This window comes from Triticum aestivum, chromosome 7B (genome assembly GCF_018294505.1).
Source record: "Triticum aestivum cultivar Chinese Spring chromosome 7B, IWGSC CS RefSeq v2.1, whole genome shotgun sequence".
NCBI lineage: Eukaryota > Viridiplantae > Streptophyta > Magnoliopsida > Poales > Poaceae > Triticum > Triticum aestivum.
Window position 1 is genome coordinate 5,816,063 of NC_057813.1, and position 71,938 is coordinate 5,888,000.

The window sequence follows — 71,938 nt, forward strand, 5'->3', positions numbered from 1 at the left end:
CCTCTACTTGACTAGCTCATTAATCAAAGATGGTTATGTTTCCTAACCATAGACATGTGTTGTCATTTGATTAGTGGGATCCCATCATTAGGAGAATGATGTGATTGACATGACCCATTCTGTTAGCCTAGCACTTGATCGTTTAGTATATTGCTATTGCTTTCTTCATGACTTATACATGTTCCTGTAACTATGAGAATTATGCAACTCCCGTTTACCGGAGGAACACTTTGGGTACTACCAAACGTCACAACGTAACTGGGTGATTATAAAGGAGTACTACAGGTGTCTCCGAAGGTACATGTTTAGTTGGCGTATTTCGAGATTAGGTTTTGTCACTCAGATTGTCGGAGAGGTATCTCTGGGCCCTCTCGGTAATGCACATCACTATAAGCCTTGCAAGCAATGTGACCAATGAGTTGGTTACGGGATGATGCATTACATAACGAGTAAAGAGACTTGCCGGTAACGAGATTGAACTAGGTATTGGATACCGACGATCAAATCTCGGGCAAGTAACATACCGATGACAAAGGGAACAACGTATGTTGTTATGCGGTTTGACCGATAAAGATCTTCGTAGAATATGTAGGAACCAATATGGGCATCCAGGTTCCGCTATTGGTTATTGACCGAGAATAGTTCTAGGTCATGTCTACATAGTTCTCGAACCCGTAGGGTCCGCACGCTTAACGTTACGATGACAGTTTTATTATGAGTTTATAAGTATTGATGTACCGAAGTTTGTTCGGAGTCCCAGATGTGATCACGGACATGACGAGGAGTCTCGAAATGGTCGAGACATAAAGATTGATATATTGGACGACTATATTCGGACACCGGAAGTGTTCCGGGTGATTTCGGAGAAAACCGGAGTGCCGAAGGGGTTACCAGAACCCCCCGGGAGAGTTAATGGGCCACATGGGCCTTGGTGGAAGAGAGAGGGGCGGCCAGGGTGGGCCGCGCGCCCCCTCTCCCTCTGGTCCGAATTGGACTAGGAGGGGGGCGGCGCCCCCCTCTTTCCTTCCCCCCTCTCCCGCGTCCTTCCCCTCCTAGTAGGAGTAGGAAAGGAGGAGTCCTACTCCTACTAGGAGGAGGACTCCTCCTCCTGGCGCGCCCCCCTTGGGCCGGCCGACCTCCCCCCTTGCTCCTTTATATACGGGGGCAGGGGGGCACCCCATAGACACACAAGTTGATCTACGGATCGTTCCTTAGCCGTGTGCGGTGCCCCCCTCCACCATATTCCACCTCGGTCATATCGTCGCGGAGTTTAGGCGAAGCCCTGCGCCGGTAGAACATCATCATCGTCACCATGCCGTCGTGCTGACGGAACTCATCTCCGGAGCTTTGCTGGATCGGAGGCCGGAGATCGTCATCGAGCTGAACGTGTGCTGAACTCGGAGGCCCCGTACGTTCGGTGCTTGGATCGGTCGGATCGTGAAGACGTACGACTACATCAACCGCGTTGTGCTAACGCTTCCGCTTACCGTCTACGAGGGTACGTGGACACACACTCTCCCCTCTCGTTGCTATGCCATCACCATGATCTTGCATGGGCGTAGGAAAATTTTTGAAATTACTATGTTCCCCAACAGTGGCATCCGAGCCTAGGTTTTATGCATTGATGTTATATGCACGAGTAGAACACAAGTGAGTTGTGGGCGATACAAGTCATACTGCTTACCAGCATGTCATACTTTGGTTCGGCGGTATTGTGAGATGAAGCGGCCCGGACCGACATTACGCGTACGCTTACGCGAGACTGGTTTCACCGTTACGAGCACTCGTGCTTAAAGGTGGTTGGCGAGTGTCTGTCTCTCTCACTTTAGCTGAATCGAGTGTGGCTACGCCTGGTCCTTGCGAAGGTTAAAACGGCACCAACTTGACGAACTATCGTTGTGGTTTTTGATGCGTAGGTAAGAACGGTTCTTGCTCAGCCCGTAGCAGCCACGTAAAATTTGCAACAACAAAGTAGAGGACGTCTAACTTGTTTTTGCAGGGCATGTTGTGATGTGATATGGTCAAGACGTGATGCTATATTTTATTGTATGAGATGATCATGTTTTGTAACCGAAGTTATCGGCAACTGGCAGGAGCCATATGGTTGTCGCTTTATTGTATGAAATGCAAACGCCCTGTAATTGCTTTACTTTATCACTAAGCGGTAGCGATAGTCGTAGAAGCAATAGATGGCGTAACGACAACGATGCTACGATGGAGATCAAGGTGTCGCGCCGGTGACGATGGTGATCATGACGGTGCTTCGAAGATGGAGATCACAAGCACAAGATGATGATGGCCATATCATATCACTTATATTGATTGCATGTGATGTTTATCCTTTATGCATCTTATCTTGCTTTGATTGACGGTAGCATTTTAAGATGATCTCTCACTAATAATCAAGAAGTGTTCTCCCTGAGTATGCACCGTTGCGAAAGTTCTTCGTGCTGAGACACCACGTGATGATCGGGTGTGATAGGCTCTACGTTCAAATACAACGGGTGCAAAACAGTTGCACACGCGGAATACTCAGGTCATACTTGACGAGCCTAGCATATACAGATATGGCCTCGGAACACGGAGACCGAAAGGTCAAGCGTGAATCATATAGTAGATATGATCAACATAGTAATGTTCACCATTGAAACTACTCCATCTCACGTGATGATCGGACATGGTTTAGTTGATTTGGATCACGTGATCACTTAGATGACTAGAGAGATGTCTGTCTAAGTGGGAGTTCTTTAGTAATATGATTAATTGAACTTAAATTTATCATGAACTTAGTACCTGATAGTATTTTGCTTGTCTATGTTTGTTTGTAGATAGATGGCTCGTGTTGTTATTCCATTGAATTTTAATGCGTTCCTTGAGAAAGCAAAGTTGAAAGATGATGGTAGCAATTACACGGACTGGGTCCGTAACCCGAGGATTATCCTCATTGCTGCACAGAAAAGTTACGTCCTGGAAGCACCGCTGGGTGCCAGGCCTGCTGCTGATGCAACTGACGACGTTACGAATGTCTGGCAGAGCAAAGCTGATGACTACTCGATAGTTCAGTGTGCCATGCTTTACGGCTTAGAACCGGGTCTTCAACGATGTTTTGAACGTCATGGAGCATATGAGATGTTCCAGGAGTTGAAGTTAATATTTCAAGCAAATGCCCGGATTGAGAGATATGAAGTCTCCAATAAGTTCTACAGCTGCAAGATGGAGGAGAATAGTTCTGTCAGTGAACACATACTCAAAATGTCTGGGTATAATAATCACTTAATTCAACTGGGAGTTAATCTTCCTGATGATAGTGTCATTGACAGAATTCTCCAATCACCGCCACCAAGCTACAAGAGCTTCGTGATGAACTATAATATGCAAGGGATGAACAAGACTATTCCCGAGCTCTTCCCAATGCTAAAAGCCGCGAAGGTAGAAATCAAAAAGGAGCATCAAGTGTTGATGGTTAACAAGACCACCAGTTTCAACAAAAAGGGCAAAGGAAAGAAGAAGGGGAACTTCAAAAAGAACAGCAAGAAAGTTGTTGCTCAAGAGAAGAAACCCAAGTCTGGACCTAAGCCTGAAACTGAGTGCTTCTATTGCAAGCAGACTGGACACTGGAAGCGGAACTGCCCCCAAGTATTTGGCGGATAAGAAGGATGGCAAAGTGAACAAAGGTATATGTGATATACATGTTATTGATGTGTACCTTACTAATGCTCGCAGTAGCACCTGGGTATTTGATACTGGTTTTGTTGCTAATATTTGCAACTCGAAACAGGGACTACGGATTAAGCGAAGATTGGCTAAGGACGAGGAGACGATGCGCGTGGGAAATGGTTCCAAAGTCGATGTGATCGCGGTCGGCACGCTACCTCTACATCTACCATCGGGATTAGTTTTAGACCTAAATAATTGTTATTTGGTGCCAGCGTTGAGCATGAACATTATATCTGGATCTTGTTTGATGTGAGACGGTTATTCATTTAAATCAGAGAATAATGGTTGTTCTATTTATATGAGTAATATCTTTTATGGTCATGCACCCTTGAAGAGTGGTCTATTTTTATTGAATCTCGATAGTAGTGATACACATATTCATAGTGTTGAAACCAAAAGATGCAGAGTTGATAACGATAGTGCAACTTATTTGTGGCACTGCCGTTTAGGTCATATCGGTGTAAAGCGCATGAAGAAACTCCATACTGATGGGCTTTTGGAATCACTTGATTATGAATCACTTGGTACTTGCGAACCGTGCCTCATGGGCAAGATGACTAAAACGCCGTTCTCCGGAACTATGGAGCGAGCAACTGATTTGTTGGAAATCATACATACAGATGTTTGTGGTCCAATGAATGTTGAGGCTCGCGGCGGGTATCGTTATTTTCTCACCTTCACAGATGATTTGAGCAGATATGGTATATCTACTTGATGAAACACAAGTCTGAAACATTTGAAAAGTTCAAAGAATTTCAGAGTGAAGTGGAAAATCATCGTAACAAGAAAATAAAATTTCTATGATCCGATCGTGGACGAGAATATTTGAGTTACGAGTTTGGCCTACACTTGAAACAATGCGGAATAGTTTCGCAACTCACGCCACCCGGAACACCACAACGAAATGGTGTGTCCGAATGTCGTAATCGTACTTTACTAGATATGGTGTGATCTATGATGTCTCTTACTGATTTACCGCTATCATTTTGGGGTTATGCTTTAGAGACGGCAGCATTCACGTTAAATAGGGCACCATCAAAATCCGTTAAGACGACGCCTTATGAACTGTGGTTTGGCAAGAAACCAAAGTTGTCGTTTCTTAAATTTTGGGGATGCGATGCTTATGTGAAGAAACTTCAACCAGATAAGCTCGAACCCAAATCGGAGAAATGTGTCTTCATAGGATACCCAAAAGAGACTATTGGGTACACCTTCTATCACAGATCTAAGGGCAAGATTTTCGTTGCTAAAATCGGATCCTTTCTAGAGAAGGAGTTTCTCTTGAAAGAAGTGAGTGGGAGGAAAGTAGAACTTGATGAGATAACTGTATCTACTCCCTTATTGGAAAGTAGTTCATCACAAGAACCGGTTCCTGTGACGACTACACCAATTAGTGAGGAAGCTAATGATATTGATCATGAAACTTCAGATCAAGTTTCTACTGAACCTCGTAGGTCTACCAGAGTAAGAACCGCACCAGAGTGGTACGGTAATCCTATTCTGGAAGTCATGTTACTTGACCATGATGAACCTACGAACTATGAGGAAGCGATGATGAGCCCAGATTCCGCAAAATGGCTAGAGGCCATGAAATCTGAGATGGGATCCATGTATGAAAACAAAGTATGGACTTTGGTTGACTTGCCCGTTGATCGGCAAGCCATTGAGAATAAATGGATCTTTAAGAAGAAGACTGACGCTGATGGTAATGTAACTGTCTATAAAGCTCGACTTGTTGCGAAAGGTTTTCAACAAGTTCAAGGGGTTGACTACGATGAGACTTTCTCACCCGTAGCGATGCTTAAGTCTGTCCGAATCATGTTAGCTATTGCTGCATTTCATGATTATGAAATTTGGCAAATGGATGTCAAAACTGCATTCTTGAATGGATTTCTGGAAGAAGAGTTGTATATGATGCAGCCAGAAGGTTTTGTTGATCCAAAAGGTGCAAACAAAGTATGCAAGTTCCAGCGATCCATTTATGGACTGGTGCAAGCATCTCGGAGTTGGAATAAAAGTTTTGATAGTGTAATCAAAGCATATGGTTTTATACAGACTTTTGGAGAAGCCTGTATTTACAAGAAAGTGAGTGGGAGCTCTGTAGCATTTCTGATATTATATGTAGATGACATATTATTAATCGGAAATAATATAGAATTTCTGGATAGCACAAAGGGATACTTGAATAAAAGTTTTTCAATGAAAGACCTCGGTGAAGCTGCTTACATATTGGGCATCAAGATCTATAGAGATAGATCAAGGCGCTTAATAGGACTTTCACAAAGCACATACCTTGACAAAATTTTGAAAAAGTTCAAAATGGATCAGGCAAAGAAAGGGTTCTTGCCCGTGCTACAAGGTGTGAAGTTGAGTCAAACTCAATGCCCGATCACAGCAGAAGATAGAGAGAAAATGAAAGATGTTCCCTATGCTTCAGCCATAGGCTCTATCATGTATGCAATGTTGTGTACCAGACCTGACGTATGCTTAGCAATAAGCTTGGCAGGAAGGTACCAAAGTAATCCAGGAGTGGATCACTGGACAGCGGTCAAGAACATCCTGAAATACCTAAAAAGGACTAAGGATATGTTTCTCGTATATGGAGGTGACAAAGAGCTAGTCATAAATGGTTACGTCGATGCAAGCTTTGACACTGATCCGGACGATTCTAAAATCGCAAACCGGATACGTGTTTTTATTAAACGGTGGAGCTGTAAGTTGGTGCAGTTCTAAACAAAGCGTCGTGGCGGGATCTACATGTGAAGCGGAGTACATAGCTGCTTCTAAAGCAGCAAATGAAGGAGTCTGGATGAAGGAGTTCATTTCCGATCTAGGTGTCATACCTAGTGCATCCGGACCAATGAAGATCTTCTGTGACAATACTCGTGCAATTGCCTTGGCAAAGGAATCCAGATTTCACAAGAGGACCAAGCACATCAAGAGACGCTTCAATTCCATTCGGGACCAAGTCCAAGTGGGAGACATAGAGATTTGCAAGATACATACGGATCTGAATGTTGCAAACCCGTTGACTAAGCCTCTCTCACGAGCAAAACATGATCAGCACCAAGACTCCATGGGTGTTAGAATCATTACTATGTAATCTATATTATTGACTCTAGTGCAAGTGGGAGACTAAAGGAAATATGCCCTAGAGGCAATAATAAAGTTATTATTTATTTCCTCATATCATGATAAATGTTTATTATTCATGCTAGAATTGTATTAACCGGAAACATGATACATGTGTGAATACATAGACAAACATATAGTCACTAGTATGCCTCTACTTGACTAGCTCATTAATCAAAGATGGTTATGTTTCCTAACCATAGACATGTGTTGTCATTTGATTAGTGGGATCACATCATTAGGAGAATGATGTGCTCGACATGACCCATTCCGTTAGCCTAGCACTTGATCGTTTAGTATATTGCTATTGCTTTCTTCATGACTTATACATGTTCCTGTAACTATGAGAATTATGCAACTCCCGTTTACCGGAGGAACACTTTGGGTACTACCAAACATCACAACATAACTGGGTGATTATAAAGGAGTACTACAGGTGTCTCCGAAGGTACATGTTGAGTTGGCGTATTTCGAGATTAGGTTTTGTCACTCCGATTGTCGGAGAGGTATCTCTGGGCCCTCTCGGTAATGCACATCACTATAAGCCTTGCAAGCAATGTGACCAATGAGTTGGTTACGGGATGATGCATTACGTAACGAGTAAAGAGACTTGCCGGTAACGAGATTGAACTAGGTATTGGATACCGACGATCAAATCTCGGGCAAGTAACATACCGATGACAAAGGGAACAACGTATGTTATTATGCGGTTTGACAGATAAAGATCTTCGTAGAATATGTAGGAACCAATATGGGCATCCAGGTTCCGCTATTGGTTATTGACCGAGAATAGTTCTAGGTCATGTCTACATAGTTCTCGAACCCGTAGGGTCCGCACGCTTAACATTACGATGACAGTTTTATTATGAGTTTATAAGTATTGATGTACCGAAGTTTGTTCGGAGTCCCAGATGTGATCACGGACATGACGAGGAGTCTCGAAATGGTCGAGACATAAAGATTGATATATTGGACGACTATATTCGAACACCGGAAGTGTTCCGGGTGATTTCGAAGAAAACCGGAGTGATGGAGGGGTTACCGGAACCCCCCGGGAGAGTTAATGGGCCACATGGGCCTTGGTGGAAGAGAGAGGGGCGGCCAGGGTGGGCCGCGCGCCCCCTCTCCCTCTGGTCTGAATTGGACTAGGAGGGGGGCGCCCCCCTCTTTCCTTCCCCCCTCTCCCCCTTCCTTCCCCTCCTAGTAGGAGTAGGAAAGGAGGAGTCCTACTCCTACAAGAAGGAGGACTCCTCCTCCTGGCGTGCCCCCCTTGGGCCGGCCGGCCTCCCCCCTTGATCCTTTATATACGGGGGCAGGGGGGCACCCCATAGACACACAAGTTGATCTACGGATCGTTCCTTAGCTGTGTGTGGTGCCCCCCTCCACCATATTCCACCTCGGTCATATCGTCGCGGAGTTTAGGCGAAGCCTTGCGCTGGTAGAACATCATCATCGTCACCATGCCGCCGTGCTGACGGAACTCATCTCCGGAGCTTTGCTGGATCGGAGGCCGGAGATCGTCATCGAGCTGAACGTGTGCTGAACTCGGAGGCCCCGTACGTTTGGTGCTTGGATCGGTCGGATCATGAAGACGTACGACTACATCAACCGCGTTGTGCTAACGCTTCCGCTTACGGTCTACGAGGGTACGTGGACATACACTCTCCCCTCTCGTTGCTATGCCATCACCATGATCTTGCGTGTGCGTAGGAAATATTTTGAAATTACTACGTTCCCCAACAGAAACGAGGCCTGGCGTACCACAAAACAGAGGAAACGGCTTTGTGTTCGATCGGCCACGGTCGAAACGGGATCCTGTTCATCGGGAGGGGTCTGGCGTACCGCAAAACGTAGGAAATGGACCTCCTACGGTCGAAACAGGGGTCCTGTTGATCGGGGGGGTGGCGTACCGCAAAACGGAGGAAACGGACTTGTGTTGGAGCGCTACGGTCGAAACGGGGGTCTTGTTCATCGGGAGGGGTGTGGCGTACCGCAAAACGGGACTCCACGGACTACTATTCATCTCCACGGTTGACCCCCTCCAGCCTCCACAGGCTACTGTTCATCCACCGTCGACCTCCTCTAGCCTCCACCTGCGACTGTTCATCCACGGGCTCCTGTTCATCCAGCCTCCACCGCGCGCTACTCCACCGGCTACTGTTCAACCAGCCCTCTCCACGGGCTCCTGTTCAACCACCCCTCCACGGGCTACTGTTCATCCAGCCCTCCACCGTCTACTATTCATCCAGCCCTCCACGGGGTGGTCATGTTCATCCTGCCCTCCACGGGGTCCTGTTCATCCAGCCCCAACCGGCTCGATCGATCGGGGTCCTGTTCATCCAGAGGCAACACCACGGGGTCCTGTTCATCCACCCCCACCGGGAACTGTTCATCCAAACCCCCCAGCAACGCTCACTGTTCATCCATAGGCAGCATCGATCGGCTTCAGTTAGCAGCAGTAGCGAAGGAATCGCTCGATCGGGTTCAGTTAACAGCCATCGATCGATTGCTCGGGTTCAGTAACGCGTAGCCTGCAGTGCAATCGCTCGGGTTCAGTTAGAGCCCAACGCCTTGCTCGGGTTCAGTTAGAGCCCAACACCTCGCACCCACGCGCGTGCGTGTACGAGAGAAACGCGCATCGCTCGGCCCCGACCACCCACCCTAACCAGGAACACTCCGATATTTTCCTCGCCCTCGCTTCTACCAAAGAATGTCATGCAGCTATGTCTCCGACCCGCCCAGGACGAAAAGCCCATTTTCTGTCATGATTTTTTGTCATAGAAGTAGGACCCCACCACATATATGATGATACCGGGTTTTGTCACAATTATCGTCATAGAAGTATCATAAGTATGACAGAAAAAAATTCGTTCGGCCCAAAATGTCACGGATGTGTCTTTTTTTGTAGTGCCTGACTCCATCTCCTGGCGCCTGGAGCCATCTGGCCGCTTCTCCACTAAGTCCCTATACGCGGCAATCGCCCCCCTCGTTGGCCCCTGAGCCCTTTAGCTTGATTTGGGGCCTACCTCTGAAGATTAGGATCTTCTTGTGGCAGTGGATCCGAGGACGCCTTCCCTCTGGGCTTGAGGTCCTCAAGCGCAATGGACCGGGAGATGAGATGTGCCCCCTATGCGGCACGGTGGAGGATTCTAACCACATCTTCTTTTCCTGCTCCACCGCCCAATTCCTGTGGTCCTGCTTCCGCGAGACGGTTGGTGGACAGTGGTGCAACACCAACTTTCTCGACCAGGTTGCAGAGATCCACGCCGCTCCTCCTCGCTACCGCCATATTATATGGTTGTGCGTTGGAGTCCTCGCCTGGACGCTTCGGACCATCCGCAACAAGCTCGGTATTTAGAAAGTGCCCCTTCGACGTGCGACTGACGCAATCTTCAAAATGTGTGGTTACTTGCAGCTCTGGTGGTCGCTTAGCCGCCCTCAGGACTGGGACGCCATCAACACCCTCCTCGTCGACCTTCGCTCGATGGCCTTCCGCATGGCACCTCCGCTGCCGCCCCCTCCTCCGATGCCCGATTGAGCCTGCTACATGTGGCGCTGTTCGTGTGTGTGTTGTGTTTTCTGGGCTTGTTGAGCTGTGCCCTCAGCATTGAACCTTGTACTCTTGTTGGGGTGTGACCCCTGTGTGTGTGCGTGGTACGTGAACTTTGTTGGATGTTTGGCTCGGGCGGTTTGCTTTATAATATAAAGCGGGGCGAAAGCCTTTTTGAGTAAAGTCTGGTCTCAGCAGATTAAAAAACAGTTTTGTCTCTCTGTCTCCATGTGAACACCTAATGTTTTTTTTGAAATAGAGGCAAAAGACTTGCCTCATTCATTAATAAAGAAGGAGAGTTTTAGAGTACATAATAGTGGCTCCACAACATAGCCCGTCCGTCAGCAAAATGAAAACAATAACTACTCTCGCGGCATGATAATGCTCATGTGCGTAGCTCCTGCCGTGACCCAAAGTTTGGCTTCATCTTGGATTAGTTTTAGAATGTAGAAGGGCGGCGTTGATTTCTTCCTAAAAACTCTAGCGTTTCTCTCGTTCCAAATGGCCCAACCAACAAGCATAGTAAGGGAAGCCATGGCCTTCCGGTTCGCCGTATTGGGCTTCGACATGTTTGTCCACCAATGTTTGATATTGCGCTCCGCCTGCCATTGATGGATCTCGAGAGCCCCTAGGCCAAGCCACTCCTTTACCAATCTCCACACGCGCAAGGTGAACCTGCACCGAAAGAAGAGGTGCGCGGACGTCTCGTTTGCCCTTCTGCAGAGGGTGCACAGTCCGCCATTCTCCCAACCTCGCTTCTCCAATCTATCCGCCGTCCATATTCTGTTTTGAATCGCTAGCCAGGAGAAGAACTTGACCTTGGGAGGTGCCCAAACCTTCCAAATATTCTTGTTCATGGTCGTCGTCATGGAGCCCAAGAACTGGACCCTATAAGCAGAGGCCGCCGAATACTCACCGTTCGCCTCAAATTTCCAGGATATGTCGTCATCAATCTCTGGTGAAAGCTCGAATTGGTCCAGATGGACCCAAAGGTCCACGAACTCCACGATGTGGTTGGTCGTTAGGTTGATGGAAGGGTTGATCTGGCGCACTCAAGCATTGTCTCGCAGTGCATCCCTCACCACCCACTTCTTCCGCTTGGAGGCTGCGAAGATGAGGGCGGCGATATCCTTCGGTTTTTTCCCTCTCAACCATGGTGCCTCCCAGAAGGTCGTCTTCCCTCCATTTCCCACGGTGATGACGGTGGAGGCGTAGAAGAGGTCCATATCCACCTCAGAGCACGGGTTTCCCAAGCCCACCCACAATCTAGTCGGGTCCTTCCACTCCACCCATGGCCATCTCAACCTTAGAGCTCTTGCAAATTTCCCCAAGTGTAGGACTCCAAGCCCGCCGAGATGCGTAGGGCGGCAAACAGTCTCCCAGTTGACCTTGCATTTTGCACCTGAAGTTTGACTCTGAGCTGACCAGAGGAAAGCACGCTCAATTCTATTGACATTGTGTAGCACACCGGCGGGGACGTTCAGGGATGTGATGTGGTAGATGACTTGAGAAGTGAGGACCGATTTGACCAAGGCCGCCCGGCCAATTGTGGTGATGTTTCTCCCTTGCCAAGGAGGGAGCTTCGCAGCCACCTTGTCCTCAAGGTGTTGGAAGTCCACCCTTTTCAGCTGCCAAATGGATAACGGGAGGCCCAGGTACTTCAATGGGAAAGAAGTTCGTGAGGCGGGCAGGCTGTGGAGTATGTCGTCAAGGTTTAGGTTGCCACAGCGAATTGCGACGACAGAGCTCTTCTGAAAGTTGGTGGACAGACCGGTGACCCCTCCAAATGCACTAAGGATGGCCGCAAGGTTGGCCACATCTTCCCGTGAAGGGGAGATGAAGATCGCCGCATCGTCGGCATACAGGGAGGTACGGACAGTAGATCCACGGCCTCGAATTTTCTGGAGCAGGTTGTGACTTGTGGCAATGTCGAGGAGCTGCTGTAAGGGGTCGATCGCGAGGACAAAGAGAAGGGGTGAAAGGGGGTCCCCTTGTCTGAGCCCTCGTCCATGGTAGATGGCGGGCCCGGCAATACCGTTGAGGAGGACGCGCGAAGAGGACGTGCATAAGAGGGCCGCCACCCAATCCCAAAAGCGGACTGGAAATCCCAACCGGCGGAGTAGGTCAAGGATGTACTCCCATCACACCGAGTCAAAGGCCTTCCGGATATCCAACTTGAAGAGCAAGGATGGAGTTCTGTTTCTGTGGAGACGTCGCGCGAGGTTTCTCACATACATGAAGTTGTCGTGGATGCTCCGTTTCTTGATGAAAGCACTCTGCGCAGTGGAGACAAGGTTGTTCATGAAAGGGCCAAGGCGGGACGCCAACACCTTGGCGATGATTTTAGCAATGTGAAGGAGAACAAAAGAGCAGTTGGACGAAAGAAAGGAAAAATACTCAGAGTGGGCTCCAGCTTACGGCTGAGATGGGGACTTAAACATTGCATGTATTATTACCAGTGGGCCTAATCAAGCCTTGGAGACGCCTAATCAAGTACACGCCGAGACGAGTTGACCCGAGAGGCACAAATCACTTGCTGCTTCTCTCCTTCGTCTTCGGCTCTCTAAGGCGACTACTACCGGTCTGCAGCGGCGACATCGCCAAAGGTACTCTTCCTCCTCGATCTTCTGTTAAACTATTTTGTTTCAGCTAGCTCTCTTCGTTTTTTTCGGTCTTTGTGATTTTGATGTGGATCTGTGATGTGCAGAGTTCGGTCTGTTCAACACTCGCTCAGCAGAGAGCTTTGCGAACTGGAGGTGAAGAGTTGCTGTCCCGTGCTCGGGATCCTCTTCTTCAACTTGCGCTCTTGATCGACCAAAGCCAGGTGATGCTTTTTCTCATCATTACAGCCAGGGGCGGAGCCAGCATAGGAGCGTTGGGTTCAGTTGAACCCAACGATTTTTCCTGGCCAAGTATCGCAATACACGTACGTATGTGGATGAACCCAACAAAAAGTATGTGTTGAACCCATCAACATGGTACTCAACGCTTAGTGAGAAGCCCAAAAGCCCACAAACGAATCACCTCCATGCTAGCCTGCTAGGCCTGTTCGTGTCTTCCTTCCCCTATTCCTCTCATCCTCTCATTTTGTTTCCTTATGGCAGCCGCAGCCCGCATCTTTCCGTTTGCTTCCTTGATTCTGCGATCTGCCCTCTCCTGTTCGCATCCAGCGACGAGCCGACATGGGTAGGTCGGCAGTAGCGAGACTGTCAGCTACTGTAGACCAAATTCGTGGTATTGAGTCGCATCATCGTATCTCCTTTCTATTGTGGACGTCCTAATTTTCTAATTATTTATTTCATGTATTTTGATTGAACTAGGCTATCGATCGGTATTTCTGGAAGAGAAATTGATCACAGACAGATAATGATGCTAACGCATCAAGATCACCCCTTCACAGAGAAATTATTTTAGATGAGTTTCCTATGATCCAACCGGTATGGCATGCACACTTCAGTTAATAATGTAGCACAACATTGGATAAGTGCTATCATATCGAATATTGCTTAATGAAGCCTAGTATATTCAAAAAATAGTAAATAAATAAAATAGAAAACTGAAATTTCTGGACGTCCTCAAAGATGGTGAATTGTTCTATGTGGATGCAAAATTTCCATCCAAGATGACTTTCGTTGTGCTTTATACACAAAATTTAATCAATGCTCCAAAGTATATTTTCGAAGCTCTTTCAGATGCCCTATTTTATTTATTTTGTCAAGAGCTCCTGCAGTATAAATTGCCATGAAATATTACAAGTACTTAGTATTATTGGGCATGTTCGATGGATATAATATAGGTTTTTTCCGAATTTACTGTTCACACTAGGTGTAGATGAACTCGAGCTCGAAAAGGTTGACCTCGTGTCATATTTCTATTTGTTAGGTTGTTTTTTTAGTGTTATACTATTGTTGTAATATGGTCTAGAATTAGAGTTTACACTTAATTAATTCCTACCAAGTTCTTATAACGAGTCAGTGAGTGAACCCAATGGCAAAAATTTCTGGCTCCGCCCCTGATTACAGCCGTGTTTGTATTCGTGTGTGTAGATCGAGAGCAAGGATAGGGACAGCTTTTGCTCGATCTGTTCTTCCCTCGTCAATCTCTTGTAGCTCAAGTGGGGGAGCTACGAAGACTTTTGCTTGGTGCAACGCTCAGAGTACATCTAAACTGCTATGTGGTCAGATTTTTTTTTTTTGAACTTATGTGGTCAGATTTTTTTTGTTTACTTTTCCTAATTTTAGGAGAGATCTTTTACGGTACCCCGAAATAAATATAGACCTAAATTTCTCTTGATCCACTGGACAGTATTACTTGGTACTCCATCACTCATCCAACGGAGTACTAAGTTAAAAACTACAGGAGTACCTTGATCTAAGGGGCAAAACCGTAATAATATAACAATCTAATATTATTTCATTTTCGTTCCTCGTAACCTCCATGTATTCTGGCGTCTTTTTTTCCAATTGAAGCAAAACCTAGTATATTTGATCTGCACGTAGCGTCCGGAGATGCCGGGATGAGCCCATGCCGGCGGGGTATGCACGTCCTTCGTGGGTGAGTAGCGGGAACTAGGAAAGCATCCGCGTCGGGGATGAGCCGGAGCAAGACTTATGTCATGCAGCCGCCGGACCTATTTCCTCGACCGTGGCGCAATACTAGGGTTGGCCGGTGGCGGCTCGACTGGATATGCCATACGGGCGACGCATCGGAGCCGACGATCGGTGTGGAGAAGGTACCGTGGCCTGCGGTAGAGAAGGATCAGGCTCGAGGTGACGCCGCCACTCCATTGTGATGCACCGAGCGATCGGGATTTCTGGCCGAACGAACGCGAGTTTTTTCTGGCACTCGATTTGCAGTTTCTTTTTTCTTTTGGGAGCTATTTGGCATCTATGCACGATCACAGGGAGAAAATTGGAAGTACCCGTGGGAAAATGACTAAGTTACCCTTTACAACGGACGGCTGGATTTGTTCGGTACTAGAGTACATGTTTTGGGAGTACCAGGGTAAGCAACACCAAACAAGGCACTTGTCCAAGTTGTAAACAAGCTAAGATTGATAAGTAGTAGTGCACTTTGGTCACCAAGAACATCCCCATATTTGACCGAAAATGATTTACCCTAATACTAACTTCAAGTTCATCGAAATCTTGAAAATCGCATGGGACCGTGGGATGCGGTGCTGCTAATGGACTGGGATACCGATCACCGGCCAGTACATTGGTATATTTTTGGTTGTTGCAAAAATTATGGGCAGGCCACAGCCTGGTTCAACCTCTATATATGCAGTAGCTGCACTTGTGGTTGCTACTCCATTGATTTGAAAGGTAATGCATTTGGGAGCTGTTACGTTCACGAACCAAAAATATACAGCTTTTGCTCATCCGGTGGTTCCTATTAGAGCCGTGCGTGTAGATCCAGAGCTCTTGCTCGATCTGTTTCTCCCCTCTTTAATCTCTTGTTGCTATTTTTTTACTGTATAATTGTATTACAGTAAAAGTGTTTAAATATGTACATTAGGAAAAAGATAAAGGAATAAGATAAAATAAAGCAAAGAGAAAAAATGGTCAGTGGCCAGAGCTTAGTATATCTATCCATGTTCTGAGGGATGCTGCATTTTTTCTTTTCACTCTGTTCAGCTTTTCCAAACAAACAGATCATGCTTTACCAAACCAATTAGTATCTGAAAACAATTAGTAGGTCCAGTTTTTCCAAATAAAATCAGATCATGCTTTTCCAAACAAATTAGTACAGGGAGCTGTTGCTTTCAAGAACCAAAAATGTCCAGCTTTTCCTCATCCGGTAGTTCTCTGAAAACAATTAGTATGATTTTTTTGCTGATTCTGAAATGAATTTATTATGTGCAGAATTGGATCTATTCTCCAGTAGTTCATCTTGGGTTGCTATTGCGAAGGACTCTGCAAATTGGATTTGAAGGAGCTGCTATTCAAGGTACCCATCTTCTGTTTCTGCTTTGGAAAGAAGCAATGCATATCCGCTATGTTTACAGTCACTTTCACCAACCAATCAGGTTCAGGTTTTGCTCATTCTGTGTTTCGAAAACCATCATGTTTGCATTATAGAATTTCGACCCAAGATATGGAGGCCGCTGCTGGGGCATTGAGCCCTGTCCTTCGTAAGCTCGGTGAGCTGCTCGCTGGAGAATACAACCTGGCGAAGCGAGTAAAGAAAGGAGTACAATCACTTCGTATAGAATTGGAGATGATGCACGCTGTACTTCGTGAGGTTGGCAAGGTGCCGCTGGATCAGCTCCAGGAGCCGGTCCGGATTTGGGCTGGCAAGGTGAGAGACCTGTCTTGCGACATGGAAGACGTTGTTGACGACTTCATGGCGCGTGTGGGTGAGAGTTCAGGCAGAAAGCCAACGGACATGAGGAGTCGAGTCAATAAGTTCCTCAAGAAGACCACCACATTATTTTGTAAAGGCAAAGCACTTCATCAAATCTGTGATGCCATCAAAGAAGCTCAGGATCTTGCCAAGGAGTTGGCAGAGCTGCGTAAAAAGTATGAGCTTGACATGTTTAGCTCTACCAACGGTGCTACCATTGACCCTCGTGTATTAGCTCTACAAAAAGACGTAGGGGAGCTTGTTGGACTTGACCGCACAAGGGATGAACTTATTAAAACACTGATTTGTGCGGACAGGAGTTCCAAGGAGCACTTGAAGACCATCTCTATTGTTGGTGTTGGTGGCCTAGGCAAGACAACCCTCACCAAAGCAGTTTTCGAGATGATCAAAGCCCAATTTCATTGTGCAGCTTTTGTCCCGGTGGGTCAGAACCCAGATATCAGGAAATTTTTCAAAGACCTACTCTATGGCTTCGACAAAGAGAAGTTCAAAGACATTCATAATACAACAAGAAATGAGAAACTACTCATGGAGGAAATCAGTGAATTCCTTCTGGATAAGAGGTATGCATCACATTGTCCTTGTCTTTATTTTTATATTTCGAAAATGTGTGAAGTAGCCAGATACTGAATTTCATATCAATATCATTTTTTGTTACATGTTTTTATATTTGTAGTGGTCCTTTTCTCCATAAGCAAATTATGTTTCTTCCTTTCTTGTGCATGCACCTTATCTTTTTTTTACGAGTTATCTTTGTTGCATTTCTTTCTACATACATATCGTTAGTGGTTGAATAATTCATGTGGTTTGCTTAGTACGTTACCATTATGTTGTCACAGGATTCAGTTGTATATAGATTGACTTGCCCACTAATGATACAGTATAACTGGCATAGGTACCTCGTTGTAATTGGTGATATATGGGAAGAAGAAATATGGAGATTTATAAATTGTGCTTTGTGTAAAAACAAACTCCACAGTCGGGTAATCACAACAACCCGTAATGTGAGTGTGTCTGAAGCATGTCTCTCTTCTAGTTATGACATGATTCAGCAAATGAAACCTCTTTCTGATGAAGACTCATAGATACTCTTCCATAGAAGAATATTTCAAAGCAAGGAGAAATGTCCATAAGATTTGCAAGTAGTATCGAGAGAGATATTGAAGAAATGTGGTGATGTACCATTAGCCATCATTACAATAGCTAGCCTCCTGGTTAGTAACCAAAAGATAAAGCAAAAAGATGAATGGGTGCATGTGTGCAATTCGATGGGCCGTGGAGTTACACAAGGTGGTATTTTGAAGGACATGAAGAGGATATTATCACTCAGCTATTATGATTTGCCATCTCATCTGAAGCCTTGTTTATTATATCTAAGCATCTTTCCTGAAGACTTTGAGATTGAGAGAGACTGGTTGATATGGAGGTGGCTTGCTGAAGGGTTTATCCAATGTGACAAAGATGAAACCAGGCTGTTTGAGATCGGAAAGAGCTACTTCAATGAGCTTATGAACATGAGCTTGATCCAGCCAGCAAAAATCAATTTGGAAGGAACGGCAGTAACTTGCCGTATACATGATATGGTGCTTGACCTTATATGCTCACTGTCAAGTGAGGAGAATTTTACCTCCATATTGGATAATGCTGAGTGGCATGCACCTAATCCGCAAAGGAAATTTCGCAGGTTATCACTTCATAATATCAAGGCGAAGGTTCAGAACCATCAATTGATAGCACTAGCTGTCAAAAGTGAGGACCTTTGCTATTTTTTCTTCGGTTACTTTCGATTGGTTGCCATCTCTCTCATGCTTCAAATTTTTACGTGTGCTGGATATTGGAAATTGTGTCAGCCATGAAAGTAGCTCTGGTATCAGCCTCAAGTATGTTGGGAATTTAATTCACCTAAGGTACCTAGGGCTCAAGGATGCAGATGTTTGCGACCTCCCAATGGACATAGGCAAGTTGCAGCTTTTACACACACTGGATATAATAGACACTAGTATAAAAGAATTACCTTCAAGTGTTGTACAGCTCAGAAATTTGATATGCCTATGTGTCAATTCTAGGGTGAGGCTGCCAAAAGGAATGGGGAGCTTGATGTCCCTTGAAGTGCTGGAACAAGTAGGCTTATCCTTGTCTCCTCACTTTATGAAAGACCTGGGCCATCTGACAGAGGTTAGGACGCTCAGTGTTGACTGTCGTAACATGGACGAGGATCTGATTGATATATTAATCAAGTCTCTAGGCAACCTGCAGAAATTTTAAAATCTGCGTATTTATGATGGTGGCAGATTGTTAGATCGCATGTGTGAAAGTTGGGTGCCACCTCCAAACCTCCGTAGTTTTGATTCATGGGACCCCTTTTCTCCTTCGCAGTTCTCGCGACTTCCAAATTGGGTTAATTCAATGTCGCTTCCCCACATCTCCACCCTGAAGATAGATGTGGAAGAACTGCAAGGGGATGACATTCAGATCATTGGGATGATGCCCGCTCTTTGCTTTCTACAGCTGTGTACACGTCGCGTGATGGGAACGTTGGTTGTGAGGGCCGAAGCATTCCCATCTGGAAGATGTTGCTGGTTCTACGGGTTTCCGATGCCGCCGAGCCTTTTTCTACCTGGAGCTATGCCAATGGTTCAGCGCCTTGCCTTCGGGGTATCTGTGTGGTCTATCGCGAGTGTTGAGGTCAACTGCGGCATGAGCCACCTCCCTTCTCTCGAGCATGTTGAGGTTTTTCTGCAGCATGAGAATTCCAGTGATGAAGAGATGGAGACAGCCAAGGCTTGGCTGAGGCGTGCAGGAGAAGCCCATCCAAAACGTCCCACCATTCAAATCATTGACTGGTGAGTGCTGACATCCCTCTGCCGCCGGTAAGGTATGGTCTACTCACCTGAGAAACCAAGAATTCCCTTTTCCTGAAAATGCTCATCACCATATTATTTGATTTATTCCTCTTATTAGTTTCCCAATTTCAGGCCTTCAAACAAATCCTGGGTCAGGTACTCTACTAGTAGTTCCATCAGTCGTTGCGGATATTGCAACAACATTTCGATAGGCGAAAAACAATTCTATCTCGTTTGATTCCTGTGCCACTGCAGCTTCCACTAACGAAGGCTCATTCTCTCTGTGTATGTTCGGGTTCCGTCTTGAGGCTGCTGGTGTTGTTCATGATGATCTGTTTATTTTTCCTGCATATGCTTTCGGAAATGCAGTATCTCATTTCCTTTATTCAGTCAAGACTCGTACAATAAAAGGTTGCATTCAGTGGCACTATTTGTAACACTACTACCTCTACTTCCTTTATTCAGTCAAGACTCGTACAATGAAAGGTTCCGTCTTGGCACTTATTCAGTCAAGAGCTGTACAATAAATGGTACTCCCTCTGTAAACTAATATAAGATCTTTGTGATCTAAAAGATCTTATGTTACTTTACAGAGGGAGTAATTATTGGTTGACCTCCTGTTGTAGCTCCAGATTTGCTTCATCGTATTCGTAAAGTTTTCTCTTACTGCAACTATTGTTTTCTCTTGGATGTTTGCGCGTGCATCTGTTACAGCACAGATAGATCGGTGTCAACTGTTCATGGCGAGTGCAACACTGACGACTGAAGCATAAATTTTTTATAATATGCTGTATGCAAAAGCCCACAACAGCCAACCAGTTACTCTACCGCTCCTGTTTAGCATAACATCAACAGTTGCAACTACTCCCTGTCTTTCGGTTCGTTCGGAACATATTTTCTGGACTACCAATTGGAGTAACCAAATCAATTCAATGTGATAATTTGTGCAGCATATAATACATATTCAATCAAGTCGATTATCTAGAAATGCGCATGTGTCTCATAAACCGGAAGAGAGGGTCCTAAGCAAGACCTCAAGAATTGGGCCATCAGGCAGTGCTCACAATAAGAGGAGAGATGCAATTTAACACAGTGGAGAGCAAGGGCCATGCTTTCGCATTCAAAAGCAACATATATGCAATCCGATCCAATGCTGCAGCTGTAGCCGCCTTCAAGCCGAGTTTCGAGGAGAGGGGAATGTTAGAAATCTCTTCTGACAGTGACCGTTACACACACTCTGGCTCTGCATCCCGATCCCCTCCATCTGGGGCTTGTTCATGCCTCTGAATTACAACAACCTTGTAATCCCTGCGCAATTGAGTGCGCTCAGTAGTGGGTTGCTAAAAACAGGTTTCTCCAAGCTGGTGATGGCTAATTCATCCAGCTCTGAAAATCTAGAGAAGAAAAGACCCCCAAAACTTTAAAAAAAAAAAAAGACCCCCAAATCCTCAACGAGGGATGAGATCCAAAACTATCCCAGACCGCCCAGAGAGGCAGAGACTACCTCAAGGTTACACGTTTAGAATAGTGCAGAACTAGTGAGTGAAACGTAAGAAATTTACAGCAATTCTGCGTTGAAGAAACCTTAGCGGCCACAACAGCCAGCCAGCACTCGCTTGCTCCTGTTGCCCATTTAGACGACTGCAAGTACTCCCTCTCTTCTGGTTTTTCATTAGGCATGTACAGTACTTTCTAGATCATGAATTGGACAATTAATTGAAATATGAGCTACATGTCACAAAGAGCATATCAGTGGATCCTCTTCCGAATACGAATTCAGTTCAGTGGCATATTTTTGTGACATGTAATACATATTCAAATCAGATTGATCATCTAGAAATGTGCACTTGTCTTACAAACTGAACTTGAAGATTAGGATGGCAAGCACGCCAAGTCAATGATTCGGTCCTTAATTAGAAGGGAACCGAACACAATGCAAAAGAATATCTACTCCTGCCAAACAATTTTGTCTAGAAGATTACATGCGTATGAATTACAATAAGGGATCTCTAACAAGGACTAGAGATGCTTGAGAGTCAGGTCTCAGCAGATTAAGAAACAGTTTTGTCTCTCTGCCTCCATGTGAACACCTAAAGTAAAAGATAATAAAAGCATTTGGAGTAATAATATATAAAAGGAAAAAAACTGTGCGCTCCAGCTTATGGCTTTTAGATGGGATTTTAAACATTGCATTATTACCAGTGGGCCTAATCAAGCATTGGAGACGCCTAATAAGTATTAGTAGTGGTAGTAGTAGGTAGGTGCACACCGACGAATTAACCACAAAGGCACAAAGCACTCCGGCCGGATCCACAATACTTGCTCCTTCTCTCCTTCGTCTCCGGCGACTAGCAGTCCCCGGCGGCGACATCGCCAAAGGTACTCTTCCTCCTCTTCTGTTCAGTTCTTTTGTCTCAGATGGCTCACTTATTTTTTTTTCCGTTCTTTTTGGTTTTGATTGATGTGCAGAATTCGGCCTGTTCAACACTCTCTCAGCAGAGAGCTTTGCAAACTGGAGGTGGACAGCTGCTGTTCCGTGTTCCGGATCCTCTTCTTCGACTTGCGGTCTTGATTGAAGACTGGAGGTGGAGAGGTGATGCTTTTGCTCATCATGCATGGGAACCATTTCTTTTTTTGTTCCATTACAGCCGTCTGTGTGTAGATCGAGAGCAAGGAGAGGGCCCAACTTTTGCTCTCTCGTCTACCAAGAAATAGCTGAGAAGGCCCAGAGAGAGCACAAAATATTTCAAATTCTGAAATCATACTCCTGTTTTAGTAGGGGATGCTGTCGAAGACACGGCAGCTGCTTGGGTACTCGATTGCCCAGAGTACATCCAAACTGCCATGTCCCTGTCACCTTTTTCCGTCTACTTTTGATGGGAAGGCGTTGCTTATTACGGTAGTTCTTCTACGTCTGTCAAAATAGTAAACAGGATTTTGAGGAGCCGCACGCCTTACGGCACACCTCTCTCCTCTTTTCCATCCTTTGTGGTTTTGATGTTGCAGAGTTGAATCCGTTCAGCATTCGCTCAGCAGAGGTGGGGAGTTGCTGTTCGCTGTCGTCCGCCACAAGTTTAGCTTTGCTCATCCTGAAACCGATTGTCTTCCCACTACAGCCATGCCCATGCGTATAGATCCAGAGCAAGGGGAGGGTCAGCTCTTTCTCGATCTGTTTCTCCACTCGTTAATCTCGTGTTGCTATTTTATTTTGTGAGGCACAAACAGTAAAAATCTTGTTTCTGGATTTTTTTATTAATTTATAATTATATTAGTGAAAATGTTAAATGTGTGCTGTATATCACAGGTTAAGAAAAAGGAATAATAAAAAATAAAGCAAAGAGGAAAACTGGTCAGTTGTCAGAGCTTAGCATCTGTCCAAGTTCTGAGGAATGCAGCATCTTTTCTTTTCACACCGTGACCAACCAAAAATCAGATCATGCTTTCCCAAACAAATTAGTACCGGGAGCTGTTACTTTCCCCAACCAGAAATGTCCAGCTTTTGCTCATCCGGTGGTCCTCTGAAAACAACTAGTAGGATTTTTGGTCATTCTGATGTGAATTTATGATGTGCAGAACTGGATCTTTTCTTCAGTAGTTCACCTTGGGTAGCTGTTGCAAAGGACTCTGCAAATTGGATTTGAAGGAGCTGTTATTCAAGGTAATCTTCTTCTACTTCTGCTTTGAAGGAAAGCAATGCATAGGCGCATAGTGTACTGTTACTTTCACCGACCAATCAAGTTCAGGTTTTCCTTATTCTGTCTTCTGAAAAACATAATGTTTTCATTGCAGAATTTCACGCCAAGGACAATGCTATAGCCGTCTGTAGATCCAGAGCAAAGACAAAAAAAAGATCGAGATATGGAGGTCGCTGCTGGGGCGATGGGCCCCGTCATCCGTAAGCTCGGCGAGCTGCTCGTCGGAGAATACAACCTAGAGAAGCGAGTAAAGAAAGGCGTACAATCGCTCCTAAACGAGCTGGAGATGATGCACGCTGTACTTCGCAAGGTTGGCGAGGTGCCGTCGGAACAGCTCGATGAGCCGGTCCGGATTTGGGCTGGCAAGGTGAGAGACCTGTCTTGCGACATGGAAGACGCTGTTGACGACTTCATGGTGCGTGTGCATGAGGGTTCAAGCAGCAAGCCTACGAACATGAGGAATCAAGTCAAGAAGTTTCTCAAGAAGACCACCAAACTGTTTGGCAAGGGCAAAGCACTTCATCAAATCAGTGATGCCATCAAAGAAGCTCAGGATCTCGCCAAGGAGTTGGCGGACCTGCGTAGAAGGTACGAGCTTGACACTCGTAGCACTAGCAATGGTGCTACCATTGACCCTCGTGTGTTAGCTCTGCACAAAGATGTAGGGGAGCTTGTTGGCGTTGACCGCACAAGGGATGAGCTTATCAAAACACTGATTTGTGAGGATGGGAGTTCTAAGGAGCAATTGAAGACGATCTCTATTGTTGGTGTTGGTGGGCTGGGCAAGACTACACTCACCAAAGCAATTTATGAGAAGATCAAAGCCCAGTTTGAATGTGCGGCTTTTGTCCCTGTAGGGCAGAACCCTGATATCAAGAAAGTTTTCAAGGACTTACTCTATGACCTGAACAAAGAAAAGTTCAATGACATTCATAATACATCAAAGGATGAAAATCTCCTCATCAAGGAAATCAGAGAATTCCTTGTGGATAAGAGGTGTGCACCACATAGTGCTTGTCTTTTTGTATATATTTCAGAAGAAGTAGTGAGATATATACTGAATTTTATATCTTCATTTCCTTGTTTGTTATATTTTTATATCTGTAGTAGTCCATTTCTTTTTAAGCAAATTCGACTTCTTTCTTTTTTGCGCAGTTGCCTTATTTTTGTTAGTCCTGTATACTTTTAAGCCATTCTGTTGCATTTCTTAATATTTTTGCATGCATATCCTTACTGGTTATATAATCCCAAGGTTTGCTTTAGTACCTTATAGTTTATCCTTGTTACAAAATTCAGTTGTACTATATAGATGACTTCCCAACTAACTCTATCAAAATTATTGGCATAGGTACCTTATTGTAATTGATGATATATGGGAAGAAGAAATATGGAGATATATAAATTGTGCTTTGTATAAAAACAAACTCCATAGTAGGGTAATCACAACAACCCGCAATGTGAGTGTGTCTGAAGCATGTCTCTCTTCCAGTGATGACATGATTCACAAAATGAAACCTCTTTCTGATGAAGACTCACAAATACTCTTCCATAGAAGAATATTTCAAAGCGAGGAGAAATGTCCAGAAGATTTGCAAGCAGTATCAAGAGAGATATTGAAGAAATGTGGTGGTGTACCATTAGCCATCATTACAATAGCTAGCCTTCTAGTCAGTAACCAAAGGATAAAGCAGAAAGAAGAATGGATGCATGTGCACAGTTCGATGGGCCGTGGAGTTACAGAAGGTGGTATTGTGAAGGACATGAAGAGGATATTATCACTCAGCTATTATGATTTGCCATCCCATCTGAAGCCATGTTTATTATATCTAAGCATCTTTCCTGAAGACTTTGAGATTAAGAGAGATTTGTTGATATGGAGGTGGCTTGCTGAAGGGTTTATCCAATGTGACAAAGAAGAAACCAGGCTGTTTGAGATAGGAAAGAGCTACTTCAACGAGCTTATGAACAGGAGCTTGATCCAGCCAGCACAAATCAATTTGGAAGGAACGGTAGTAACTTGTCGTATACATGATATGGTGCTTGATCTTATATGCTCACTGTCAAGTGAGGAGAATTTTATCTCCATATTGGATAATGCTGAGTGGCATGCACCTAATCTGCAAAGTGAGCTATGCCAAGGGTTCAACACCTTGACTTCGAGGTCTCTGCGCCGTCGATCGCAAGTGGTGAGGTTGACTGCGGCCTGGGGCACCTCCCTTCTCTTGAGCGTGTTCAGGTTTGTCTGGAGCGTGAGAATTCCAGCCATGATGAGATGGAGACATCCAAGGCTTGGCTGACGCGCGCAGCAGAAGCCCATCCAAAACGTCCCACCATTCAAATCTATTTGACATGAGTGCTGACATGCCTCTGCCGCGCCGGTAAGGTCATGTTCGTCTGAGCAACCATGATTTCTCTTTTCCTGAATATGCTTGTTGCCATATTGTTTGATTTATCCCTCTTACTTTTCCAATTTCAGGCCTTCAATGTAAACCCATCAGTTGCCGCAGATACTGTTCCAACATTTTGAAACAGCAGCTACAATGCAGCTCCCAATAAGCAATGCGAATTCCGTCTTTTGCTACACGGAGGCTTCTGCAGAAATGCAGCACCTCATTTCCTTTATTCAGCCAAGACTCGTACAATTAAAGGTTGCATTCAGTTGGCACTGTTTGTATTTGTAACACTAGTACCCCTTACGTTTTAATCTCCTCATTCATTTGCTTGTCCACCTACGACATTGTTTTGTTTCTATTGACTTATTAATGAAGAGTTGATCGGACTCCAGTTGGCTTGTTTTTGCTTTGATTAGCACTTACATTCAGTCAAGACTCCTACAATGAGAGCTCTTATACTCCTTCTCTCTCAGTTTACAAGGCGTGCACGTATCCATAGGCATCAATTTGACCAACCTTATAGAAGTCATATATTACAAAAAACATACCATTATAAACTTTAGATGTTCTATTTTCAAACCGTATAATTTTTTTGTTATATAGTTTATATTACGGTGATAAAATTGGCAACCTAGGTATACGCGCAGGACTTGTAAACTGAAACGGAGGGAGTATTTCTTTACAGAGGGAGTAGTTGGTTAAACTCATGCTGTAGCTCCACATTTGCTTCATGTTGTTTTTTTCAAGTTTTCTCTTCTTGCTGCAATTATTGTTTCGAGCTCGTGACAGAGAGTCACAAACGCTAAGATAGAATACCATACCACTATTGATCTTCGTGCCTTAAGATTACATACACAAGTGCAAAAATGATGACCAAATAAAACATAAGAACAATTATAGAATTTTGTAAGCAAAAAGCCCACAGCAGCCAACCACCGTTCGCTCGCTCCTGTTTCACATAACATCAACAGTTTCAATTACTACCTCTTTCGGTTCCTTTGGAACAAATTTTCTTTCTAGATTATCAGTTGGACTAACGAAATCAATTCAATGGTGTATCTTTTTGTGGCAATACATATTCAACCGAATCGAATATCTACAACTAACAGACAATCAAATGGTATGACTGAGTGAGCCGAGTAGTAGGTTGCTTACAGGATTCTCCAAAGCTGGAAATCTACAAAGAAATAGACTCCCAAATCCTCGCAAAGGAATGAGATCGAGAACTGCTACAGACTGCTTCGCTGTTTTCACTTCCTCGTATATTCTTTTGGCAGATGATTGCCTCGGCTTGTATTGCAAGCAAATGCGATTAGGTTCGTGGCAATGGTGGATGATTACCACTATTGGTCTACATTCTAGTATTGTTGACGTTCTGCTGGAAATAACTGGTGCATAACTAGTGACTAAAACATAAGAATTCTACATCATTTCTTGGCCACAACAGCCAACGATATAATGATATAACTCACCAGCTCTCCCTCTCGGTTTTTCATTAGGCAGATACGGCGCACAGGGCCACAACTCTGAAATAGGGCCACAGCTTCAAACATCAAACACTAAACCAGTCAGTCCACATTCAAACACAATAGTCCAATCACAGTCAATCAGAGTTCATTAACCAGGACAACATTACATAATCCATAATCGACCACAATGTAAAAATCTCATGACGGCCACAGAAATTAGGCAGCCATCGTTCACGGACTATCGCATCTTACGGAAAACGCTGAAACATCTTTAAGCAGAAGGAAAAAAATTCCACATAAAACAACATACACAAGCACAAGAATCCATAGGCTACGCGGAAATTTGACCACTACAGCTCGTCATCTACCCTTAACACCCCATCTCCTTTTGATTCTCCAGGTGAGGCAATTATTTACAGCTAGCAACATTTTATGGCGGCAGGAGGACCGAAAACTTTCCATATGAATGAAGCCGATCAAAGTAACTCCAGCTACTGGTAATCAGGGTTGAACGCGATGCCCTCTTGGTGGATTAGATCCTTCATTTGTTCTTCCGACAACGCATGCTGCTCGAAGTCAAAGCTGAAGGGCATCGTGCAGACTGGCTCATCACTTATGTCATGCAGCGATGCCAAGTAAGGATGCGCAAGTGCACCTTCAACTGACCAAAAAATAAAGGAACAATCAGTAACTATCGATCAATAACTGACCAAAAAAATAAAGGATGAATCTTGGAGACAGATATTTTGCAGTCAAAACTATGGATTGTCAACAATAGAAACACCACCCAACAGGCAACAATGATTACTTTAGCATTCCCACTTCAAACTAATGACCTTTGCATACCTACAGAGAGTATGGACACGTTCCTACCCACTTGGGCTGTAAATCCAGCCCAATTTAATTACTTTTTTTTCATTTGAATGGAGGAACTGATGTTAGCTAATGATATATAGAACGAAACACTAGGATGGCATACCCAGATGAGATTCCAGTTACTAATATTTAACAAATGGAGCAAGTTCTAAATTAAACTATTCATGATACAAAAAAAGGACGGCTATTTTTATCTTGCTGTTTGGAACATAAGATCGTCAATCTTGTAGCAACAGTAAATCCCAGCAGATGGATGCGGACGGTTAAATCACTAGAACACATGCCAAAACTTGCCTGTTATTCTCTGTCTAGGATCGAAAGTCAGCATCTTTTCAACCAAGTCAATTGCTGAAGGGTGAACATGTGGAAACTTCTCAGATAATGATTGCCTTGCATGACGGGGAAGTTGGCGGATATATCTTCTTGCGTTTTCATTTACAAAATCCAAATCGGCCTCATTTGGTGTTCCAATGAGCTGCAGCGAGGAAATACCACAAGGGAATTGAAAATGAATTAATGTGCACCAGAAAAGTACTTATTATATATACCAGAAAGTGCTTAAATACCTCTATTATGCTAAAACAGGATCACACAACATGATTTAAATTCGATGTAAAAGAAGTTCATAGGGTACTTTCTAACCTCCATTAGTAGGCGTAGCTGATGGACATGGTCCCTTCCCGGAAACAAAGGTTTCCGATCCATCAGTTCCATAAATATACAGCCCACAGACCACACATCAATTGCTGCAGTATATTCAGAGGAGTTCAACAGAAGCTCTGGTGCCCTGTACCATCTTGTCACAACATACTCAGTCATAAAATCAGTTTCTGAGGTGGTACGAGCAAGTCCAAAATCACAAATTTTTAGGTCACAGTTTGCATTCAATAGAAGATTGCTAGGCTTCAAGTCTCGGTGGAGAACATTTGCTGAATGTATATACTTCAAGCCACGAAGGATCTGATAAAGGAAATACTGCACAAAAAAGGAACAATTACAAAAAACATCCATATCAGATTAAGGACAATTTCTCAGAACAAGACAGAAATTTGCAGATTGAAAAGAAACTGGAAAGAACAAGATCAACAGAAGAGAAATAGGTGACCATTCCAGAAATCCACTGATTTCTCATGTATGACTTAGCGTCAACCTTTTTTATGCTAGAAACCCGAGTAGGCGCTGACAACATGGGCATACTATAGCAAACAGTTTTCCATGGAACTTTTCCACCAAGGATTATCCAATGGTATTTGGGGAAGTAGAACATGATTTAGTATCAGCTAAACATGGTATTGTTAACAAAAGAGACAACTCTGATATCGAGAAAGCACTTCTATTTAGGGAATCATCCATTAGCAATGACGATGCATGGGTGTGTTTGACAAAGAATAGAAAAAGGATTTACTAGCATTAAGCTGTATGCTAATATGTCAGCTCTCATGTGCTATACATGATGAACTTGTTCAACTGCTCCCTTTGCTCGACCAAATGTTCAGAGGTGCATTGATATATGGAAGCTTCTAAATATATTGTATCATTTCTAAGAGGTGTGATACAGTAAGGTACTTCTCAATATTACAGTTCACCTATGTCGAAGCACGGATCCAATTTCCATTGTATTACAAAGAAGCAAAACATAACAGACAGTCATCAAACATACCCCAATAATTCCACCACTAACATCAATGTTTATAACATACATCAGGCAAACTTATTTAGAGCACGTAGACCTAGACTAGCAAAGTAGCAAGATGATTCAGACCGACCAGAAAAATAAGAAAGGTCGCAAGACTTATAGTTATTACTCATTAACTCCCAGAATACTAATATCTGGCAGAGGTATGTATGAGGCTGAGGCAAAAAATAAAATGAAACAGAGAATTAATAGTATAATGTACTCGAGGAATCAGATGAAGTGAGATACAGGAGACAAGAATTTCTATAGCCAAACAATAACATAATTAGATAAGCTAACTTGTCCTACAAAGCGGGAATGAGAAGGTTTTGCTTTTATACCAAGATAACTTATAAGTACCTGGCAGTGCTCCTCCGATAAAGCTTGATTTGAGCGAATAATTTGATGCAGATCGGTGTCCATCAATTCATATGCAATATAGACATCATTGAATGCAGTCCTCTGTGCAGGAGGTATAATATCCCTTATTGCAACAATCTGCATAGAAACGGACTCAGGTAAGCAACATATTTTGTAGCATTAATCGATACTTGATTTATTTTTCTTTCCAAAAAGGCAATAATTATGGTTCAGTTTTTTCCACATGCCTGAGATAATGTTTAGTTTTTACATCTTGCATTTGACATATCTGTACTTTCTTTCGATGGATTGAGTCAGCTCTATCTTTCATCTTGAATGAATTGAAATAGTCAACAGGTCATGGAAAGCTGAAGAACGCATACACTGTCATTTAACTTATGTTTGCTATGGTTGCAGCTGGCATATCTGTAAGTTCTTTCGATGGCTCGATTCAACTTTATCTTTCATCTTGAATGCATTGAAATAATCAACAAGTCATGGAAAGCTGATGAACACATACACTTCACTTAACTTATGTTGGCTACGGTTACAGCTGAACCAAGTTGTGTGGAAACTTCTACCAAGTGGAATTTCCATTTCAAACTTGTTTTTGGACACTACAAACCCAACATTTGTTAGAGCTGAGATGAACCCAATGACACTTTGATGAGGTGTTGACTTCTGTTTTAGGTTAAACATGTTTTTGAAGATACAGTACTCTACAACAACAGCACAACATAAGTAAATTGACATCATATTATTAGCACAATCATAGCAATATTTTATTAATTTTCACCAAAAAGATAATAGAATTACGATGTCCAGAAAATGAGGCAAATGAATAATGATTATTGAGAATCTGCAGCTGGTAGTACTTCTGACAGCACCATATGAAATATGATTCAAAGATGCAAGTGGTGGTGATGACAACCTAATTTATTTATTTATTTTGCTTGTTTGAAGAGTGAAGGGTGTAACCTTTGCACATTTCCAACTGCCTTTCGTAGCAGTGCAAATACCACAAATATTACACATTCAAAATTTCAAAGCAGCCGAAGGCATAAATACTTGGTATGGGAGTCAGAACAAAACAATTCTGGAGATTTCCATTTTTTATTTGTTTGTGCCCTATGTTCTTATGTTCCATTGTAAACCATCTTCAAAACCCTTGTGACTAACTTGAACACAAGGCAGCACTATACCAGCTGCATATGTTCCACATAGCACATGAGCATTATAGGAAGTTCTGACCAGTTCTTACTGCTTAAAGAATGGATATGACCAGTTGTTGCTGCTTAGAGCATGGATATGAGAGCACAACTATAGGAATAGGCTCTATAGGAATATCATAGGAATAGGAAAATCATAGGAAGTGAGATGAAATGTATCTCAATTCCTATAGGGAAAGAGATGTCATTTGATGCATAGGATAGGAATTTTTCCATTGAGTCTTTTCCTTTGAAATGTTAAGGATTGGTTCCTATCCTACATACGAATAGGAGGAATCCATTCCTACAAACGGAAGGGCTCCGAAGGAATTTTGTGCTTTGAAAATCCTATCCTATAGAATTCCTACAATATTCCTACTAACCAAAGGAGGCCTAAGAGTTAAAGTACGTATGTGTAGAATACAACAAACAAGATACAAGATATAAGTAGGTAGCTAGCATAGATAAAACAAGTGCATCAACCAAATTAGTTGCGGTAAGCTGAATATTACTTGGCTTCGGAAGTAAACAACAGGCAATTTCTAGCTGCATATGTTCCCTGGTGAAAAAATGCATTTGCAATTTTCCAAAAGAGAGGGGAAATTTTGATGTACATTGTGCAATATTATGTGTACAAGCAAAAACTTGTGCAAAGGTATGCATTTTTGTACACATACTTTTGTACAGGACTAAAGGTATATCTACAAAATTGTTCCCTTTTTTGAAGAAATGCAAATGTAATTTTCTGTGCCTTTGGGACCTGGAGGGAGAACAAAATTCGTGTCAGCAAAAAAAGAGGCTTTTCCCTTGCATAATCTAAGGGTTCTAATATAGCTACAGGAATACAGGATCTCCAAATCTTTATGGCTTTATTATTATGTCTCACCCTTTTGGGGGGTTCACATGGAGAATAAGAATGAATAAGACAGCATCACAGTTATGGAAAGTTTTGGACATAAATAGGTGACAGGGAGCCGCATCACCTGCCATATAGCTACTATAAAGGCAAATGTGTGCCATTAGTGGTCCTGTGCATTGTTTTCCTCTATGGTCAGGATGTTTTCTCCTGTGCTATGGTTCTATCACCAGGCCTTAAGCCCACTGGAAAGTCCAATTTGCTTCCTGGCAAGGTAATGTGGCTGTTGCTCTGTCCGTTCATAAAAGTTAGCTATTGAGCCGCGCACTGGTGCTGCCACGCTGCCCATTTCAGCTTTTCTGCCAGCCACCAACCACTGTCTCAGATACCTCTTGTCAGGAATGCTCGTTCGCACCACCAAAAGAAAAAAACAAAGTACAGGATCTCATAACAGAAAAATTATGCCTTTATAGTGGCTGGTAGATACAGCAGGTGATACGTTTACAGCTGACAGTGTATAAAGCACGTGTCGACAAGCATTTCTGTTACTAATCAGACCTTGCCAAATCCGACGTTTCAGTACTAACAGTCAAAATTGTTCGACGGTCAAACTCCCAAAGAAGTTTGACTATTTCAGTGGAGCATTAAAATGTGAAACCCTTAGCTTACGTAGGATACTAGCCCAAAACCAGTTTCATTCTGAAAACCTTCCACGAGAATACACAATCTGCAAACAACAATGCTTGATGAAACAAAGAATAGAAAGCGGAAGGGGTCCCATTTGTGCATAGACCTCAATACCTCATGAGAAATCTCTTCATGCACTTATTGCTAGCAGAGTACTTATCGTCATCTAAACTTCAACTCCGCAGATCTCAGAGCATATGCTGTGGTGCCCAAGGCGGGCTGTCAAGATACTATCCATCTCTAGTCTACTCCTAGCACAGCGGTCATTTCAAAATACTTTTTTTCTTCTCAAATACGCGCCAAAACATGAGTCATTTATATTACAAGAAGAACACCAAAGCTTTTTACAGAAGGCACATGAATGAAAAGACCCAAGATGGCTAACTCAGATGTAGGTTCCTTCTCTTACTTAGTTTAGTTATCACAGGACATTAGAAAGATCCAAGTCCAACATCCTAATAAGAACTTTCAAACAGTAGTAGCCCCCCTAGCCTAGGAACTGCGCATTCACTTCCACCACACACACACCCACTGGATTCGGAGGAGCTAGGCAGCAAAAGGGACACAGGCAGATAGATTGGTCCTGAGGCAGCTTTTGACATCAGCAGAATCTAGCAGTAGGAGTGAGGGCATCACCAAGTGCTGCTGCTCCAGGTGTGCCGAGGAAGAACACAATGAATCGCATCCCAAAAGGTTGGTGGGTTCTTTAAAGGCGCGCCTACGATTGCTATTCCTGAAGCTCTCGCGCAAATGAGGAAGGAAAAGCCGGCCCCGGAGTAGGCAGCCGGCCACGGAGCTGTCTGTCGGCGAATCCAATCATTCAGCGGCTAAAACCTAACCGAACCCATCCACCTGCCGTTCCATTCAATGCAACCAACCAGCACAAGGAGCATTCAAGGAGATTCTCCGAGAGAGAAAAAAAATGGAGGGAGGGGCGGATCGGGGACTTACATTCTCGTGGTCCATGTGGCGGAGCAGCTTGATCTCCCGCAGCGTGCGCTTGGCGTCGATCTTGTTGTCGAAGGCGTTGGCGATCTTCTTGATGGCCACCTGCTCCCCGGTCTCGGAGTTGAGCGCGGAGCTGCCACGCGCCGGGGGTCAGTGAGTCGGTCAGCCGGCCGGAGATGGGGATGGAGGGGAAAGAAAGGGGAAGGGGGCGTACCAGACGATGCCGTAGGCGCCCTTGCCGATGGGGAGGATGGGGGGCTTGTACTTGGCCGTGACCTCGAAGATGTTGCCGAAGATGTTGTACTGGATGAACCTCCCGCCGTGGGTGAGCGTGGCCTGGATGTTGTCCATCGCGCCGCCCGGCGCCGACCCCGCCGCGGCCGCCGCCGCGGCGCCGGCCTCCGCCATCTCCGCGTCCGGCGGCTGCGCCCCGCCGGCGTCCATCTCCGCCCGGATCGCGCGCGTGGGGGGTGCGGGGAGGGGAGGGGAGAGCCCGTGCGGTGGATTTCGCTCGCGAGATTTGGTCGCTTTCCGCCTCTTGTTTGTTTAGGTGGTGTGGTAGCTCCCCTCTCTCTCTCCTTCAGTTTCTGGGCTCGGGATGGGATGGGGCTGCCGTGCCGGCCTACGGGTGGGGGAGGGAGGAGATGGCTGGCAGCGCGCGTGCGAGTTGCGAGTGGGAGTGGCCGGCTACTATGGGAAGACGGCTTTTTTACTCCAAGTGGGATGGGAAATGGGATGGGGCATCAACCTTCTCCGGAGAAAAGAAGCTCATCATGCCTACCTATGTGCATCCCTAACCCTAGAAAAGAGAGCTACAGCCCATCCCTAATTGCGTTGTAGTGTGTATAGATCCGTGAAATGGATATGGTTGTGGTGATGATGGTGGCGGTTGGGGACTGCGCATCGCCACCGGTGTGATGATGGGTGTGGTGCGGTCGAGGGCGCCTTCTCGACGATGTCGGCGCTGACTGGTGTGTGTTTTTTCACCTTGTGTCCGCACGTGGTCGTTTGATGTGCGGGCGGATGCGTCTATACTATTTATAGGGGTAGGACGCATCGCAGTTTGTTTGTGGCTCGGGTTTCCGTGATTTGGGTTTCCCAACACCTATTAGTATATGGGAGCTAGGAAGGGAACAAGATGAAATGGAAGTCTTTCTTGTCCACGCCCATGCTTGACAAGATGTGTGACATCATCACCAGTGGGGTGAGAACTAACAAGGGCTTCATGGAGGTTGAAGAAAATATGCCCTAGAAGCAATAATAAAGTTATTATTTATTTCCTTATATCATGATAAATGTTTATTATTCATGCTACAATTGTATTAACCGGAAACATAATACATGTGTGAATACATAGACAAAACATAGTGTCACTAGTATGCCTCTACTTGACTAGCTCGTGAATCAAAGATGGTTAAGTTTCCTAGCCATGGACAAAAGAGTTGTCATTTGATTAACGGGATCACATCATTAGGAGAATGATGTGATTGACTTGACCCATTCCGTTAGCCTTAGCACTTGATCGTTTAGTATGTTGCTACTGCTTTCTTCATGACTTATACATGTTCCTGTAACTATGAGATTATGCAACTCCCGTTTATCGGAGGAACACTTTGGGTGCTATCAAACGTCACAACGTAACTGGGTGATTATAAAGGAGTACTACAGGTGTCTCCAAAGGTACATGTTGGGTTGGCGTATTTCGAGATTAGGTTTTGTCACTCCGATTTTCGGAGAGGTATCTCTGGGCCCTCTCGGTAATACACATCACTTAAGCCTTGCAAGCATTACAACTAATGAGTTAGTTGTGAGATGATGTATTACGGAACGAGTAAAGAGACTTGCCGGTAACGAGATTGAACTAGGTATTGAGATACCGACGATCGAATCTCGGGCAAGTAACATACCGATGACAAAGGGAACAATGTATGTTGTTATGCGGTCTGACCGATAAAGATCTTCGTAGAATATGTGGGAGCCAATATGAGCATCCAGGTTCCGCTATTGGTTATTGACCGGAAACGTGTTTCGGTCATGTCTACATTGTTCTCGAACCCGTAGGGTCCGCACGCTTAAGGTTTCGATGACAGTTGTATTATGAGTTTACATGTTTTGATGTACCGAAGGAGTTCGGAGTCCCAGATGAGATCGGGGACATGACGAGGAGTCTCGAAATGGTCGAGACGTAAAGATTCATATATTGGATGATATGGTTAGGCCAAGGGGTCAAGCCCATGAGGCTTTAGGTCGGTGCAAAAAGAGTTTTGCGGAGGCCAGGAGGCCAAACGCCGGAGACCCTGGCGTCTGGCCCTGGGCCAGACGCCGAGGCCCATGGCGTCTGGGCCAGACGCCAAGGATTGTGGCGTTTGGTCCTGGAGTCCGAGTGGGACTCTTGCCTTTCTGGCAAAACCGACTTTGAGGAGGCTTTTGCTCCAAGTTTCGACCCCGGGGCTCAACATATAAATAGAGGGGCAGGGCTAGCACCAAAGACACAACAATTGATCCCTTGGATCTCTTAGCCGTGTGCGGTGCCCCCCTCCACCATAGTCCACCTCGATAATATCGTAGCGGTGCTTAGGCGAAGCCCTGCGACGGTAGAACATCAAGATCGTCACCACGCCGTCGTGCTGACGGAACTCTCCCTCGACACTCGGCTGGATCGGAGTTCGAGGGACGTCATCGAGCTGAACGTGTGCTAGAACTCGGAGGTGCCGTAGTTTCGGTGCTTGATCGGTCGAGCCGTGAAGACGTACGACTACATCAACCGTGTTGTGCTAATGCTTCCGCTTTCGGTCTACGAGGGTACGTGGACAACACTCTCCCCTCTTGTTGCTATGCATCACCATGATCTTGCGTGTGCGTAGGAATTTTTTTGAAATTACTACGTTCCCCAACAGAGGTGCACCTCAACTCTATTGCCAAGCAGATCTTTGAGTTGTGTGGCAAATAGATGACCTCAATCCAGATCTACAAGTACCTCGGGAAATGAAGAGATGGATGTATCCAATTGTCCAAGCTTAGAGATCTTAGCGGCGCACAATGGGATCGGGGCACCTTCTCGATCCAGTTGGAGGAAGAACACTACTAAGGCTACCTTACGGTTAGCTAGCATAACACTTGTTTCGCTTCTCTAACATGCCAATCACAACTAGCAAAGTTGTCTTTCTTTCTGAGGACTACCCCAAGAATGTCGGGATTCTCAACACTCCTATTCAGAACTACTTTTAGATGCATACCATCTTTTCCTGGGGTCAGGTTACTGGCAAGCATGACATGGGATCCAGTGAACCTTTCGGTTCTCCTATGCTTGAGTATTCAGACACCCAGGAGTCCAAGACCATCATCCTTGATGGCTCTGAGAAGGCAGGTGACGGTGGTCATTGTCCTGCTCATTACTCCTATAAATGATGTTGAAATCCCCGCCTCCTGGGCCCTTCGAGGGCAAGAGTGCCCTCCATGTCGTCCGTTTCGGCGTGGCTTGTCACGTGCACCACCCTGGGGCTATTCGCGTCGTCCGATCTGCCCAGACGGCGCGCACCCGGGCGACCCGCCTCGACGGGCCATGATTGATGGACCGCGGGCGCGCCCAAGGCCACCGTCATGGGGTGACTTTGGTGGTGCATGCAAGTAAGACCCGTGCGCAATGGGGAGACCGGACCCGCCTGTCAGTGTGCTCGCCTAGTGTCAGGCCGGTGCGGTCACAACCGGCTGGGTGTGCGCCACCGGTCAAGCTTGAAGAGAGAAAACTTGAGATGAAGATCGCTTTTGAAGAATTTAAAAAACTTGTTGAACATCTGGCGCTTTTATTAGGATTTAAAAGTGTGGTTGAATTGCTCTCGATCAATGGTACAAGGCGGCATGGCGGGCATATGGTTTTAGCTTTATTCTATTTTTTCTAAAAATGGAGTGGACATTTAATGCATCAGGTTGGATTGTCGGCTCTGCTAACACCGTCAGCGGACGTTTTGCGTGTTCGTTTTGATGGATGACGTTGGAGATGACCGTAGTATTGTTTGTTAGGGGGATTGAAAATTGAGAAGAGGTTAGGCATGGGAGTTGAGACTCCAACTCCCATCATTTTATTAACAGGGGAGGGTGGGAATTGGAAGAGGTTTTGTAGCAAGTTCATCTTAATCCTTCATCATAATTTACGTTATCTTTCCTGATCTATTCTCTCGTGAGTTCTCACGAACCAAGCAAGGGAATAATGTTTCCCCTAAATTCTCACACATATTTCCTATCATGCGTCATATTGAGGTCTGTGAATTAAATGTAGAATACTATGGAGAAGCGTTCTACCCTCTGGAGAGGGCTGCGTGGGGTATTTATTGAATCAACGGGGCTTATCCCATGGTGGCGCGTACATAACTTGGAGTACAAGACATAGAGGGATAGAGATGAATTTAAACCGATTACAATCATATCTCTAACCAACAACTAACTCTAACAGAAACATGCCATGCGCCAGATGAGATATTCCAACACACACCCTTAATCACAACTTGACCAAGTTTTGATTACGCCCGAATTCCTCAAAAGCTCTTGTAGGTAATGCCTTCGTGAAGCCATCTACAATATGATCTCCTTAGTGAATAAAGCAAATGTCCAACTGTTTGTTGGCAACCCGTTCTCTCACAAAATGAAAATCCATTTCAATATGTTTTGTCCTGGCATGAAAAACTGGATTGGCAGAAAGATATGTAGCACCAAGATTATCTCACCATGTGCAAGGAGTTTGCACTTGTGTTACTCCAAGCTCCTTCAGTATGGACTGAAGCCAAATAATCTCTGCAGTAGCATTAGCAAGTGCCTTGTATTCAGCCTCAGTACTAGGCCTAGAGATAGTTGTCTGCTTCTTAGTACACCATGATATTAGATTTGGACCAAAAAATATTGCAAAGCCACCTGTCAACTATGCTTCCAACCCAGTCAGCATCAGTGAATGCACTAACAAGTGTGGACTTAGACCTGCAGAATATTAGTCCAACACTGATTATGTGCTTTATATATCTGAGAATACGTTTAGCAGCAATCCAATTGAAAGTGGTGGGTGCATGCAAGAACTGACAAACTTTGTTTACAACAAAGAAAATATCTGGTCTAGTAAGAGTTCAGTACTGAAGAGCACTAATCATACTTCTATACTGAGTGATGTCCTCCTGATTTAGGGGCTCACCTTCATGCAGAGACAGATTTCCTGAGCTAGAAATGGGGTTGGTGAAGGTGTCACATCCCTAGTTCTGGTAATGCCTAGTGCTAGCATCTGGTGTTGCATCATGTTTAACTCTCCCAGAAAGTTGAAGTGGGGATGACAGAACCACTAGTGCAGAACCGGGCTTTAGTGCCGGTTCGTGACGGCCTTTAGTGCCGGTTGGCGAACCGGCACTAAAGAGTGGGGACTAAAGGCCCCCCCCTTTAGTACCGGTTCGTCACGAACCGGCGCTAAAGTGCAAACACGTGGCACGAGCCAGGCCCGTGTGCGTGTAGGACATTAGTACCGGTTGGTAACACCAACCGGTACTAAATGTTTGGGTGTTTTTTTTAAAAATTTTGCTTTAATTTTGTGTTTTCAATTTGGCTTTATTTTCCATTTAATTCTTTTTTGTTTGCCGGTATTTCACGATACTACAAATTGTACACGTTATGCATATATATTAAATAGATTTTCTCATACGTAGAACCGCATATATATATATGCGGTTCTACGTATGAGAAAATGTATTTAATATATATATATATATAATATATCATCGAATGTCTCACAACCAACATCATTAACTATTCACACATATACACATGTATATACATATACAATTTCTACTACATGTTGCCTTGGTGCCTTCGGAGCACGATGACAAGTGGTTCATGGGGGCGGTAGCGGATAATAGTATTCTCCTTTCGGATCTATGACCTGGTCGAGCAAAAATCCAGCTATTTCCTCTTGAAGTGCTAGTATGCGGTCCGATGGTAGGAGCTTATCCCGCACCTCTCTGAACTGTTAGGAAGGAGATCAATAAACATGTGTGTTAGTTGTGTGACTAGATATCGATAATGGTGTGAATAGTGTTTTGACAAACGTACCCAGTCCTGTTTATCAGATCTGCTCCTTTCGCACGTCATCATGCGAATGTTCTCGCAAACGTAGTATGCACACATGTTATTCCCTTTCGCCTGCCTCAGGGCCTTTACGAGAATGAAATTGAATCAGATAATGATTAATCAAGCATAATAATTAATTAATGATATTGAAACAAGAATTAAAGAGATGGTAGCTAGCTAGTACTACTTAATTACTTACCTTGGGTCGATGCCAAAACAATTTTTTTGGCTATTCTTCTGGAGTCACCGCGATGAACTTTGCCCATGCCCTGCCCGCCGGCAAACAAAATTAATAAAGGGGTTATTAAATAGTTCATATCAGGAACTAATAGTTAATAATGATTGAAATTATCTGTTGACTATCCCCTTCACGATGGTGTAGTCTTTATCTTCTTTAGTTAGTGAGTCCAGTAATTCAACTTTTCCTTCCTCAACTTTAATGTCTATCAAGACCCAGTGCCAACTGCATAAGCACACATTTGCATGTCTTAATTAAGCGGGCATGTGCATAAAATTAATCAACTACCGTAAACCATATACACTTAATTATTAACATCTACCTAGCTAGTAAGCAAAAACAGAATTTATAGTACAAGACAGTGTGACTCACGGGAAGTTGTAAGGAAGTAGTATATCTTCATTGCTATTGAGGCGCTTCAAGAACTCTACCATGATTTCCTCTAGAGCAGCTTTACAATGGTTAATCTCCCATATGTCCTGATTAATGGTATTTGGGTCAATGAAACCAACGCCATAGCGTCCAGCTTTTTTCATTTCATACATCTTCATCCTGCATATAATACCACAGAAAAAGAATATAGTGAGGATAATTACATGTAATGATTGATCAAAATTATCACTACATAACTAGCTTGAGACTTAAGTTACAGAAAGAAATCACTTACAGACAATAGCAACTGACGATAGACTTGTCGAGTGCGTCTTGATTAAATAACTGAAATAGTTCTGGATACTCAATGGCCAGAGCTTTCTCATGGTAATAATGCTCATGCTTGACATTCACCATGAGGGACTCTCGATTGGAAATCTTGGTAATGTTCATGTACCATTGATGCAATTGATACATTCTCGTTGGGAGGTCCTTGACCTTGTCTGGATGGACCAAAGGTTTGCCCCGGACATATTGCCATGCTTTTTCCGATTCTTTAAGCGTAGGCATGGGCTCGATTTCGAGGAGTTGTCCAACAGAGATATTGAGCATTTGAGCCTGCATTATATGATCCTCTGTTATTACCACATCGCCATGTTGGGGAACGCTAACGGTTTGCCCACAATAATATTTGGCGCGCGTACTACTCCTCTCATGTGTTGTTGGCACAACAAGCGGGGGGATCGCTTGCGCCGCCTGTTCTCCCAACTGGGGAACGGTTTTCCCGCATTTATTGCCAGCTGCTTGTTGGCTCGAGCTTGAGCTTGCTTCCTTATGTAGTCGTGCTCGATGTGCCTTCCTGATTTGGCGCTCATAGTCCGAGTCAACAGGCTTGGGAGCTGGTTCTCTAGCCATACGAATGAAGTGGTCAATTACTTTCTCAGGCACTTTGTCCTTTGGCGGCGGTGCCGGTTTCGGTCCAAAATGGGCGTCCACTTGGGCTTGCACTATGGCTGTGTTTTGCTCCTTAGTCATGTCGTAAGGCCTTTGAGGAAGAGGAGTGAGGCTTGGACCATATTTATATCGCTTGCCTTCGCCTGTACTTCCTGAACTACCTCGACTCGTACCGCTACGCACCAAAACTGCAGATGTCTCTTCTGCGATTGCTGAGACGGCGGAGACGGCTGACGTGGAGTTGGACCGGGAGAAGTGGCCTGACGATGTGCCGGACTTGAAGCAGGAGGTGTGGCCTGACATGGTGCCGGACTTGCAACCGGAGAAGTGGCATGACGCTGTGCCGGGCTTGAAACCGGAGGAGTCAGCTCACGCGTTCGGGGACTTGGAGGAGGTGGCGGACTTCGAGGAGGAGGAGTCATCTCACGCGTTCGTGGACTTGGAGCAGCGGGAGTCTGCTGACTTGGTGACGGACTTCGAGGAGTCGGCAGACGACGCGGTGTCGGTGGACTTCGAAAGATTATGCAATCCTTTCTCCATAGGATGATACGATGTATGGCCTCTCCGAGTGTGCGCTCGTCTTCACCTCCACGAATGTCAAGCGTTAGCCCCGAATATGGGTCCACCACTTCATCAACCATGACACGAGCATAGCCTTCTGGAATCGGGATGCAATGGTAGGTTGCTTTAGGGGTAACTGGAAAAGCAACGCCGTCCGCCACCTTCATAGATATGTTCTTCATTTGGGAGTGTAGCTCGCAGTTAATGTTCTCTATGATGTCATCCACAGGGTATTTATCCAGTAGTGTGTCGCCCGGGGCAGAACCAACGCTGCTTCTCGGCATGGATGGGACGGTGCTATCCAATGCTGGATGATCATCCGCTTGCCGCTGCCGCTGCTGAGACCCCCTTTCCTGGCTAAGTGAGTCGATCTGCTGTTGCTGCTGCTGAAATTTGAGTGCCAGGTCCGTGTGCCTTGCTTCTAGGCCTTGAAGGCGTTCTGCGTCCTGCTTCCTCTGCTCCTCCTCCAGCTTCCTTTTCTTCTCCTCCTCCATCTTCCTTCTTGCACGGCTCCTGTAGTCCTTGTTCCATTCTGAAAAGCCCTCATACCAGGGAATAACGCCCATGCCTCATGTTCTTCCCAGGTGTTCAGGATTTCCCAGGGCGCGCGTAAGCTCGTCGTTCTCTCTGTTGGGCGTGAACACCCCCCTTCGAGCGTCATCTATTGCGTCAATTATCTTTTGTTCGGCTCCTTTTAGACTTGCCTTTTCCGAAACTCCGCCTGTCTTCGGGTCCAACGCTCCCCCATGCGCATAGAACCAAGTTCTGCACCTGGGGGGCCAGTGACGGGTAACCGAAGTGACCCCTGCATCCTCCATCTCTTGCTCAGACTTATCCCACTTAGACAATGCCACCGTGTAGCCACCTGGACCCAGCCTATGGAACTGCATCTTTCTTGCGGCATTTGCCTTGTTTTTCATCGACCGTTCCTTAGATATTTCTGAATCCTTGAAGGTCACGAAATTGTCCCAATGTTCTCTTTGCTTCTCCAGTGTTCCCTTGAAATCTGGAGTCTTCCTTTCATTAGCGAGGTAGTTGGCCCATACTGTTTTCTTGTGGGTGTTGAATGCAATTGCCATCTTCTTAAGAGCAGCGGCCTTGACTTTGTCCACATCTGCTTTAGTGAAATGATCTGGTAGGGTGAAATGTTCCATCAGATATTTCACCAGGTCTTCTTTGGCTCTGCCATCGACCCAAGTAACACCTGGAAATTTAGTCTTTGGCTCTTTCCATTCTTGAATGGAGATCGGGAGTTTGTCCTTCACAAGAACTCCGCACTGACGAGTCCACTTGTCCGCAACATTCTTAGGCGTGAGGGGTTCGCCACTAGGTTTGATGGATTCGATGTGGTACTTTACACCATCCTTCAACAATCTGCCCGGGCCTCGCTTTGTCTTGCTGTCTGTAGAAGCAGATCTGCTCGACCCGGAGGGCTGAAAGAAGAAAGATCGATTCGTTAATATATCTTCAATAAAAAACATGTGATGATCACCATGATGCATGCTTATATAAATATACCTCGCCGGTAGTGTTTGTTATTTGAAGATCAGCATTGTCCGTGTCATAATCATAATCATAGTTCATGACTTCATCAGCCCGGTCGTCGAGATCGAATATCTTTTCATCACCCTCTCCGGTATTGTTAAGATATTGGGAGCCGTCATTTGCTTCATTCAGATCATCTAGCCTGTGAGGGCTGCGTATGATGTCGAACAATTCCTCTTCTCTCTCTCTGCCGGTATTGTCCGCCATAGCTTTTACTTTACTAATAATACAGAAGAAATATAAAACAATTTAGTATTCAAATTACAATGCATGGATGCAGTTAATCAATAAGGAAAATCTGAATCTCGAATACATCCTCTCGAATATATAATCTCGAATACATCATCGTCTTAATATATATATGTGACGCCCCCGATTCAATCGTACACTAATCATGCACGCAAATGTGTACGATCAAGATCAGGGACTCACGGGAAGATATCACAACACAACTCTACAAATAAAATAAGTCATACAAGCATCATAATACAAGCCAGGGGCCTCGAGGGCTCGAATACAAGTGCTCGATCATAGACGAGTCAGCGGAAGCAACAATATCTGAGTACAGACATAAGTTAAACAAGTTTGCCTTAAGAAGGCTAGCACAAACTGGGATACAGATCGAAAGAGGCGCAGGCCTCCTGCCTGGGATCCTCCTAACTACTCCAGGTCGTCGTCAGCGGGCAGTACGTAGTAGTAGGCACCTCCGGTGTAGTAGGGGTCGTCGGCGACGGTGGCGTCTGGCTCCTGGACTCCTGCGACAACCAGAAAGAAAGGAAAGGGGAAAAAGGGGGGAGAAAGCAACCGTGAGTACTCATCCAAAGTACTCGCAAGCAAGGAACTATACTACATATGCATGGGTATATGTGTAAGGAGGCCATATCGGTGGACTGAACTGCAGAATGCCAGAATAAGAGGGGGATAGCTAGTCTTATCGAAGACTACGCTTCTGGCAGCCTCCGTCTTGCAGCATGTAGAAGAGAGTAGATTGAAGTCCTCCAAGTAACATCTTCAAGTAGCATCTCCAAGCAGCATCTCCAAGTAGCATCGCTTAGCATAACCCTACCCGGCAATCCTCTCCTCGTCGCCCTGCGGAAAAGCGATCACCGGGTTGTCTGTGGAACTTGGAAGGGTGTGTTTTATTAAGTATCCGGTTCTAGTTGTCATAAGGTCAAGGTACAACTCCAAGTCGTCCTGTTACCGAAGATCACGGCTATTCGAATAGATTAAACTTCCCTGCAGGGGTGCACCACATAGCCCAACACGCTCGATCCCATTTGGCCGGACACACTTTCCTGGGTCATGCCCGGCCTCGGAAGATCAACACGTCGCAGCCCCACCTAGGCACAACAGAGAGGCCAGCACGCCGGTCTAAACCTAAGCGCACAGGGGTCTGGGCCCATCGCCCATAGCACACCTGCACGTTGCGAGGGCGGCCGGAAGCAGAACTAGCCCCCTTAATACAAGAGCAGGCTTACGTTCCAATCCGGCGCGCGCCGCTCCGTCGCTGACGTCTGAAGTGCTTCGGCTGATACCACGACGTCGGGATACCCATAACTACTCCCACGTAGATGGTTAGTGCGTATAGGCTCGTAGCCAGACTCAGATCAAATACCAAGATCTCGTTAAGCGTGTTAAGTATCCGCGAACGCCGAACAGGGCCAGGCCCACCTGTCTCCTAGGTGGTCTCAACCTGCCCTGTCGCTCCGCCACAAAGTAACCGTCGGGGACCGTCGGGAACCCAGGCCCACCTCTACCGGGATGGAACCACCTGCCCCTTCAGCCCCCTCGTCAGAATCACTTGCGGGTACTCAATGAGCTGACCCGACTTTAGTCACCATCTGTATAGTATGTATGTATGTATAGTATATACCCGTGATCACCTCCCAAGTGATCACGGCCCGATAGTATAGCAAGGCAGACTGACAAGAATGTAGGGCCAGTGATGATAAACTAGCATCCTATACTAAGTATTTAGGATTGCAGGTAAGGTATCAACAAATGTAGCGACAATGTCAGGCTATGCATCAGAATAGGATTAACGAAAGCAGTAACAAGCTACACTACTCTAATGCAAGCAGTATAGAGGAGAATAGGCGATATCTGGTGATCAAGGGGGGGGCTTGCCTGGTTGCTCTGGCAAGAGAGAGGGGTCGTCAACTCCGTAGTCGAACTGGTCAGCAGCAGCGTCGGTCTCGTAGTCTACCGGAGAGGAGAGGGGGAAGAAATAATGAATACAGAGCAAACAAAGCATCACAAAATATAACAAGGCAATACGCGGTGTTCGGTGTGCCCTAACGCGGTAGTAGGTGATACCGTGAAGGGGGGAAAACATCCGGAAAAGTATTCCCGGTGTTTCGTGTTTTCGGGCAGAAGAGCCGGAGGGGGAAAGTTGCGGGTTCGATAGGTTAGGGGGGTGTGGCGGACGAACGGACTGCGCATCCGAATTCGTCTCGTCGTTCTGAGCAACTTTCATGTACAAAGTTTTTCGATCCGAGCTACGGTTTACCTTATATTAATTTTAAAAGATTTAAATCATTTTTAGGATTTATTTAATTAATTTAATCAACATTATCCAGAATAGTGTCTGCTGACGTCATCATGATGTCAGCATGACGTCAGCAGTTGACTTGGTCAACCTGACAGGTGGGTCCCGTTCGTCGTACACTGGTTTAATTAACTAACAATTAATTATGTTAATTAGTGATTAGGTTAATTTAATTATAATTATTTAACTTAATTAATTCCTTAATTAATTAATTAATTAATTATTATTGTTTACTTAATTATTTTTGTATATATATTTTTTTTAATTCTTTTTTTTAAACATTCTGGGGGATGGGGCCCCCTTGTCATAGGCCCGGGGGGCCTTAGCGGGTTAGCGGGCAGGGGCGTGCGGGTGGCTGCCGTCGCCCGTGCTGAGGCCGAGCCCAACCGGGGGGGACAAGGCAAGGCCGCGGCCGGAGCGGGACGGAGCGGGCGTGAGGCGCGGCGCAGCCTAGCGCGGAGCGCGCCGGGGCGGACGACGGCGCGGACCACAGGCGAGGCTAGCGCGCGGGTGCACGCGTGCTCACCGCGAGCACGAGCACCGGGCGGCGCGTGCATGACCCCAGGACGGCGCGAGCAGCAGAGAGGAAAGGAGGCCGGGGGCCTCACCGCGGATCTGTAGGGTCAAAGGGCAGCATGGCTCGGGGAGGAGTCGGGGAAGCGAGATCCGGCGGCGGCGAGGTAGCTTCGGGCGGCGTCGGGCGATGGCGGTGTGGCGCCGGTGATGTGGTGGTGGTTGGCCACGGCGTCAGGGCGACCGGGGCGCGTCGGGGGCGGCTACGGTGGTCGGGGCACGGGGATCGGGCGCAGGGAGCTCTTCTCCCTGGCACGATGTGTGTGTGTGTGCGCGCCGTGAGGTGGAGACGAGGAGGCGACAACGGAGATGGGCGGCGACGACGTCGGGGGCGCCAGAGGCGCGACCCAGATCCGGTCGGGGAGGTGGAGGCGTTGGGGAAGAAGCGGTCCGGTGCGGGCGGTCTAGGACGGGGAGGTCGAGGTGGAGAGCGACGATGGCGGCTCCGGCGACGCGGTCTCGGGCGGCGGCGGCGGCGAACGCCCCTGTCCTGAAGAGGGGGAGTGGAACGAGCGGGCCGATTGAGGGAGGGGGTGGTTAGCCCCGATCTAGAAATCGGGGGGAGTGGGGGAGCGAGCGAGAGTGGGGGTCGGGGTAGTGGGGGAGAGGGGCTAGGGTTTCTGGCTCCCGGTGGGGAGTAGTAGCGGGCGCGGTTGGGCCGGCCTGGCGGCCCAGTAGCCTGCTGGGTCAAGGCCCAGCTAGGGGGGTCCTTTTCCCTTTTCTTTTTTTTGTCTGTTTAGTTTTTCTCTTTTGTATTTTCTTTTCTGTTTTATTTTAAGTTCCCTTTTATTATAGTTTTATAAAAACACTAGCACCTAAATTTGTATTTATAAATATACTACTGCCACCTTAATTCCCAACCGAAAATAAAATAGTTTAATATTTTATAAAATTCAATAGGCATGTATTTAACTGTTTTAACTACTGTTTTAATTATCTTAGAGCCTTTAAACACTTTATCAAAGTTTGGTTTCTCCACCATAATTACCGCTGCATTATTTAGTTCACTCCGAACATTTTAGCTTTAAAGTTTGGAAACTTTTGTTGTTTGCCTATGTTTTAAATTTGAATTTGAATCGGGTTCGAATCAACGTGAGTTTAATCATAGAAATGGAGGTGACGTGGCATCATTAGCTTGGGATTACTGTAGCATGATTATCAGGGCGTCACAATTCTCCTCCACTACAAGAAATCTCGTCCCGAGATTTAAGAGGGGGTCTAAGGGGGAAAGGCTTGGTTACGAAATTCTAACGAATCTTCTTGGTCTTGGTAGCTCTTCTCGAAGAGACCGGTCCAGTACATTGATGTTTTCATTTCTCCGCTTCAGGTCATCATGATGAAGTCGGCATCCTTTCTTCGGGATCTTCATCGTATTTACGAATAGGTAACGAGGCATATTGGCAACGATAGTATGTTATAAGGGTAATGATCTGGGATTAACCCATGAATGAGCAGATGAGTACCTCTCGAGTTGAACAAATAAAACACCTCGAGAGTAAAGTTGGAAGGTACAATAAGAAGTTTCAGGCAGCCAGGCAATCGTTCAATGCCTAGTCAAAAGGTGAAAGTGGTTCAGAGCAACGAGAATAAGTATTGCGTCTGATACCAGAATTGATGATCTCATCGGTAGGTGGCTCATGAATTTCATACGAGTCCACGCGCGAGGAATAACTTTGGAAACATGAGGGTGTACAGGAGAGTCAGGTTCCGATCCAGTGGACCTGTGGGTTATGGGCCCACCATGTGGGTTAAAAGTAGGAAGGGGGCTGACATCTTGCACGGTCACGATAGCAAGGCAGGTCAGAGGGTAGTCTGTTAGTTATGTCGGCAACAACATCGATACCAAGGGCGAGGGACGAAGAGAACCATTTCCCTGCTCGTTGAATGAGGCGGACCATTAGGCAAAGTTCTAGTCCATTGGTGGCTACCGAAATGTCATCAACAATAGTAACAGGCTCTTGCTGACGGAATTGTACACCGAGGAGTTTACATAAGCAGTAGAATATTGCTGCTTAGATCATATAGATCACAAGAAAGGTTCAAACAACCAATGGAAAGTAAAATATGATTATCATATTAAACAGAACAATGGAAAGGAAAATGTGTTTAAACACCTAATTTAGGGATATATCCTTCCCAAGGACAAGCAGAGCATGATATCCGTGGCATGATATAATGTAGAAAACCCTTTAGGTAAGGGGAGAGAAATTTCATGACATTACCCATACAACGGTGTTCGGATAATTGAGCAAGAAACATTTAGCATTGGGCTTCGGATGTTCTTGTTGAAAATCAGAGTATCGCAGACATGCTTCGAGATAGCATTGACATGGTCTTCATGTGAAGATCAGACTTTGGAAACACGAAGGATCCATCAGGAATAACTTGTAGAATAAGTCTTACACTTTCCTCATGGGTGAACGGATAACCTTGCTGAAAAGGAATCTATAATGATAGGTCCTCCAGCCGGGGGGGGGGGGGTGCTAGGCATGACATCATGTTACCGGGTCATCAAAGGATCAACATCATAACTCTTGGAAAGTTGTCCCAACCATCATATCTGACCGAGATTCAGATCCGATTGGTGTCAGGATACCTCAGACTTAGGATACCTGAGAAGAAAAGGTGCAACGCAAATTGACGAGATGACATTGTAAGATTCCGGGGAAATGATCTATGAAGTGATGTCCGTTAACAAGAGTCCATCATTAACCCAAGGAGAGGACAAGGAGGTGTCTGGTGAACTCAACGACAATTCACCGAGATTCCCAAAAGATGGATTTCTACCATTAAGTGAACAAGGAGATAATATTTGTCAGATCAAACGATATAAGGAAGTATGCTCGAGGAAAACATACACAATTAAACATTGGTTGAGAGGTGCGCCCGAAATATGGGTTGGGTTGCACGACCAATGTCAGAATGGTGATTCAATTATCGAAAGACTTAGAATGAACTATCGCCCATTCACTTCAAAGCAATAGGGTTGCTAGAAGTTTTGATTTCACAAGTCATAGCTCCATTGTTGGTATTCCGGTTGAAAACAATACGGGGACCAAGGAATGAACGAAGATGGCAAGAAGTATTATGATATCAAGAATTATTAAGAGGTGGTGAAATTCTCACCACATTCTTGACAAAAGAGATGGTAATACTTCCGAGGTAAGGAAGATCAACTGTTGGGTAGCAGTGATCTCAAGGTTTACACAAAACACGAACAAGTTGTGTTGAACGGAAGGCAATAAAGTGGTCGATGAGAATAGGAATCATCGAGGGGCAAGGATGGTATATCTCATCATGAATTCAACTGATATCCTGGATGAGCTCAGAATGTTGATGATCACGACACCTTTGTCGCGAGAGTTCATGAAGATGTAATCGATCGGCGACGACATCAAGTCAAAGTAATGATGAAGTGAAAGGTTATTGGAACCAAGGGTACGACACAACTCGAAACCAAGCTTGTTGTTCAAGGCGAAATGGTATGACGATGAGGATCGACGTAAGGTTAGCTCATCGTCAAAAATTGTGCTCCGAGAAGAAGGACCGGGTAGCACAGTTAGAATCGTCACGACAATGATATAGACAAACAGGCTAGGAATGGCATGATCGGGTACAAACTCGTACTTATAGAAGCTTACTGAAGAGTTGTTGAACCGAAGAGCGGACTCGGTTCAGTTATCGGTGTCTTTGAGTGTTCAATAACTCAGAGCCCGCGAAAGATTGGAATCAGTGGGAAGGTAGCACTTGATGAAGAACTCATAAGGAGTTATGCAGTTCCATGATAATCTCGAGATACCAGGGGGGTAATACTCGACACAAGATCAAAGTAAAGGTGGGACTGGTGTATTGATCCATAGAAGACAATTGTTTTAACTTGTCCGAGAAATGAGATCAAAGACGAACAATCATGGTCGGAACCACGGTTGCAAAAGGCCAGATCCTAGATATAAGATGAACTTATACCAAAGGAATAATTTATTTAAGAGAAGCTTTAATGATAAGATCTACATCGTGTCCATGGGCATGAACACAAGTTCAAGGTCGACTCCCACTTCTCCAATGCATAACCTTTCATTCACTTCTCACGTTCGATGAAGATGCAGTGTTGAAATTTTATCTGGTGAAGCACCAGAAGAGTATGACTCGTGAAAACTTTCGGGTTCACACGGTTTAGAGAAGGCATATGTTCAACCCACAGGGGCTTCTTAGAAACGTATACCACAAGTTTCAAGAGTAAATAACACAAGCTTGAAAGCAGAGCATGGTTGACAAAGCAGGGGATACAATTTACCAAAGGCGGTATACATCCTAGGAAAGGCTCAAGGTTATTGAATAAGAAGGACATTGTCGGATAAAATCGAACAAAGGATCTGGGGTGAGTATCGGCACACAACCAGAGGAAGAAGAATGCACGGGCATCATATTATAGAACATCGGAATAATTCGATGCTTAGATAATAAAGGAATTTCGATTTCCAAAACAAAGGATCAGAAGCAGTCGCTCTGATCAAGGATGGATAAGTTGGATATACCAGAGGCACAATTGACGACAAATAGTTTGGTCGAGAACCAGCTCATGTTCAAAAATGATGTCTGAGCCGGAAGGATAATTTAGAAGGGTTGATAGATGATTGTGTGCATTCGCACACATGCTGAATCAATAGGATCAAAATGACGATGCCTAAGGATACTAACGAATACTGACAGACATATGGAAAGCATCCATAATGCAAGCAGACAAGTATTGCAGAGCAATAAGCTATTAAGGATTTTTGGAGGATCAATTAGTATTTCGAAGACCATTGTGAAACACATGAACAACTTGGGGATGAGCGGATACTCGATAAGTGCGAGAATTATCCATAGGGGTATTCAGGTGACAAAGAACAGCAAGGCGATAAGTTCAAAGGATTATCGAAACAACGACGAGTGTTTCGAGGTATCTGGTAATAACAAGACCAACTGGGGATGAATGTAAGAATAACAACTGCAAGTGGTTATCCATAAGGGTTGACGGTGGAAGGGGAATTGCAAATGCGATGAACATAAGTTCTCGGGTTAACAGCGGAGAGTATCTTCACGGTCTTCTGGTGCAGCAGACGATCATCAGTAACAAGGGGCTCTCCGGGTGAAAGTGATAACGAGATCCTATTGTTAGATTTAGTAAACTGCATTTAACCCGAATAGAGGAGAGATCAGAGTCCCAGAGTAAAGATCGAGGAGTAAAAGATCCTAGTACCACCCAATGGCGACGTGGGCCCATAACCCACAGGTCCCAGGATCGAAACCTGGCTCTGATACCAACTTGTGACGCCCCCGATTCAATCGTACACTAATCATGCACGCAAATGTGTACGATCAAGATCAGGGACTCACGGGAAGATATCACAACACAACTCTACAAATAAAATAAGTCATACAAGCATCATAATACAAGCCAGGGGCCTCGAGGGCTCGAATACAAGTGCTCGATCATAGACGAGTCAGCGGAAGCAACAATATCTGAGTACAGACATAAGTTAAACAAGTTTGCCTTAAGAAGGCTAGCACAAACTGGGATACAGATCGAAAGAGGCGCAGGCCTCCTGCCTGGGATCCTCCTAACTACTCCAGGTCGTCGTCAGCGGGCAGTACGTAGTAGTAGGCACCTCCGGTGTAGTAGGGGTCGTCGGCGACGGTGGCGTCTGGCTCCTGGACTCCAGCATCTGGTTGCGACAACCAGAAAGAAAGGAAAGGGGAAAAAGGGGGGAGAAAGCAACCGTGAGTACTCATCCAAAGTACTCGCAAGCAAGGAACTATACTACATATGCATGGGTATATGTGTAAGGAGGCCATATCGGTGGACTGAACTGCAGAATGCCAGAATAAGAGGGGGATAGCTAGTCTTATCGAAGACTACGCTTCTGGCAGCCTCCGTCTTGCAGCATGTAGAAGAGAGTAGATTGAAGTCCTCCAAGTAACATCTTCAAGTAGCATCTCCAAGCAGCATCTCCAAGTAGCATCGCTTAGCATAACCCTACCCGGCAATCCTCTCCTCGTCGCCCTGCGGAAAAGCGATCACCGGGTTGTCTGTGGAACTTGGAAGGGTGTGTTTTATTAAGTATCCGGTTCTAGTTGTCATAAGGTCAAGGTACAACTCCAAGTCGTCCTGTTACCGAAGATCACGGCTATTCGAATAGATTAAACTTCCCTGCAGGGGTGCACCACATAGCCCAACACGCTCGATCCCATTTGGCCGGACACACTTTCCTGGGTCATGCCCGGCCTCGGAAGATCAACACGTCGCAGCCCCACCTAGGCACAACAGAGAGGCCAGCACGCCGGTCTAAACCTAAGCGCACAGGGGTCTGGGCCCATCGCCCATAGCACACCTGCACGTTGCGAGGGCGGCCGGAAGCAGAACTAGCCCCCTTAATACAAGAGCAGGCTTACGTTCCAATCCGGTGCGCGCCGCTCCGTCGCTGACGTCTGAAGTGCTTCGGCTGATACCACGACGTCGGGATACCCATAACTACTCCCACGTAGATGGTTAGTGCGTATAGGCTCGTAGCCAGACTCAGATCAAATACCAAGATCTCGTTAAGCGTGTTAAGTATCCGCGAACGCCGAACAGGGCCAGGCCCACCTGTCTCCTAGGTGGTCTCAACCTGCCCTGTCGCTCCGCCACAAAGTAACCGTCGGGGACCGTCGGGAACCCAGGCCCACCTCTACCGGGATGGAACCACCTGCCCCTTCAGCCCCCTCGTCAGAATCACTTGCGGGTACTCAATGAGCTGACCCGACTTTAGTCACCATCTGTATAGTATGTATGTATGTATAGTATATACCCGTGATCACCTCCCAAGTGATCACGGCCCGATAGTATAGCAAGGCAGACTGACAAGAATGTAGGGCCAGTGATGATAAACTAGCATCCTATACTAAGTATTTAGGATTGCAGGTAAGGTATCAACAAATGTAGCGACAATGTCAGGCTATGCATCAGAATAGGATTAACGAAAGCAGTAACAAGCTACACTACTCTAATGCAAGCAGTATAGAGGAGAATAGGCGATATCTGGTGATCAAGGGGGGGGCTTGCCTGGTTGCTCTGGCAAGAGAGAGGGGTCGTCAACTCCGTAGTCGAACTGGTCAGCAGCAGCGTCGGTCTCGTAGTCTACCGGAGAGGAGAGGGGGAAGAAATAATGAATACAGAGCAAACAAAGCATCACAAAATATAACAAGGCAATACGCGGTGTTCGGTGTGCCCTAACGCGGTAGTAGGTGATACCGTGAAGGGGGGAAAACATCCGGAAAAGTATTCCCGGTGTTTCGTGTTTTCGGGCAGAGGAGCCGGAGGGGGAAAGTTGCGGGTTCGATAGGTTAGGGGGGTGTGGCGGACGAACGGACTGCGTATCCGAATTCGTCTCGTCGTTCTGAGCAACTTTCATGTACAAAGTTTTTCGATCCGAGCTACGGTTTACCTTCTATTAATTTTAAAAGATTTAAATCATTTTTAGGATTTATTTAATTAATTTAATCAACATTATCCAGAATAGTGTCTGCTGACGTCATCATGATGTCAGCATGACGTCAGCAGTTGACTTGGTCAACCTGACAGGTGGGTCCCGTTCGTCGTACACTGGTTTAATTAACTAACAATTAATTATGTTAATTAGTGATTAGGTTAATTTAATTATAATTATTTAACTTAATTAATTCCTTAATTAATTAATTAATTAATTATTATTGTTTACTTAATTATTTTTGTATATTTTTTTTAATTCTTTTTTTTTAAACATTCTGGGGGATGGGGCCCCCTTGTCATAGGCCCGGGGGGCCTTAGCGGGTTAGCGGGCAGGGGCGTGCGGGTGGCTGCCGTCGCCCGTGCTGAGGCCGAGCCCAACCGGGGGGGACAAGGCAAGGCCGCGGCCGGAGCGGGACGGAGCGGGCGTGAGGCGCGGCGCAGCCTAGCGCGGAGCGCGCCGGGGCGGACGACGGCGCGGACCACAGGCGAGGCTAGCGCGCGGGTGCACGCGTGCTCACCGCGAGCACGAGCACCGGGCGGCGCGTGCACGACCCCAGGACGGCGCGAGCAGCAGAGAGGAAAGGAGGCCGGGGGCCTCACCGCGGATCTGTAGGGTCAAAGGGCAGCATGGCTCGGGGAGGAGTCGGGGAAGCGAGATCCGGCGGCGGCGAGGTAACTTCGGGCGGCGTCGGGCGATGGCGGTGTGGCGCCGGTGATGTGGTGGTGGTTGGCCACGGCGTCAGGGCGACCGGGGCGCGTCGGGGGCGGCTACGGTGGTCGGGGCACGGGGATCGGGCGCAGGGAGCTCTTCTCCCTGGCACGATTTGTGTGTGTGTGCGCGCCGTGAGGTGGAGACGAGGAGGCGACAGCGGAGATGGGCGGCGACGACGTCGGGGGCGCCAGAGGCGCGACCCAGATCCGGTCGGGGAGGTGGAGGCGTTGGGGAAGAAGCGGTCCGGTGCGGGCGGTCTAGGACGGGGAGGTCGAGGTGGAGAGCGACGATGGCGGCTCCGGCGACGCGGTCTCGGGCGGCGGCGGCGGCGAACGCCCCTGTCCTGAAGAGGGGGAGTGGAACGAGCGGGCCGATTGAGGGAGGGGGTGGTTAGCCCCGATCTAGAAATCGGGGGGAGTGGGGGAGCGAGCGAGAGTGGGGGTCGGGGTAGTGGGGGAGAGGGGCTAGGGTTTCTGGCTCCCGGTGGGGAGTAGTAGCGGGCGCGGTTGGGCCGGCCTGGCGGCCCAGTAGCCTGCTGGGTCAAGGCCCAGCTAGGGGGGTCCTTTTCCCTTTTCTTTTTTTTGTCTGTTTAGTTTTTCTCTTTTGTATTTTCTTTTCTGTTTTATTTTAAGTTCCCTTTTATTATAGTTTTATAAAAACACTAGCACCTAAATTTGTATTTATAAATATACTACTGCCACCTTAATTCCCAACCGAAAATAAAATAGTTTAATATTTTATAAAATTCAATAGGCATGTATTTAACTGTTTTAACTATTGTTTTAATTATCTTAGAGCCTTTAAACACTTTATCAAAGTTTGGTTTCTCCACCATAATTACCGCTGCATTATTTAGTTCACTCCGAACATTTTAGCTTTAAAGTTTGGAAACTTTTGTTGTTTGCCTATGTTTTAAATTTGAATTTGAATCGGGTTCGAATCAACGTGAGTTTAATCATAGAAATGGAGGTGACGTGGCATCATTAGCTTGGGATTACTGTAGCATGATTATCAGGGCGTCACAATATAATCTAGAATACATTGTCTCGAATACTATATATCGAATACATCACTGGCTAGGTACCTAATAAAGATCGAGTACTACAGAAGAATCTAGGGCGCCACTCGCGGTTCCTGGGGCGCGGGCGGTGCACACCCAAAGAGAAGGAACCATCACATGATCATATCTCCGGTCATCTGCCCAAAGAACCCGCCAAGTAGTGGAGAACCCGACGTCGTCCATAGCAGCCATGTAGCGATGGACGTGCTCATCTTCCTCCCTGACACGGCGACGCACCACCTCCGACGGGGCCGGCTGCCTCTGCACCGAATGTGGCCCACGCAAACGCCACCAAAGAAGACCAGGGTCGACGACGGGACCCGAGGTCGGGTTCCTCACCAAGCGGCGCGCCCCTCCAGGTAGCACCTCCCAGTGCCAGCCCGACGGAGCCCAGTCCCGGACATGGGTCCCCTGAAGCATGACGTCGTCGCGAACGGGTCGACGGCGAGGATGCGGGCCGGGCATATCGTCGAGAACAAATACTATATGCCCGCAAAAAGTAACATTTTTTAAATGATTGGATTGTGATAACTAAAATTCTATATATATATATATATAAATGCAAATTCTAACAATTTGACATTAATCTAATTCATCTAACTAAAACTAATTCTAAAATTTCATGATTATATAACTAACATTTCCATAACAATTCTAATATTTATATAACTAAAAAACAGAAAAATTGCTAACATTTCTATAACTAAAAAACAGAAAACATTTATAACATTTCTATAAAACTAACATTTCTAATATTTATATAACTAAAAAACAGAATAATTTCTAACATTTCTATAACTAAAAAACAGAAAAATTTATAACAAACAAACTAATGTGTGTAGTGTGTGTGTGTGTGTGTGTGCGTGTGTAGTACTGTGTGTGTGTGTGTGGACATTGGCGGCCGTGGCGAGCTCACCGGCGACGAAGGGGCAACGGGATGGGGCAGCGACGACGGGGCGACGGGACGGGGCGGCGACGACGGGGCGACGGGACGGGGCGGCGACGACGGGGCGGGGCGGCCGGGGCGGCGACGACGGGGCGGGGCGGGGCGCGGCGACGGGGACGACGGGGACGGGGACGGCCGGGGCGGCGACGTCGACGGGGGCGGCGACGAGGGGCGAGGACGGCCGGGGTCGGCGACGAGGGGCGGGGGCGGCGACGATCGGGGCAGGGCGGCGCGACGGAGGGAGGAAACAGAGGGAAGAACAGAGAGGGAAACTGAATTTTTTTCAAGTGTTGTATATATAGGATGGACCTTTAGTACCGGTTGGAGCCACCAACCGGTACTAAAGGTCTGTTTTGGCCAGGCCAAGCGGCGGGAAGCGCACCCCCTTTAGTACCGGGTGGTGGCTCCAACCGGTACTAAAGGCCCCCCCCTTTAGTACCGGTTGCAGCCACCACCCGGTACTAAAGGTGGTGCGCTGGCGCAGTGCGGTGCGGCAAGTTTAGTCCCACCTTGCTAGCCATAGGGCTACCGCACTAGTTTATAAGCCCAAGTGCGGTAGCTCTCTCGAGCTCCTCTCCTAAGCAGGCCGACTGGGCCTACCAATTCATTGCTGCCATGTGGGCCTACTGGGCCTTTGCGGGCCTGCATCCTGGCCCAACAAAAGGTTGAGTTTCTAGTCGTATGCAGGCCGCTTTGGCCCAGTAGGCGGGCTTTTTTTATTTTCTTAATTTTTTTTGCTTTTTTATTTGTTTTATTTATTTTTGAGTTGTTTTTTTGCTGTATTTAGAGTTTCTTTGTGAATATTTTTGCTTTAGGTACAAAAATTTACAAACTTTGATCTGTTAGTGCCGATAGTTTTCAAATTTGAATAGTTTAAATTTTGAATTATTTGAAATTTGTGTGAATCACTAGTTTGTGAATAACTTAACTTTGGAAAAAGATTTTTCAGTGATTCTTTTTCCTTATGTTTAATATTAGTGTGTTTTATCATTATATTCAATTTGGTAATGCTTAGGTTATTTAAAAAATGAAATGCCTTTGTAACATTTCAGTTTTCGTCGGAAACCCTGATACTTCGAAAAAGATTGTCCATTTTGTACACGAAGTGTATCCAGTTTTTGCCGTAACCCTCTCTACTTTTTTGCACATGCTATTTGTATGAAATTATGATACCATGCCAACTTTCAACCTTTTCCGAGTTCATTTCAAATGCTTTTCAATTTCAGGGTCATTTAGCTGGAAAAAAATCAGTAAATGCATGAAAAAGAATTGGTTTGCACATAAAATTTCTTCGCGTTTCAAATGCCAAAATACATAATTAACTACCCTAACTATTACAGACATTCCCTCCTGGGTGTGAAACACAGAAGAAAGTGATGATAGTGAAGCCAATCACATCCCAGATATTTGGGTGTGAAACTTTTTCTTCTCGTGTGTCCCTTTGCGCCGTAGCCAGGGAAAATGTTCATCATTTAACTGGATGCTCGGGTCAATATTCACTGTGAATGGAGCAATTTCATCAAACTTTTCATAATCTTCTGACATGTTTGTCTTGTCATCCACTCCCACGATGTTTCTTTTTCTTGAAAGAACTATGTGGCGCTTTGGCTCGTCGTATGATCCATTCGCTTCCTTATCTTTTCTTTTTCTCGGCCTGGTAGACATGTATTTCACATAAAAAACCTGCGCCACATCATTGGCTAGGACGAATGGTTCGTCGGCATACGCAAGATTGTTGAGATCCACTGTTGTCATTCCGTACTGCGGGTCTTCCGTTACCCCGCCTCGTGTCATATTGACCCATTTGCACCGAAACAAAGGGACCTTCAAATCACCTGATCCATAGTTAAGTTCCCATATGTCCTCTATGTAACCATAATATGTTTCCTTTCCCGTGTTGGTTGTTGCATCAAAGCGGACACCACTGTTTTGGTTGGTGCTCTTCTTATCTTGGGCGATCGTGTAAAATGTATTCCCATTTATCTGGTACCCTTTGAAAGTCATTATATTCGAAGATGGTAACTGGGACAACGAGTACAGGTCATTTTGAATATCGCCATCATTCAGGGCACGTTTCTGCAACCAACCGGCAAAAGTCCTTGTTTGTTCGCGTGTAATCCAGTCGTCAGACTTCTCCGGGTGTTTGGACTGTAGAAAATTCTTGTGTTCCTCCATATACGGAGCCACCAAGGAGGAATTCTGTAGAACTGTGTAGTGTGCTTCAGTGAGAGAATGCCCGTCCATACATATTATTTGATGCCCTCCTAGCGTGCCTTTTCCTTCCAGTCTGCCCTTATGCCACGATTCAGGAACACCAATCGGCTTAAGGTCAGGAATAAAGTCAATACAAAACTCAATGACCTCCTCATTTTCATGGCCCTTCGAGATGCTTCCTTCTGGCCTAGCACGGTTATGAACATATTTCTTCAAGACTCCCATGAACCTTTCAAAGGGGAACATATTGTGTAGAAATACAGGACCCAAAACGTTAATCTCTTCGCAAAGGTGAACTAGGACGTGCGTCATGATGTTGAAGAAGGATGGTGGGAACACCAACTCGAAACTGACAAGACATTGCACCAAATCATTCTGTAACCTTGGTATGATTTCTGGATCGATTACCTTCTGAGAGATTGCATTGAGGAATGCACATAGCTTCACAATGGCCAATCGAACGTTTTCCGGTAGAAGCCCCCTCAATGCAACCGAAAGGAGTTGCGTCATAATCACGTGGCAGTCATGAGACTTTAGGTTCTGGAACTTTTTCTCTGCCATATTTATTATTCCCTTTATATTCGACGAGAAGCCAGACGGTACCTTCATGCTGAGAAGGCATTTGAAGAAGATTTCCTTCTCTTCTTTGGTAAGAGCGTAGCTGGCATGACCCTGATGTATGTCGTCTTTTCCGTGCATACGTTGCTGGTCCTCCCGTGCCTCTGCTGTATCTTTTGTCTTCCCATACATGCCCAAAAAGCCAAGCAGGGTCACGCAAAGATCCTTTGTCACGTGCATCACATTGATTGCGGAGCGGACCTCTAGGTTTCCAATATGGCAGGTCCCAAAATATAGATTTCTTCTTCCACATGGGTGCGCGTCCGTTAGCGTCCTTCGAAACAGGTTGTCCGCCAGGACCCTTTCCAAAGATTACCTTCAAATCCTTGACCATATCATGTACATCAGCACCAGTACGGTGGCGAGGCTTCGTCCGGTGATCCGCATCACCTTTGAAATGCTTGCCTTTCTTTCTTATGGGATGCCTGCTCGGAAGAAATCGACGATGTCCCAGGTACACATTCTTCTTACAACTATTCAAATATATACTGTCGGTATCATCCAAACAGTGCGTGCATCCGCGGTATCCCTTGTTTGTCTGTCCTGAAAGGTTACTGAGAGTAGGCCAATCATTGATGGTCACAAACAGCAACGCCTTTAGGTCAAATTGTTCCCCCATGTGCTCATCCCACGCACGTACACCTGTTCCCTTCCACAGTTGTAAGAGTTCTTCAACTAATGGCCTTAGGTACACATCAATGTCGTTGCCGGGTTGCTTAGGGCCTTGGATGAGCACTGGCATCATAATGAACTTCCGCTTCATGCACAACCAAGGAGGAAGGTTATACAAACATAGAGTCACAGGCCACGTGCTATGGTTGCTGCTCTACTCCCCAAAAGGATTAATGCCATCTGCGCTTAGACCAAACCATACGTTCCTTGGGTCACCTGCAAACTCCTCCCAGTACTTTCTCTCGATTTTTCTCCACTGCGAACCGTCAGCGGGTGCTCTCAACTTTCCGTCTTTCTTACGGTCTTCTGCGTGCCACCACATTGCCTTCGCATGCTCTTTGTTTTGGAACAAACGTTTCAACCGTGGTATTATAGGAGCATACCACATCACCTTGGCAGGAATCTTCTTCCTGGGGCGCTCACCCTTGACATCACCAGGGTCATCGCGACTGATCTTATAATGCAATGCACCGCATACCGGGCAAGCATTCAAATCCTCGTACTCACCGCGGTAGAGGATGCAGTCATTAGGGCATGCATGTATCTTTTGCACCTCTAACCCTAGAGGGCAGACAGCCTTCTTTGCTTCATACGTACTCTCGGGCAATTCGTTGTCCTTTGGAAGCATATTATTTATCATTACCAGCAACTTTCCAAATCCCTTTTCAGATACACCATTCTCTGCCTTCCATTGCAGCAATTCAAGTGTGGTGCCCAACTTTTTTTGTCAGCTTCGCAATTCGGGTACAACAATTTCTTGTGATCCTCTAACATGCGCTGCAACTTCGTCCTCTCCAGATCACTTGCGCAGTTTCTCTTTGCATCGGCAATGGCCCGACCTAGATCATCAGCGGGCTCATCTGATGCCTCTTCTTCATCTTCTTTCTGCATTGCCGGCTCAGCTTCTTCCCCCATTGTTGTATTATCATATTCAGGGAACCCATGGCCAAGATAGCCGTCGTCATCCTCTTCTTCTTCATTGTCTTCCATCATAACCCCTATTTCTCCGTGCTTGGTCCAAACATTATTGTGGGGCATGAAACCGGACTCAAATAGGTGGACGTGAATGGTTCTTGGCGTAGAGTAACTGTGACCATTCTTACAGCCAGCACATGGACAAGGCATAAAACCATCCGCCCGCTTGTTTTCCTCAGCGGCAAGCAGAAAAGTATGCACGCCATTAATGAACTCGGGAGAGCATCTATCATCATACATCCATTGTCGGCTCATCTTCATTACACAACACCGAATAGACCAAATTAATACAAGTTCATACATAAAGTTCATACATAAAGTTCATATACAACACTTAATTAAATGCAACATACAAATAACTCTCTAGCTGAAGAGTTTAAATGCAACAACAAATGCGATGAAGATCGCAATTAAGGTAACAATTGATCCAACAACATAATGATACCAAGCCACACTATCAATGGCATATTTTCTAATCTTTCTAATCTTCAACCTCATTTTCTCCATCTTGATCTTGTGATCATCGACGACATCGGCAACATGCAACTCCAATTCCATCTTCTCGCCCTCAATTCTTTTCAATTTTTCTTTCAAATACTCGTTTTCTCTTTCAACCTCTCGACAATAGGGTCGGTTGGAATTTCCGGTTCACATACCTCCTAGATAAAAATATCTATGTCAACTTGATGGGCATAATTTGTCATAAACACGAAATGCAACAACTAGTTTTAAAAGAGAATATACCACATCCGAATCATAACAAGGACGAGGGCCGATGGGGACGGATATCAAAACCATGGCACTATGTATAACAAACAACGTACGGGTAAGATAATTATACGAGTAACTATATATCCAAATCACATAAACATCAATTTGGTAATGTAAAACATTCATGAACAAGAGCCTCACCAGAAGGTGGTGCCAGCGACGGGATGGTGCGGGCGATCGACGGTGGTTACGACGGAGATTTAGAAGGCACTAAGTAAACCACACCTACATATGCAAACTAAGTGTTATTTTTGTGCTCAAATTGCATATAAATCAAATACTAGCAAATATAATTATTCCTCCCAAATTAATCACTATACAAAGCATTCTAAGAGCTAATCTAGCAATGAGAGTTGAAAGGACAAAGTTACTAACCTTTGTGATCATTTGAATGGATGGGGGCCTTCAAATCTTGACAATTTTTTGGCAAAATTTGTGAGGAGCTCCAGGAGAGGGGGGGAAGAACAGAGGAAGTGAGGGGAAAGGGGAAGAATAGAGTGGCTCGGGGGGACGAAGGGTTTATGTACGTCGACCTTTAGTACCGGTTCGTGCCACGAACCGGTACTAAAGGTGCTGGACGGCCCCCAGACTGACAACACCCTGCCACCACCCTCTTTAGTACCGGTTCGTGGCACGAACCGGTACTATAGGTTCGCCACGAACCGGTACTAATGAGAACGGCCGGCTAACCATTGGAACCGACACTAATGGACACATTAGTGCCGGCTCAAAACCCAACCGGCACTAATGTGTCTCATATTAGGTCCTTTTTCTACTAGTGAACCCCCAACACCCCCCCTAAACCAACTAGGGTTTACTAAAATATTTTTCAATGAACCTGAAATGCCCTTCTAAAATGTTCATCATCGTTGCCTTGGGCTAGAACCTCTGACAAAAATGGTGCACACTTTTCTAGGACATCCTAAGGTCATTGAATTAAATCATATAGTATTTGCATTTGGGCATTTAAATGTTATAAAATATATTAAATGCTCAAATAATCCCAAACTAAAATGTTTACTGTAGGATATATTTCCAACAGTTGTCATGAGCAGTTGCATGATTTTTGGGATTGATTTAGCATTTTTAATAAAGCCAAACACAATTACAGAAAATAGAAAAACAGAAATAAAAGAGAGAGAGAGAGACTTACCTGGCTAACTTACCTGTGCGGCCCAGCACTGCAGCTGCCCAGCTCAGCTGGCGGCCCAGCCCACTGGCCTCCCCTCCTGTCGTCTTCCTCGCGACAATAGGACGCCGGGCGTGTGCCCCGTGCGCGCGGCCACGCGCCCTGGCCACCTCCTGCTTGCCTGCTTGTGTGGACGCCGCGGAAGACCTCACCGTAGACGTCTGGATCGAGCCGATGCCGCTCACTTTCCCCTTGCCCTCTCCCTCGCTCTCTCTCTCCCAAAGCCGAATGCCGTCGTAGTCACCGACACCGTTCGCCGTAGCCACCGTGCTCCTCACGGCCACCCGAAGTGCCCAGGAGATCCGCCTCGATCACCTCTTCCTCCTCGCCGAGAAACGCACCGTGGGAGCCCCTGCAATGCCGCCATCACCATCGTCTTCATCGCCACGGCCGGAGATCATCGTCGCTCGATTCGCAGCAATGAGGACGCCCCCGAGCTCGCCAACCCCTTCGTTCGATCCGCTGTGAGCTGCAGCATCGATCCCCTGGCTCTTTTCCTCCCGCTAACGCCGATGTCCACCGGAGCGGAGAACTCACCGCCGCCGTGGTTCCTCGCTGCCATGGCCAGGGCCACCGCAGCCCGCGCCTGAGCGCGTCACCGTGCTCGGTGAACCCCCAGGAGCACGTAGGACCTGCCAGTTTAATCCCTAGTGCCCCGTAGCGTCGACCCCGTCCGCACCTGAACTCCAGCCACCGCCGCGAGCTCCGTTCCGGCGAGCTCGGGCCGTCTCAGCCTCTTCCACTTACACAGGAAGACGCGATGCTCTCTCAGCTATCCGTAGAGCCCTTCCTCCGTCCGTTTGGTCGTCGGAGCAAGAAACCCGAAGGCCTCCGCTGCCTCGGCCTTGCCGGCGGGATTGACTCGTTTGACCAGGGGTTTGACCTCCCCTGGGTCAATAACAGGTGGGCCCAGAGCCCTGCTAATTTTAGCTTAGTGCTAATTAACTTTAGTTAACCCACTAAGTCACTGAAGTGTGGACCCGCCCTTGTTAGTTATTAGTTAGGTTTAGTTAGTGCTAATTAACCTAGATTAGTACTTAACCTAACACTAACTAACTCGGTTAGTTAGTTGTGTCACTGACCAGTGGACCCCACGGGTCAGGTTTAACCTGGACCGGCCCGGTTGACCTGCTGGCGTCACAGTGACGTAGTGCTGACGCAATAACTCATTTTCTGGATTAATTTTAATTCAGGAAATTCCAAAAAATATCTAAAACTTCAAAAATTCATATAAATTCAACCGTAACTCAGAATGAAATAATTTATATATGAAAAATCAGAAAAATCCAAAGAACCTATTTATGGCATTTTCATGCATGTTAGAACAACTTATGGCTGTTGTTTAAGACAATTCAATTAAATGGCATTTAAGAGACCACGTATGGAGTTTGAATTTGAATCTTTGATTCAAACCAACTTCATTTAACCAGTTGCCAGTTGCATTAGCTCAAATCACAGCATATTGACATATCATGATCATGCATCATATTGTGCATTGCATTGATTGTGTTCTTTCTTGTTTGCCGGTGTTTGTCCCCTCTCGATAGACGTGGTTCTGACAATGTGTTCGATGACACCGATGAAGAGCTATACTATCTTCAGAAGTGCCAGGCAAGCAAACCCCCCTTGTTCATTCTGATACAATCCCACTCTCTCGCTCATGCTCTCTTTTACTGCATTAGGACAACAACGATTCAACTGTTACATGCTGTGGTAGTTGAACCCCTTTCCTCTGCATGACCTGTCATTGCCACAGTAAATAGATGAAACCCGCTAGCATGAGTAGGAGTTGTTTGAGCCCTGATGTGCCTACTCATTCATGCTTGTTTGTCATGCCTGCTACTGCTTAGAGTTGAGTCAGGTCTGATTCATCGGGGATGAATTGGAGGTGTGTAAACATGTCCTACTGTGTGTGAGTGATAACCCACAAGTATAGGGGATCGCAACAGCTTTCGAGGGTAGAGTATTCAACCCAAATTTATTGATTCGACACAAGGGGAGCCAAAGAATATTCTTGAGTATTAGCAGTTGAGTTGTCAATTCAACCACACTTGGATAACTTAGTATCTGCAACAAAGTATTTAGTAGCAAAAAGTGGTATGATAGTAATGGTAACAGTAGCAACAGTAAAGATAAATGTTTTTGGGTTTTTGTAGTAGTTGTAACAGTAGCAACAGAAAAGTAAATAAGCGAAGAACAATATATGAAAAGCTCATAGACAATGGATCAGTGATGGATAATTATGCCGGATGCGATTCCTCATGCAATAGTTATAACATAGGGTGATATAGAACTAGCTCCAGTTCATCAATGTAATGTAGGCATGTATTCTATAAATAGTCATACGTGCTTATGGAAAAGAACTTGCATGACATCTTTTGTCCTACCCTCCCGTGGCAGCGGGGTCCTAGTGGAAACTAAGGGATATTAAGGCCTCCTTTTAATAGAGATCCGGACCAAAGCATTAACACATGGTGAATACATGAACTCCTCAAACTACGGTCATCACCGAGAAGTTTCCCGATTATTGTCACTTCGGGGTTGTCGGATCATAACACATAATAGGTGACTATAGACTTGCAAGACAGGATCAAGAACACACATATATTCATGAAAACATAATAGGTTTAGATCTGAAATCATGGCACTCGGGCCCTAGTGACAAGCATTAAGCATAGCAAAGTCATAGCAACATCAATCTCAGAACATAGTGGATACAAGGGATCAAACCCTAACAAAATTAACTTGATTACATGGTAAATCTCATCCAACCCATCACCGTCCAGCAAGCCTACGATGGAATTACTCACGCACGGCGGTGAGCATCATGAAAGTGGTGATGGAGGATGGTTGATGATGACGACGGCGACAAATCCCCCTCTCTGGAGCCCCGAACGGACTCCAGATCAGCCCTCCCGAGAGAGATTAGGGCTTGGCGGCGCCTCCGTGTCGTGAAACGCGATGAAACTTTCCCTCTGATTTTTCTCTCCGCGAGACGGAAGATATAGAGTTGGAGTTGAGGTCGGTGGAGGTCCAGGGGGCCCACGAGATAGGAGGGCGTGCCCTAGGGGGGGTGGGCGCCCTAGGGGGCGCCCCCTGTCTCGTGGACAGCCCGTGGGCCCCCTAGCCTTGATTCTTTCGCCAAAAATTCTTATTAATTCTGAAAAGTGTCTCCGTGGATTTCCAGGACATTTCGAGAACTTTTCTTTTCTACACATAAAACAACATCATGGCAGTTCTGCTGAAAACAACGTCAGTCCAGGTTAGTTTCATTCAAATCATGCAAGTTAGAGTCCAAAACAAGGGCAAAAGTGTTTGTAAAAGTAGATGCGTTGGAGACGTATCAACTCCCCCCAAGCTTAAACCTTTGCTTGTCCTCAAGCAATTCAGTTGATAAAATGAAAGTGATAAAGAAAAACTTTTACAAACTCTGTTTGCTCTTGTTGTTGTAAACATGAAAAGCCAGCATTCAAGTTTCAGCAAATATTATGAACTAACCATACTAACAATAACACTTGGGTCTCACAATTACTCATATCAATAGCATAATCAGCTAGCAAGCAATAATAATAAAACTCGGATGACAACACTTTCTCAAAACAATCATAACATGATATAACAAAATGGTATCTCGCTAGCCCTTTCTGAGATCGCAAAACATAAATGCAGAGCACCTTTACAGATCAAGGACTGACTAAACACTGTAATTCATGGTAAACGAGATCCAGTCAAGTCATACACAATATAAATCAATAATAATGAATGCAAATGACAGTGCGCTCTCCAGTGGGTGCTTTAAATAAGAAGGATGATGACTCAACATAAAAGTAAATAGATAGGCCCTTCGCAGAGGGAAGCAGGGATTTGTAGAGGTGCTAGAGCTCGATTTTAAAATAGAGATTCAATAACATTTTGAGCGGTATACTTTTGCTGTCGATGCAACACCTATGAGATGGCTGTATCTTCCATACTAAATGCATTATAGGCAGTTCGCAAACAAAACGGTAAAGGTTTATACTCCCCCAACCACCAACAAGCATCAATCCATGGCTTGCTTGAAACAACGAGTGCTTCCAACATACAACAGCCCCGGGGGAGTTTTGTTTAATTATTTTGATTTGCTTTGATCTTTTTGGATCATGGGACTGGGCATCCCGGTTACCGGCCCTTTCTCGTGAATGAGGAGCGGAGTCCACTCCTCTTGAGAATAACCCACCTAGCATGGAAGATATATGCAACCCTAGTTGTAACATGAGCTGCTCGAGCATACAAAACAGAATTTCATTTGAAGGTTTGGAGTTTGGCACATACAAATTTACTTGGAACGGCAGGTAGATACCGCATATAGGTAGGTATAGTGGACTCACATGGAACAACTTTGGGGTTTAAGGAGTTTGGATGCACAAGCAGTATTCCTGCTTAGTACAGGTGAAGGCTAGCAAAAGACTGGGAAGCAACCAACTGAGAGAGCGACAACAGTCGTAAGCATGCATTAAAATTAATTCACACGAGCATAAGCATGAGTAGGATATAATCCACCATGAACATAAATATCGTGAAGGCTGTGTTGATTTGATTCAACTACATGCGTGAACATGTGCCAAGTTGAGTCACTCGATTCATTCAAAGGACGATACCATCCCATCATACCACATCATAATCATTCTAATAGCATGTTGGCACGCAAGGTAAACCATTATAACTCATAGCTAATCAAGCATGGCACAAGTAACTATAATCTCTAAATGTCATTGCAAATATGTTTACTTCATAATAGATGACTCAGGAACAATGAACTCATCATATTTACAAAAACAAGAGAGGTCGGGTTCATACCAGCTTTTCTCATCCCAATAAGTCCATCATATATCGTCATTATTGCCTTTCACTCGCACGACCGAACGATGTGTATAATAATAAGAGTGCACGTGCATTGGACTAAGCTGGAATGTGCAAGCATTCAACTCAAAAGAGAAGACAAGTAATATGGGCTCTAAGTTAAATAAACAATCATGCATATGAGAGCCACTAAACATTTTCAATATGGTCTTCTCGACCCCCAAAGGAAAGAAAAGAAAATAAAACTATTTACACGGGAAAGCTCCCAACAAGTAAAAAGAAGAACTAGAAATATTTTTGGGTTTTCATTTTAATTTCTACTGCAAGCATGGAAATTAAACTAACTAATTTTTTGGTTTTTCTCAAGGTTTATCAAACACACAAGAAGAAAACTAGAAAAGGAATTTAAACTAGCATGGATAATATAATGAAAGAGTATGAGCACCGACGACTAGTGTGTGAACATGAATGTAAAGTCAGTGAGAAATACGTACTCCCCCAAGCTTAGGCTTTTGGCCTAAGTTGGTTTAATACCAAGGACCGCCGGTACTCTCTCCGGTGTAATGAGAGGTATAATCAGGATACCACTGGCTAGTCATCTCCGGATCCCACTGGACAGATGATGCACGATAAAGGGTCCAACTCAGGTTCTGGCTCAGGTTCGGGTTCTGGAGTGGCCTGAGCTCGATGATTGTTCACTTCCTCCGGTGTAACGAGAATTTTTTCTCCAAATATGGGGCCTTTTCCTTCTCTTTAGCTTGTTTTTACTGGGAGCTTTGGCTAGAAGAGCCCCTCAAAAGTTTCCTCAACATTTTATGATTTTCTTTGAAATTTTAGTAACTTCAAAATAAAAGTGCATAAAACTAAACAAGATTGATAGCAACTACTCCTACAAGTTCCTAGAGCCCATATCATGCATTAGAATTGCTTGGAACCTCAAAAATTTAACATGCAAGCTCAAGAACAGGGTCACCAAGACAGCAAGGATTTGCAACGAATAAAGCACTAGAACAAAAACTAATTGGACCAATGGAGGAGTCACATACCAAGCAACAATCTCCCAAAGCAGTTTTGTGAATGGAGCTTTGAGCTAAGAGATCGAAAATCGCAGCAAAATGAGCTAGAACTCGTGCTTGAGCTGGATGGGGATTTTTTGTGTAGAAGATAGAGTGTGTGGGTGCTGGCATAAGTGGAGGGGAGCCACCAGGGGGCCACGAGACAGGGGGCGCGTCCTACAGGGGGGGGGGCTCCTCTCTCGTGGCCTGGTGCTTGCCCCTCCTGAAGTGTTTTCAGTGCCTAAAATCCTCAAATATTCCAGAAAAAATCATACTAAATTTGCAGGGCATTTGGAGCACTTTTATTTTCGGACTATTTTTTAATGCACGAATAATTCAGAAAACAGACGGATAATACTTGTCGGTGTCAAAACCGGCGGATCTCGGGTAGGGGGTCCCGAACTGTGCATCTAGGCGGATGGTAACATGAGACAAGGGACACGATGTTTTTACCCAGGTTCGGGCCCTCTCGATGGAGGTAAAACCCTACTCCTGCTTGATTAATATTGATGATATGGGTAGTACAAGAGTAGATCTACCACGAGATCAGAGAGGCTAAACCCTAGAAGCTAGCCTATGGTATGATTGTTGTTCGTCCTACGGACTAAAACCCTCCGGTTTATATAGACACCGGAGAGGGCTAGGGTTACACAGAGTCGGTTACAATGGGAGGAGATCTACACATCCGTATCGCCAAACTTGCCTTCCACGCCAAGGAAAGTCCCATCCGGACACGGGACAAAGTCTTTAATCTTGTATCTTCATAGTCCAGGAGTCCGGCCAAAGGTTATAGTCTGGCTATCCGGACACCCCCTAATCCGGGACTCCCTCAGTAGCCCCTGAACCAGGCTTCAATGACGACGAGTCCGGCGCGCAGATTGTCTTCGGCATTGCAAGGCGGGTTCCTCCTCCGAATACTTCATAGAAGATTTTGAACACAAGGATAGTGTCCGGATCTGCAAAATAAGTTCCACATACCACCGTAGAGAGAATAATATTTGTACAAATCTAATCTGCTGACGTCTTCTGCAGCGTGGCATCACGCCACAGCCAAGCCTTTATTCGAATCATTTTACTGTCCCACCTTAGCGCGTTTAGCGAGGCGGTTTCCTTGGCACGTCTTGTCAAAGCAGAGATCATGTCCCCTTATTCCAGGGTTCTCACCAATACGGGTGTGGGTAACCCAACCGTGCCTGTTGGTATGTCTCCCCAATTGAAGGCGAGTCCCAAACGGTCACGGGGAGGGCTCTTGGTATTCAACCTCTTTATAAAGAGACCAAGGCTCGACTCCTTTCTTTCAATCTCAATCAAATCCGCCTCTCACCTTGAGCTCCAACACCCAAGGCTCCAGATTCAGGCGCTTTGGACCTCCGACGATGTCCGGCTCCGACCTCCAAGGCCGGTGGATGCCTTCCTCTGTTACGGAAGAAGACGTGCGAAAGCTGAGAGATGCCAGGTATCTAACCGGCGAAATCTCGCATAGGCTGCCTGCTCAAGGGCAGGTTATTCCCACTCCCAAGCCCGGTGAGAGCGTGGTGTTCGCGTCTCACTTCCTTCTGGGGCTAGGCTTCCCGATTGATCCCTTCGTGAGGGGGCTCATGTTTTATTACGGGCTGGAATTTCACGACTTAGCTCCGGAGTCCATCCTCCATATCTCATCGTTCATTGTCGTGTGTGAGGCCTTCCTCCATATTACTCCTCACTTCGGATTGTGGCTTAAGACCTTCAAGGTAGAGCCGAAGATGATCGAGGGGCAGCACACAGAGTGCGGAGGTGCTGTTATAAGCAAGATTGCTGACGCTCCATGGCCCGAGGGCTCTTTTCAAGAGTAGTTCAGTTTATGGCAACGAGAGTGGTTTTCTATCACAGCTCCCAGGGGCACCACATGGGTGGCGCTACCTACTTTTCGCTCGGGTCCCCCACCACAGCTAGCATCATGGGTCAATAAAGGGCTTAACTGGGGACCGTCCAAGGACGTGCCCTCGTTGCAGGGCCGCGTTCGAGATCTCCTAGAAAGAGATATCAATCTGGCCGTAGTGGCGCAGGTTATGTTGATTCGCCGCATCCTGCCCTGCAAACGCCGCCCCCTCCGCCTGTGGGAGTTTAATCCGGAAGGACCGCGAGCCCTCCAGCATTTTGTGGGCGCGACGCCCATAGAGATGTACAAATTGTTCTTCGGATCACAAGCAATGTGTTCGGACTCGTCCAAGGACGCATGTCTAAGCTCCAATCGCCCGGATACTCAAGTAAGTAGCCCTATACCCGGACACGCTATCCGCATATTTATCATAAAATCGCCCTTAAAAGAGTTGTCCCTTAAACAAGAGTGGATAGCGAAAGCAAAGCTAATCAGGTGTCTGGCCCCCCTCCCTGAGACTACGCCGGATCCCGTGTTAACCAGGATGCTAGAGGCTGCGCCTTTGGAAGAAGGCGAAGAGGGGAACAAGGAAGCTACCACCTCCCTGAAGGAGGCTGTCAGGAAAGGAGGAATCAAGAATTCTTCTAACCAGGGGAAGAAGAGGACCGCCTCTGAAGACCCGGAGACCATGGTCTCAAAGCGGGGGAAGAAATATTCGTCAGAGGGTTCGGTGCCAGGGGGGGGGGAGGGGGTGCCCCGGTCGCATTGCGCCCCCAAGGGGATCATCTCTCCACCGAGCCGTAAGTAAAGAGAAGGGTTTTAAAATGAGAGACATCCCTGTTCTATTTCTGAGG

General features: G+C 45.7%; 3 protein-coding genes across 4 annotated transcripts; 2 read left to right on the forward strand and 1 right to left on the reverse strand.

Annotated features, from left to right (window-relative positions):
* The first annotated feature begins 13,586 nt into the window (after positions 1 to 13,586).
* On the forward strand, positions 13,587 to 20,103 carry LOC123160213 (disease resistance protein RGA5-like). The gene is made up of 5 exons (XM_044578022.1): positions 13,587 to 14,576; positions 16,264 to 16,348; positions 16,480 to 17,328; positions 17,661 to 19,640; positions 19,741 to 20,103. The coding sequence occupies exons 3-4, from the start codon at positions 16,496 to 16,498 to the stop codon at positions 17,848 to 17,850; spliced, it is 1,023 nt and encodes a 340-aa protein (XP_044433957.1). The 5' UTR covers positions 13,587 to 14,576; positions 16,264 to 16,348; positions 16,480 to 16,495; the 3' UTR covers positions 17,851 to 19,640; positions 19,741 to 20,103.
* Positions 20,104 to 21,883: 1,780 nt separating this feature from the next.
* LOC123159443 (disease resistance protein RGA5) lies at positions 21,884 to 26,085 on the forward strand. Of its 2 annotated transcripts, none has more exons than XM_044577279.1 (6): positions 21,884 to 21,987; positions 22,078 to 22,201; positions 23,182 to 23,266; positions 23,398 to 24,299; positions 24,652 to 25,686; positions 25,780 to 26,085. In XM_044577279.1, exons 4-5 carry the CDS (start codon positions 23,467 to 23,469, stop codon positions 25,598 to 25,600), a joined length of 1,782 nt encoding a protein of 593 aa, XP_044433214.1. In that variant the 5' UTR covers positions 21,884 to 21,987; positions 22,078 to 22,201; positions 23,182 to 23,266; positions 23,398 to 23,466; the 3' UTR covers positions 25,601 to 25,686; positions 25,780 to 26,085. The 2 variants fall into 2 exon arrangements, with proteins under 2 accessions (XP_044433214.1, XP_044433213.1); XM_044577278.1 differs by having other exon boundaries at positions 24,652 to 25,681.
* A 1,208-nt stretch (positions 26,086 to 27,293) lies between these two features.
* On the reverse strand, positions 27,294 to 34,386 carry LOC123156822 (mitogen-activated protein kinase 1). Its single transcript, XM_044575006.1, has 6 exons — positions 33,990 to 34,386; positions 33,779 to 33,908; positions 30,077 to 30,214; positions 28,684 to 29,016; positions 28,336 to 28,516; positions 27,294 to 27,826 (listed from the first exon to the last, which is right to left on the reverse strand). The coding sequence occupies exons 1-6, from the start codon at positions 34,217 to 34,219 to the stop codon at positions 27,657 to 27,659; spliced, it is 1,182 nt and encodes a 393-aa protein (XP_044430941.1). The 5' UTR covers positions 34,220 to 34,386; the 3' UTR covers positions 27,294 to 27,656.
* Positions 34,387 to 71,938: the final 37,552 nt, after the last annotated feature.

Bases quoted from the DNA above. Each gene is read 5' to 3' on its own strand.
- LOC123160213 (XM_044578022.1), top strand. From the start codon at position 16,496: ATGGAGGCCGCTGCTGGGGCATTGAGCCCTGTCCTTCGTAAGCTCGGT. The intron at 17,329-17,660 runs GTATGCATCACA...TAACTGGCATAG, and splicing joins GAATTCCTTCTGGATAAGAG to GTACCTCGTTGTAATTGGTG.
- LOC123159443 (XM_044577279.1), top strand. From the start codon at position 23,467: ATGGAGGTCGCTGCTGGGGCGATGGGCCCCGTCATCCGTAAGCTCGGC. The intron at 24,300-24,651 runs GTGTGCACCACA...TTATTGGCATAG, and splicing joins GAATTCCTTGTGGATAAGAG to GTACCTTATTGTAATTGATG.
- LOC123156822 (XM_044575006.1), bottom strand. From the start codon at position 34,219: ATGGACGCCGGCGGGGCGCAGCCGCCGGACGCGGAGATGGCGGAGGCC. The intron at 30,215-33,778 runs GTAAGTCCCCGA...GTTTCTATGCAG, and splicing joins GCCACATGGACCACGAGAAT to ATTGTTGCAATAAGGGATAT. The intron at 28,517-28,683 runs GTTAGAAAGTAC...TCCTCGCTGCAG, and splicing joins AGCTACGCCTACTAATGGAG to CTCATTGGAACACCAAATGA.